Here is a 72,089-nt window from a genome sequence, read left to right as displayed (position 1 = left end):
AGTATAAACTTCACATTTTCTCCTTCTATTTTGAGGGGGAAAAAACTTTGATAAGCATATTTTTCAACATGAAAATATTTATGAAAAACTTGTCTTGGATTTTCCTCTTATTGTGATGGTTTCAATGATTTTGCCCTTTCTATGCACAATTTTCACCCTTTATGAATTTGCATCCCCATTGTGTGGGATTGAAAGTAACTTTTAATTTGTACAAAACATATCCAATTTAATATCCACATATTGCAATTATCCAAATTAAAAATTAGTATTAATCATGAGCTTAATCATTTTCATTGTGGTCCCCTACAAATCACCTATCAAATATAGGAATTCAACTTAAAATAAAATATTTATCATATTTGACAAGGATTTTATCGTATTTTATTTCTCAACACCAAAATTCTAGTACAAAATCTATGCTACTCCACCAAACAACTCCTCTTTTCTTCTCTTGTCTGGGATTTAACCCACTACTAACTATCCTCCTCCAACAAATAACCTCTCCACTCTTTCTCTCCATTGTTAATTTCAATCCTTTGCAAATTGATCATGTCCACCAAATCTCACCTTTTTTTGTTGTTTGCATTTACTCTATATGCAACCAACTAAATCACACAATAAAATTTGAAATTATATTTTATCCTACATTAAACAAAGGTCTATGGCTCTCTTAATTCTAAATATTGGTGCATTAATTTATCAATTCAAGATAACTTCATTTCTTCTTTCTTTCCTAAATTTTTACAAGCTTAGAGATAACTAAACACCCTTGCAATTTCATAATGATTTCTAGGGATTATTTATATTCTAGGATTTTTAAAATAAGTTTTCAAACTTAATCAAGACAAGATTAAACTAAATCCAATGAAAGACACAAATATTCTTTCTTGTGTAATTGGATTCTTGAGTGTCCCTTTGGGAAAACCTTAACTCTTTGTAACATTAAAATTTGAATAAGATTATCTATTGGACAATGAAATGACAATGACCAAACTAGAATCTACTTGAAACTATCATAATTAATTTCCATCCTCACAAAGTAAATCCATAAATTCAATCCTAAATATTTACATTTTATACACATATTTTAAATAGCAATAGTGCATTAATCTCCTAAGTTCCTAACAATGAACTAGAGAGAATCTTACAAATATATCATCAAATATTACTAAGAATATTTGTGCCCTTCAAATAGATATTTAGTTCTATAAATCAAATCCAGAAGCTTCAAACATGGATACAAACATTTTGAAGTAAATTTCCAATGAGGCATACTAATCAAGCAACTCTCATTTTTATATTACTTTAACGTATGGAATGTTCAAGTCTTTTGGTAGTGATATGAACATCAAATAGGGTTTCTTAATTGCCACTCCAAATTTGATTGGAATGCATATTGATAAATTAGAGCAGTGGATGGTTGTAAAGGGAGTTCAACTTGCTACTTTATAAATTTCCCTTCAACATTTTTTTGTCATATTTTAAATCTTTCTTTATTTTTCTGATATTTGACGGTTAAAATAAATTGGAATCAATAGAGTGGAAGAGAAATAACAAACTGAAAAGTGTTCTTATTTCCATCCTCATACCAAAGAATAATAATAGTCACTAGTGAAACTACAAACGATATAGACATTTTTAAAAATAAAAAAGTTGGCTCAATTTTTTTTAAGATTCTATTATATCAACTTGAAAATATATTTTTTAATAGACATCTTCAATTTTAAAATCTATAAAACTATGGATGCATACATCTTCTAGTTCTATTTTATTTGAAAATGGATACAAATAATATCAACAAGTAAGCAACTAAACCATATCAAGATAGATATAAGGTAGAGAAGTTCATTAGTTTACTCTTAAATTTTAGTTTTAGTCTAGCATTTTGTTCCAATACAAAAGAATTTGTATTTACATTTGCAATCCATTTTAGACTAGGTTCTTTAATAATATTTTGTGGCGACATTCATATTTATATCAGTGTGTTTTGAATTTCAAAAATAAATTATATCTAAACCAAAATTGTTCAATTTTGTAGTTGACATTTTGAAGAGCCCTATAGAATATTAGACTACATGTTCAATACAAAAGAAAATTACATGGAAATCTTCTTGGAAAAATGAAAATAACAAAAATAATTGGTAATTGTTCTAATTGGATTTTTCTTACATTCCCATAAGAGGCATCAACAAAATTAAAACTTTGGAAAGCTAGTTCAAGAAGCTTCCTAAAGGAAAATGAACTCATGTCCATAATGCTCAAATTACCACCATATTTATCAAGTAAAAATTAAGTTCAAAATTATAAAAAAAAATCCTTCAGTAGTGTGTTTGCCCTTATCTAGCATAGAGCCCAATAATGAACTTTATATTAATTTTAAGACCAAACATATAAAAGGTTAGTGTAATTTTTTGTATTCACTCAAGTTAATTGACAACTACCATAAGACACACTAAATATATGCAAACTACACAACAACCTCTTGTTGTCATAATTGAATATGGATTCATGTATATTCTAAAAGACTGTGACTTGTAAAATCTTAAAAAATTCATAATATCAATAGTAAAAAGGAAGATCCGTTTAGCCGAAGGGGAAACAAATATTTAAGATGAAAGTAGGAGATGAACATTGGGTACCACGTATATCTCTGACATCTAAAATTAGAAAAACCAATAGTATCATGCAATGCTAACAGAAATCATTTAATAGTATAAAGATATAAGGAAGTCAAGATGCACCATCCTAATAATACGATGCAAGAGTTATGAGTAAATCTAGATAACTGCAATATGTTACAAAGCTATAAAAAAAATGTTAGGCTACATGCTAGTTGCTTATAGTTTGGATGGTACATAGTACAATAAACCAATTGTGATGCTACTCCACCCATAGTCATTGTAGTCAAATTGACCAAAACTAAGCTATGTATTTCACCTTGGCAAGCATCAACATTGTAAAGAAGGGCTTGAGATTTTCCATGGCTTCCAACTCATTTTTTTCCAAAACAATACACTAGAGTCTAGAGCCACTAAATTTGGGAACATTCAATTTTAATTTTTATAAGAGTAAATGTCTGTGTGTGAGGGATAGAGAGAGTAGATGTTTGTGCGTGACAGAGAGAGGGAGGGGGGGGGTGGGGCGCTATCAAAAGCATCACACCAACTACTACAATTAAGGCATCCTAACTTCCATATAAAACTCAAAAATCTTAGCTTTTAGATTATCACATTGATGGAAAACTCAATAAAAATAAAATGAGAACAAAATCTTATAAATCATCAAGAGCCTTCTACATTTTTTCTTTGTTGAATGTTGTATTCTGTTCAAGTTCATTTGTTGCAATATCCAAGTGTTTATTCACCTGCCCTATCTAATTTTGTTTAGATTATGGGATCATGAGCTAAGCTACATTTACATTCTCCACTTCTATTAGTAAACTATGACATTCCTAAGATTCTCAACTACATAGTCTAATTTTATTACAAAATCCAGAGTTTGAGAAATCTCATGATGGAACTTATCCTATCCCATTGAAAGCAATATGGATCCTACCCTGCCCTATGTTACCCTTCAATGCCCAATATGAATTAAGGATAAAAAATTTGTTAGAAGACTACATTGACTGACACATCAAAGGTTTTCAAGAAATAAGGATGTTCCCTAAGCTAGAATAAAAAGAAAAAATATCCCTCATTAGCACAAAGGATGAATGCAACTAGAGTAGAAGCAATTAAAATCACTGAAAGAAGAAGAAGAAAATAGATTGAAAACACCTTAGAATACTGGAAAAAAATGCACAAACCCTACTTTTCCTCTTTGAATCTTATTCCTTCCTCACACAATTTAAGCAGAATAATTCCTCTTATTGCAGAAAGGTTCCAAGAAAAACTTTAAAAATCATCCAACCTACTTTAAGAGTAGAAAATGATAGACATTGCAACTAAAGCATGTAATCTTCTATAAATATTCCATAATTACTTAGGATGATGAATGTTGTCACTTGGATTCATAAAAACTAGAAATTATAACCGAATGCTTTGGTAGGTAGGTAGCAACATAACAATCTTTGGCAACAGAGAAGTAGACAATACAAACACCCACCTATCAAATCATAACCTAGACACTTTAGAGTGTGTTAGAGAATTATTTTCTTAATATTTGGATGAAAAAATAAAAAAGGCTACCAGGAAAAATGTCAGTAGCCAATAGGAAAATGGGAATATAAAATTTTGATATTTAATTCCAAAAATTCTGCAAGACTATAGATTATGATAAGATTTGTGTATGCAACATTGTTTTTAAGGATCAAACTAATGCTCAAAAGGATATTGAAAACTTTAGTCTTTTGCCTTAATGACAGGGATAGCATAATAAGGAACATATAAGGTTTTGTTAAGAATTGAACTTCAAAAAGAGATGAGCAATGCTTGATGAAAAATAATTACAAAATCTACTTAAGACTTTATAGTGGTGGAGTTTAGTATCTTAAATGAAATGTTATATTTTTTAGGAATATATTTTAAATCTATTTTTTTTATTTGAACATATGAGTTAATGACCTTATGTGTGTAAAAAGAAGTTAGCATAGTCAAGGTACATGAACTGTTTAACACAATAGATCAATGTTACATCTTCTTACAAATTATAAAATTTATAGGATATGTAGAATATGGAGCAACAAATTATTAAAAATATATCATGTAAATATACTTACCAAATGTAAAGCCAAATTCCTCAATCATTTTAATGCTCATTTGAGATAGAATGGAAGATTTGAAATAATATAGACCATTCATTCAAAAATAAAGAATTTACAAGTTCTTAGAAACAATGGATGCAAAATATTGATATGAATACAAGACATGCAAAGTCTTATAGAGTGTTTGAAAGAAACATATTATAAGTATTGTCAAATATGCCCAAAATAGACTATTAAAAGGTTTTAGGACTTCCAATGAAATGGTATGCTAGAAAAATCTATGCATAGATTTTGTCAACCTAGAAAGGGCTTTTGAAGCAATCATTCAAATAAGATTAAGAAATGTAGAACCCAACTGATGAGTTTTGTTGACACCTTCCCTACTTATGTTGAAAAACCAACTTTTGAAACTTGAGTTGTGGGACAATATGAAAACCAAATTGATTGAAGTTTTCTTTAAAGCATGTATTTACACCCTTGTAGTAGACATGAATGTAAAAGAACAAAATGTGTAAATAATTTTTTATAATTTGTAAAAAGGAAATATCAACATCTACCACCAACAAGCTCATACTATTCATGAATCATATGGAAATCTAGACTAAATGTAATAATTTTTCCATGCATGTGGACAAACTATAGAATTAACACTTTAGGTGAGAAACATATCATTAACAAGCCTAATCATCTAATAAACTACAAATTATATTGTTATCCTTAATGAACATGCATGATTACAAAATGAAAATATTAAATAATCAAGATGGAAAGGTGATGATGCCAAACTTGTTCAAAATTACCACAACACAAGGAGTCTCTACCCTTCATCCCTTGGAATTTTTTTGATTTCTTATTTAAAATCATGCTAGTATTCATGCTTCTTTTAACACCTCCTCCTTCTTCATGACAACCCCATTTCTAACTTCTTCCCTAAACTCCATTATAAGGTGTAAGATGAATACACAAAAAACAATGAAAGATGTCCCCCCTCTTGATTCCTCTTTAGAAAAATGTTATAATTGTTGGAATGATTTAGAATAACTGAGAGGGGGGGCGTTGATTCAGTTAGTTGAGGTCCAAATCTACAAATAAAACTTTGAACAACACTCAAAAAATACATATGCATGCATTGATTAGATCATCTAATATCTCAAACCTTAGTATATTACTATCCTAGGTCAAATGAACTTTGTAGAAATGTAAACATGAAATCCCACAAATTCAATCACACAATTTGACACAAGGATTTAACATGGAAACCCAATTTGGGAAAACCACTAGTAACATGCTATCAATTTTCACTCTTCTTAAATGAGCCCTGTAAGGAGCCAACCCTGTTAAAGGTTACAATGCACATTGTTAAATGTGACCTCAATTAAAGGATTTCAATCACTCTTTTAGAAGTGAGCCTTGTTAGAGGACTTTAGAACATTCCATTAGAATGTCACCTGGTTAAAGGATTTACTCATGACTATTAGGTCAACCTTAATCCAAAGGATTTATCTAGACTGATACAATTGTTAGAAAGTAACAACGGGACTTGATTAATAATAAAATAACTCACTTGCAGGTTTCAAAACTCATATTCAACTCTTCATTCTGCTTGGCTTTCATCCCCTTCATCTCTAATTGGTTGTTCACCCTTCAAGCCTTCACCTCCTTAAGCCTTTTTTCTTAGTATGCCAATTGTAGACTCATTCCTTTGACCACTGCATGAAGAAACACCTTTAGACTCCTTCTCTTGTATGATCACACTTTGCTTCTGGCCTTGTATCTCATTATATAGAGAATTTTGATATGTTGTCGATTCACCGCAATCTTCCATTTTAGGGTTAGGTCAGATTCATTGAATGTTCCCATCTTTCCATTTTGTTCCTTCTAGAAAATTCTCTTACAATCCTCTTTAAATTCATCTCAAAATGGTTTATCTTGAATTTTATTTATTTATTTTTGGTTTGTTTTGAATTTTGTGCCACTAGCTCATCAAACTTATCTTCAACATGCTTCACACAATTCAAGTAATCAACTTTGTCAGCTCAGATTCATCAAATCTTTGATGAGTATTTATTTTCACTCGACAATAACATGTTCTTTGCTTGGCAATCACAAACTCTTAATGCTTGGTCAACACTAGGTTGCTTGGCATACACTAAGTTTCACTCGGTCAATACTATCATTCTTTGATGCTCAACACATACTATATTTTTCTCAGTTGCTACTGATATCTTTCTTTGATTGATACACACTAAACTTTTCTCGATCATAACTATTTTTCTACTCGGCCTGAACTAAATGCCCAACTTGCACTATTTGCTTAATCAAGCTTGGCAGAAAACTTCTTGTTGCTTAGTCTTCTTCTTGTATTTTCTTCAATATCCTTTCATTGTAGCCTTAAATAGATAAATAATACACTATAACATCAAAGTCTTATTTGATCTTAGTGCTTCATTTATACACCATATAACTCAACCTTTCTCTAGGTATTCTTGTTATTCTTTCTTTTCAAATCCTCTTCATCAATCAATCAAATGATAGCATTCCGACCAAAGTAAGAAATTGTCTTACCAACAAGTAGTAGGTTTGACATTAGTGACAAAATAATGATTGTTCCATGATAGGTTTCAACACTCTTCCTCATTTCTATACTTCAACAATCTCCCTCTTTGGCATTGATAGCAAACCAATACCAACAACAATACCAAAAAGAAACTTAATACCTTTTATTGAAATCTCTCCCTCTATCACTATGTGTCCTTCCTCTATATAGGTTATATCTTTATCTGATCTCTCCTCTAATCTCTTCCTCTAATTTCTCCTTTGATTTCTCCTTTTGATTTCTCCCACTTTGACAACAATGCCAAAGACTTGTCATCTATTCATGTAAAAATAACTAATTTAGGTCATCCTTGATAATATTCTCCCTCTTTCACCTTGCTTGTGACTATAAATCTTCTATTTCAATTCCTTCTTTACTTTAGGTAGCTCCTAAAGCAAGATCCACTACATCAGGTTGTAAAGTATGACATTCAACTCAGTTGATGCAGGGCACTACTCTTAATTCTTAAGTAGCTTTAGATAGGGGTATCACCCCTAGCTTACCTCCAAGATATTCATGTGCATCCTGAGGTCAAGCCTTTATGAATATACCAGCTATCTATTCCTTTGTATTCACAAATTCCATTCTCACTTCTTTGTCTTGAACCAATTCTCTCAAGTAAGGATATTTGATTGCAATGTGTTTTGTCTTTGTGTGCATCAGAAGATTCTTATATATGTTTATAGTACTTGTATTATAATGGTAGATTACCACAAGTTTAGTGATTTCTTCCTTCATCCCTTTAAGTAGCTATTTAATCTATATCACATTTGTATAATTCACTACAATAACCACATATTCAGCTTCAATAGTAGATTGTGAAATACAATTTTGTTTCTTACTAGTCCAGGAGACTAATCTTTTTCCTTAAAAAATTCTCCACGCTTGTACTTTTCCTATCATCAATGTTTCCAACCCAATCAACATTTGTATAGGCTCTCAAGTCAAACTTGTCATTCTTCTTATAGTATAGACCATAATCTTTTGTACCTTTCAAGTACCTCATAATCCTTTTAACAACCATTAAGTGATTCTCCTTAGGATTTGTAGAAAACCTTACAACAATCCCAATAGTTAGTGCTATATCAGGTCTGCTATGAACTACATATTGCAATTTTCCAATCATAGATCTGCACAATGTTTGATTTACCTCAACAAAATCATCAATTTTGGATAGTTTTTGTCATGTCACCATGGGAGTACTAACTAGTCTTGAATCTTCCATTCCAAAAGTTTTCAAGATTTCCTTTAATTATTTGGACTGAGTAATGTAAAAACCATATTTCATTTGATATACTTGCAATCCAACAAAGAACTTTATTTCTCCAAACATAGCCATCTCAAATTCTTTCTTCATTTCATTTGCAAATGTCTTACTTAATGCATTTTGTCCTCCAAATATGATATCATGAAAAAATATTTCAGCTAGTAAGATTCCTTTACCTCCTTCTGTCTTCAAGTACAAAATTGTTGTTGTCATCAGTTTTCTCAAAACCAATTTTCACAAGATAATTGTGCAGTCTTTCACACCATGCTCTGGGAGCTTGCCTTAACCCATATAAAACCTTATGCAATCTACACACCATGTTTTTGTTGTTTGGATCAACAAATCCTTCAGGTTGTTCAATTTAAACCTTCTCTTCTAGTATACCATTCAGAAATGCTAATTTAACATTCATTTGATAAAATTTGAATCCTTTATAAGCAAAGTAAGCAAGCAAAGTTCTTACTCCTTCCAATCCTACATCTGGGGCAAATGTATCTCCATATTCAATTCCCTCTTCTTGTGCATATCCTCCATAGACCAACCTTGCCTTATTCCTTGTTACTTCACCATTCTCATCTAACTTGTTGAATACCCACTTTGTTCCAATAACATTCTTGTTCTTTGGTCTAGGTACTAGTGGTCAGGTTTTTTTTCTTCTCAATTTGATCAATTTCTTCATGCACGGTTTGAATCTAGTCTTCATTCTCTAATGCATCCTTTACTATTTTGGGCTCATGCATGCTTAACAAACATGTGTCATTCCTTAATATATTCCTTGCATCCTCTTTTCTTCCAATGATTTGTTCAATAGGGTGTTGTCTTCTAACATATTTTGATAATCTTGGCTCTATTCTTCTTTCTTCAACAATAGGTCATTCATGAAGTTCAATCCTAGGTTCATTGTGTACTTCTATTACAGGTAACTCAGTATTCTTGTCATGTAAACTGATCTCGGCATCTAAATGTGACTCGACACTTAAATGTAACTCAGTTCCTGAATGCAAGTCAACATCCATTGTATGTGACTCGGGAGTTATTGATTCTTGTTGACTAGAAACTTGGTTCTCAGAATCGTTAGTATTAGCAGATATGTCTTCATAGTAATACATAATAGTTTTGTAATTTTTAGGTTCCTTTTGTTCATCTTCATGTAATTCTGCATTTTCATCAACTTTTACATTTGCACTTTCCACAAGTTTGTTAGTGTTAGTATTTAAACACTTATAAACTTTTCTTCTTATGGAATATCCTAGGAATATACCTTCCTCACTTTTTGTATCAAGTTTTCCATTTTTGTTGTCCTTTAGAATGTAACACTTTCTTTCAAATACCTTAAAATAATTGACAATGGGTGAGTATCCATGCCATAATTCAAAAGGCATAGAATTTGTACCTTTCTTGACTTGTACTTGATTCAAGGTATAGACAACTATACTGATAGCTTCTCTCCATTATTTCAAAGCAACATTCTTCTCCATCATCAGTGTTCTAGCACAATCCATCGTAGATTTATTTCTCCTTTTAGCTATACCATTTTGTGGAGGGGTCCGAAGTGCAAAAGTTTGTCTTTTGATTCCTCTATCATTGTAGAAACTATTGAATTCATTTGATGTAAACTCTCCACCTCTATCAGATCTCAAACAGTTCAAGCTTTTACCAATTTCCTATTCAACATTTGCAAGATACCACTTAAACATTTGAAAAGCATCAGATTTTTCTCTCAAGAACATTATTGTCATCATTCTAGAGTAATCATCAACAAATAGGATAAAATACTTGTCACCTTTGTAGCTTTGCACATTAATTGGTCCACATAGATTAGTATGACCTAACTTCATAATTTTTTTTGAAATATGAGTCTTACTTTTAAAACTAGATTTTGTCATCTTGCCTAATTGACATTGTTTGCAAATCGCATTAGATCATGTTTCTTTAGTTTTGGCAAACCTCTGACTCTTTCCATCTTACTGATATTAACCAAATTCTCAAAATTTACATGACATAACCTTTTGTGCCATAGCCACACATCATCAAATTGAATAACAAGACAAGTAACTTCATTCATGTCAAGATAAAATAGATTACCTCTTGTCTGATCTCCACTTCCAATGAGTTTTCCATTTGTATCATAGATCTTAGCCTTCTTCTTATCAAATTCAACTTTGCATCCTAAAATATTCAGTTGTGACACACTCAACATATTATAGTTAATTCCTTCCACATAGTAAACATTATCACACATGATCTTGTCTGTCAATGTTATTGATCCTTTTTCTTTTATTAAGGGTGCATCATTACCAAATCTAACATTATTTCCATTGTAATGCTCAAGGGTAATGAACTTACTTTTTTCTCTAGTCATGTGATGAGAACATCCACTGTCAATGATCCATCTATCACTTTTGTTCACATAAGATATCAGTGTAGTTACCTCATATTCATCTAAATCATCTTTCATAGAAACATAGACAACTTCATCATCATGATCATCAGATTCATCATTAGATTCTTCTTCAGTAATGTAACAAGCTTTCTTTCCCTTGTCTTTATAGCCTTTATTACTCTCATCTTTTCTACCTCTATATTTGTCTTCATTTATGTTGTTTGACTTCTCAGGACATCTTGTTGCAATATGACCTACTTCATTACAATTAAAACATATGATGGGTAGCTTACCTTTGTATTTTCCTTTGCCTCTATGAAACTTCTTAGCCATCAATGTTTCCAATTCCTCTAGATCATCATCATTTGTTTCATTATCACTAGCAATAGTTTTGACCTTTTTCCTTCTCTTATCTTTAGGTTCTTTAAGTGTTATCTTAGCTTTGAAAGCAGATTCAACATTCTTAGATTTGAAATTATCAAAATTTGAAAGTTCAAACGCAATGAGTCTACCAACCAGTCCTTCAAGGGTCAAATCACTACCAAGAGCACACCTCAATTCTTGTATAGTAGAGACTCTAATAGCATAGATAGGCAACAGGGTTCTCAATACTTTGTTGATCACAGTCTCATCTTCAATCTTTCCATCTAATCCTCTGATTGGATTAACAACATCTTTGGTTCTTCCACAATACTGAACTATAGTTTCACCTTCTTGCATTTTCATATCATCAAATTTTCCTCTTAAGTTTTCTGCTTTGGCTCTTAGCACATTCTTATCTCCTCCATAGGTCTTTTGTAGAGCATCCCACATTTCTTTAGAAGTGGTGCATTCTTTGATGTCATCAAACTTTGAATAGCTTAGGGCATATGCAATCTCCAACATTGCCTGATTGTGTTATTTCTTCTATTTTAGTTGTTCAACGATTGGGGCTCCAACTACTTCAACATGTTCAGTAGTGATAGTTGACTGTGCATAATCTCCAAGTCCTACATGTAGCCTCATCAAAATTTTCCATGCAGGAAAGTTTTCCTTGTTTAGCTTGGGCACCTCCTTTGTGTACATCTTGATCATTAGCTACAAGACCTTCAAACTATTTCCTTCACAAGCACGAATAATTTAGAATAACTGAGAGGGGGGGGTGAATTAGTTATCCAAGGTCCAAATGTACAAAAAAAACTTTGCAACACTCAACAAATACATGTGCATGCATTGATTAGATCATCCAATATCTCAAACCTTAGTATATTATTGTCCTACGTCAAATGAACTTTGCAGAAATGTAAACATGAATTATCCAAAATTCAATCACACAATTTGACACAAGGAATTAACGTGGAAACCCAATATGGGAAAAACCACTAGTAACATGCTACCAATTTTTTACTCTTTTGAAGTGAGCTCTGTGAGTAGCTAACCCTATTAAAGGTTACAATACACACTGTTAAATGTGACCTTGACTAAAGGATTTCAATCACTCTATTAGAAGTGAGCCTTGTCAGAGGAATTTAGAACATTCCATTAGAATGTCAGCCAATTAAAGGATTTACTCATGACTGTTAGGTCAACCTTAATCCAAAGGATTTATCCAAACTAATACAGTTGTTAGAAAGTAACAACAGGACTTGATTTAATGATAAAACAACTCACTTGTAGGTTTCAGATCTCATATTTAGTTCTCCATTCTACTTGGCATTCATCCCCTTAATCTATAATTGCTTGTTCACCCTTCAAGCCTTCACCTCCTTAAGCCTTTTCGCTTAGTATGCCAATTGCAGACTCTTTCCTTTGACCACCACATGAAGTACCACCTTCATACTCCTTCTCTTGTTCTCTCACACTTTGCTCCTAGCTTTGTATCTCCTTATATAGAGAATTTTGATCTTTTGTCGCTTCACCACAATTGTCCATTTTAGTGTTAGGTAAGATTCATTGAATCTTTACATCTTTCTATTATGTTCCCTCTAGAAACTTCTCTTACAATCCCCTTTAGATTCAACTCAAAATGGTTTATCTTGAATTTTGTGCCACCAACTCATCAAACTTATGTTCAAAATGCTTCACACAATTCAAGAAATTAACTTTGTAGGCTCAGATTCATCAAATCTTTGATTAAGTTTATCTGTGAGAGTGTAGATATAATATCGCCCTAGCAAAGGTGTTTGCATTTACAATATTAGAATCAATCTCAATTTTTTTATTTTATAAATTTTATTCAAAAATAATTTCTTTAGAGTAATGTTTTAACAAACTCTTAAACTAATGAGTGGGAAAATAATTCAATAGAATTTTGTGAACATTTCATAGATCTTTTCAAATTATTTTAGAAAATTAAATCTAGATTATTATTATTATTTTAATATGTAAATTCAATTTTGTTGAAGTTTATATTACATTATTATTGTAGAACATTCCATTATTTCATTAGATTCACATTATTTTTTAGACACATAGAATTACTACTTTCTATTTTTTAATAGCTAAAAGTATTCATTGAATTACAAAATTTATAAAAATGTTCTATTTCTATTATATTTTAGCTCTAGATTTAATAGAATTTATAAATTAAAAATATTTAGTAAAATTTATTTTAAAACTTAATATTTTTTACTCCAGAAAGTAAGCTTCTAAAAGATAAAATGTTTCAAGGAAATAAATTCAATAATAAATAAGATTAATTCTTAAATTTAAAAAAAAATCATTTGCAACAGAAAAATCTTTACATAGAAATAAATGATTATTTTACAAAATACAATAGAACATTTAGAGATATCTGTCTCTAAATTAGAAAGGGTTAATATTCAAAATTAATTTAAAGAAGTAATTAGTTCAAAATGATTTAAAAAAATATTTTTTTGTCTATTTAAAAAAAATAGAATTATGTCTTCAAAATTAAAAAAGTATAATGAAGATTTGATTTATTAAGAACATATATGGGAAACATAAATCAAACTTCTTTAAACCTATATAATTAGCACATCAAGTGAAAATTAATATTTAGAGAGATATAATCTAGACTAAATTTAACCATGAACGCACAAAATATAACTTAACCTTGAATCCTAATTTATTTTATGTGTGTGTGTGTGTGTGTGTGTGTGTGTGTGTGTGTGTGTGAGGGAGAGAGAGAGAGAGAGGGGGGGTGGGGGGGGATAGATTGTGAGAGGAGGTAGGGGAGAGATTTAAAGTGATTAATTGGGGGGAGAGAGAGAGAGAGAGAGAGAGAGAGAGAGAGAGATGGTAATTAGGGGAGGATATGGTAAGAGGGTGTGGAAAAGAGGAGAGATGAAGAAGAGAGGGAGGAGATAAAGTAGAAAGAAATAACATGGAGGGGTAGAGAGATTAGAACAAAGAAAGAGATTAATTTGAGCATCAAATGTATGAAGAAGGTGATTGAGAAAGGAAGGATAACAAGGGTCGAAAATGTATGGAGATGTGATGAACTGGGAGGTAGGGTGGGAGTAACTACAACATAATATACATGAGGTCGACATAGAGAGATATTGTGAGGGATAAAGAGACATGCGCATAGGCAAGTGTGAGAGACATGAGGTAGATATAGAGGGTAAATAATGGGATGAGAGAGAGAGAGAGAGAGAGAGAGAGAGAGAGAGAGAGAGAGAGAGAGAGAGAGAGATCAGGGGATGTATTTAGAGAGCAGAGAGGGAGAGATATTAGCAGGTTTATTTAGAGAGTAGGGAGAGAGAGAGAGGGAGAGAGAGAGAGAGAGAGAGAGAGAGAGAGAGAGAGAGAGAGAGAGAGAGAGAGAGAGAGAGAGAGAGGATTAAAGGTAATCTTTAGAGAGAGTGCAAAGGGATGGGAGAAGGAGAGTACATTATAAAAATATATATTAATGTGTCATAATAGCACTAATCATGAGCATTTTAATACAACTAAACCACATAGAAAATTAACCTAACAATTGCCATAACACTAATTTAAAGTATAATAATAGCACTAGCATCAACTTTGATAGGAGTAGTAATCCCAAAAATAACCTTAACCATAATAATAACACAAACCCTAACTCTGACTCTAATTGTAACCCTTTCCCTATCCCTAATGCTAACCCTAACCCTAACCCTAACTCTAACTCTAAAAATAACTCTAACTCTAACCCTAACTCTAATTCTACCCCTAACCCTAATCCAGACTCTAACTCTAACCCTAACTCTAACCCTAACTTTAACTCTAACACTAACCCTAACTCTAACTTGAACTCAAATTCTAGTCCTAATCCTAACACTGATTCTAAACCTAACTTTAACCCTAACCCTAACTCTCAACCTAACTCTATCTCTATCTCTATCTCTAACTCTAATTCTATCTCTAATTATAACCCTAACCCTAACCCTAATTCTAACCCTAACTCTAGATCTAAATCTAACTCTAACCCTAACTCAAACTCAAACTTTAACTCAAACTCTATTTGTAACCCTAACCCTAACACTAACCCTAAGTCTAACCCTAAATCTAGCTCTGATTCCACCCCTAACCCTAACCCTAACCCTAACCTTGACCCTAACCCTAACCCTAACTCTACCCTAATTCTAATCCTAACCCTAAGCTTCACCCTAACTCTAACTCTAACCCTAACTCTAACTCTAAATCTAACACTAATTCTAACTCTAACTCGAACCCTAACTCTAACTCTAATCATAACCCTAATCCTAATGCTAACCCTAACTCTAGCTATAACTCTAACTCTAACTCTAATTGAACCCTAACCCTAATGCCAACTCAAACTTTAACTATAGCCCTAATGCTAACCCTAACTCTAACCCCAACCTTGAATCTAAATCTAACTCCTACCCTAACTCTATTTCTAACCCTAATCCTAACTCTAATTCTAACCCTAACTCTAGCTCCAATTCTAACTATCTCTAGCTCTAACCCTAATTCTAACCCTAACTCTAACTCTTACCCTAATTTTAACTCTATCTCAAACCCTAATTCTATCTCTATCTCTAACCCTAACCCTAACCCTAACCCTAACCCTAACCCTAACCCTAACTCTAACTCTAATTATAACCCTAACCCTAATGCTAACCCTAACTCTAACCCTAACCCTGACCCTGACTCTAACTCTAACTCTAACCCTTTCCCTAATCATAGTTTTAATCGTAACCCTAACCCTAACCCTAACCTTAACTCTAACCCTAACCATAACTCTACTCTTGACTATAACATTTTACGTAACAATATCCTTAAAATAAAACAAATTAAAGTTATGCAAATTAAACACCATATATTGAATTAAAATATAAAAAATCAAATAATACTTTTATAGTAACTTTATACAACAATTAAAAATTATTTAATAATTTAATGTATCTTTATAAAACTACAATTTTATAGTAAATTTATGCAAGTATATTTAAAAATAAATAAATAATTCAATACTAACTTCGTCAAAAATAGAAAATATATTTTAAATTAAAATTATTATCATCCAAATTTCTTCAAATTGAGAATAATTTAAAATAAAAATATTATATTGCTTGCTCCTAACCATAACCATCAATATTTCTTTAAAAATGTCTTCCATGGTGCGCGATGATTGCTACTAGCTTATATATAATATGCTGAAAGTCATCCTTCTCGAGGCACCTATTTTACTTAAATCCTAACCTACACAAAAAAAGCCCATAGGATTTGAATTAAAATAGGTGCCTTGAGAAGGATGACTCTCGACATATTATATATATAAGTATATATAAGCTAGTTTTACTATCACTCGGCAATAACATGTTGTTTGCTTAGCAATCACAAACCTTTGATGCTCGGTCAACACTAGGTTGCTCGACATACACTAAGTTTTGCTTGGTCAATATTGGCATTCTCTGACGCTCGACATATACTATATTTTGCTTGTTGCTACTGATATTTTTTCTTTGCTCGACGCACACTAAACTTTGCTTGGTCATAACTATTTTATGCTCGGCCTAAACTCAATGTTTGGCTTGCACTGTTTGCTCAGTCAAACTTAGTAGACAACTTATTTTTGCTTAGTCTTCTTCTTGTCTTTGCTTCAATATCCTTTCATTGTAGCCTTAAGTAGATAAACAATACAATATATCATCAAAGTCTTATTTGGTCTTAGTGCTTCTTTTATACATCATATAACTCAACCTTTCTTTAGGTACTCTTGTTATCCTTTCTTTTCAGATCCTCTTCATCAATCAATCAAATGATAGCATTCTGACCAAAGTAAGCAATTGTCTTACCAACAAGTAGCATGTTGACATTAGTGACAAAATAATGTTTGTTCCATGATAGGTTTCAACATTCTTCCTCATTTCTATACTTCAACAATCTTCTTTTTCAACAATAACTCACACTTATCTTCACTACTGCAAATTATATTTATCTCTCCTTATTTATTATGACTATTTTATGAGGACACTACTCACCCCTTATTCTAGTGGAGTTATATTATTGGTTTTATATACAAAATGGATAAGTAAAATAAAATTGTAAACATGCTAAATTTACAAATATTCAAATAGATCTATATTAATACTAAATTTATAAGAAAAACAAAATAATTAAAAATACATAATCAACACTAAAGAATATTAAGAAAATATTTTAATTAATACTAATCAATTTGAAGTCTCAAGATCATCAAGACAATGCAATAATACAATCTCTAGGTTACTGAAGTGATACTTAGGATCACAAAATAACAAGAATGATATTTCTTCTTTAATTCAATAAACAAATAAACATGTAAAAATGATGTTGAACCAATACCTTCCCATCAAGAGAAAGATGACATATTAATCATAACTTAGTGGTGACTTGAAGTAGGCCCTCTAGATTAATCTCATATTTAACAAGCATGGTACTAGGTACACCATTATTCACAAACTTAAAGTTCCTTCAAAAATTCATTCTTAGTTCACAAAATGATTATTGGAATGTTATCATGCAATATTTGATTTAAGTTGTGGTTTCAACTGGTGTAGGAGTACCTAAAGTACAAGAAGAAAATGAGGTTAAGAATCCTTATATGAGATATTTACATTCACTCGAGTCAGTTGTGATGTATTTGAGACCATTAAGTCAAGATGTAAAGGCTAGAGAAGCCATTTGTAATAAGTTGTCAAAATTGCGCAAGGAGGTCTTAATGTGGTCAATAAGGTCAAAATGTGTTTATAAGCCTAAGAAAGGGTAAAAATAGTAAAAATGGTGGTTAATATTCCACTATAATATGTTTTTAAGGTTTTCACAAAGTTGTGATGTCAAAATGTTTAAAATGTAGAAGTTGATTAAAAGTTGCAACTTTAAAACTTTGCAAAAAAGTGCAAAACAAGTTAAAAAAATGTAATGGGTTGGTTCAAAAGGTGGTTGGGAAGTTGTAAACCACCAAAAACACCATAAAATCATTGTATTGGTTGTTCCAAACATGGAAGGAGAAGAAGAAAACATTTTGGATCTATTTTGGAGATTTTCTATCTTGTTGTCTTGATTGGTGTTTCAGTTTTTGTGTTGTTTCCAAGTCTTGTACGACCATATATGGTTTGAAAACTATGTATAATCTGTATATTTGTATAGTAGGAGGAATAATATTCCTTCATGTTTTGGTTTGGAGTAATTACATCAAGTTTTGAAGAAGTTATGAGTATTTTGGTAAAAGTGGTTGTTTGCAGATTTGAGAACCCCTGACAATAATCATATTGAAGAGTTTGGTACATAAACATGTGGAATAATTATTACCTCTAAATGGATTCATTGGAAATATATGTGAATCAAATTTCATTTCCTTTTTGTTTGAGTCAATTTTATGGATATTTGTGAAAGTTATAGACAATTTAGTGAAAACTAGTTTTTGAATACTTTTAATGGAGTTGCAAGCAAAGATTGGTGCTTGTATAATTGTTTGTGCATTGGAAGAATTAATAGATTACATATCATGAAACTAGACTCACAAATAATTTATTTGAAATTGTTTTGGGATCATTTGTATTTTTCTTGAGAAAGATATTGGAAACCCTAGGCAAGGCTACATGTTTTGATTTTGGTTTATGACTGTGAAAATGAGTCTTGAAGTGTAGAGAGCATAACTTGTAAATGATTTATTGGATTGGGATCTTATTTGGATATGTTTTTATTAGGAATAGTGTGGAAAAGTTCCTCTAAAGGGTTTGAAATAATATGTATAGAACAAAAGTTATTAACAATATAATCATACATAGAAATCAGACTATGTAAATGGTGAAGTATTGTTGAAACATGTTTTGTTTTGCTTCATAAGATGCCTCTAATTAATGAAAATATTTAATGTATTTTGAAGGGATCAAAATGGATCCCATTCATTGGTTGGTTTGTATGATTCTTTACATCATCAACAAAATGATATGTAGGTAAAAAATAAAAAATCATAGTTATAAATGAAAATAGTGTTTCAAACTTGTGCATAATTTAACTAAACAAAATAAGACCAATTGTATTTATATCTAGCTTAATATCTTGTACAATATAAATTATCCTACAGTCATATTAGGTTTTTCAACATAATCTAGCTCTATATGATTAACTAATTTAATGTGATTGATCAAGGTCTAGTTCTTCATAGTAAAATACTTTCTTTAGGGCTGATATGGATTTCTAGGTGTCTTTTATTTCTTCTCTACTTGAAGATATCATACTAATAAGTGAGAGTTCTTTTGAGGAAATCCATTATTGCTATGAATGAATGTATGTTTTTAATAACATCCACAATACAAAACAACCTACAAGACCCACAAATAACAAATGACATAAACAAGCATGAAAATTCACAAAGAAACATCCAATGACTCCCCAAATACTAATTTCATTTTTCAATTTGTATCCTAGACCTTCTAAGGTGTTTCTTGATCAAGACAACAACTTTTATTATATTTTTTCTTGCACAAATTATAAGCGACTATATATTCAACTATTTAACAAGTTAAATATAAGGAACACAAAGTGTTAGAAAATGCACCTCTTATATAACTTGTTGAATAGCTAGCTACACAACAATTGATAAGTAAGAGATATTTTCCACAAGTCCCATTGTGATATTGCTATTAATATTCAACTATGTATTTTATTTGAGTCAAACTCATTGACCTATGTTTCATGATAGTAGTTCACAAAACCCTTTTCTCACAAGAATGAATGAAACACACAACACACAACACTCATTACATTTAGGTGACACTCACATAAGTGAAGCATTGATACTTCCTATGAGGTCATCATCTTAGCACTACTCCAACTTGATGACACTTAACTATAAAGTTTCCTCTATGGTTAAGCCCACACTTAATTTGAAGGCTTTGCAAATAGAGTGAGTTTAAGCATAGATGAAACTCCACAGTTAAGTGCACTCAAGATGAAGTAGTATTGGGATAGATGAGCTCGTGGGAAGTCCTAATGCTTCACCTTAGCATCACCTTTGTGAACATCGCCTAGATACAATGAATACTAAGTGTTCCATTCATTATGAGAAAATAAATTCTTATGAAGAATACTCATAAAACATGAATCAATGAATTTGAATTAAACAAAGAGACGCAATGCGTCGTAATTCCTGCCTAATGCATAATGGTTGTAGAGGTGTAGGTGAGTGAGAATAAGGTTAAATAGTTCTAAATTAGCATTGTGAATGCATTGATTTTTTCCTAGAAATGCACTTGTGATATGATAGGATGGCTCATTTTTTTCATCAAATAAAGTAATTTTTAATTATGAAATAATATCTATATAATTTAATATGTACATTTGTAAATAATAAATAGATGTAATACATATAAATTTGATGTTAATGAATAAATATAATGTAATAAATAAGAAATAGAATATAACTATTTAATTTTAGTACATAGTTTATAAAAACTTAATAATAATTTACATATCTTTTAGAATTGAACTATTTTTTTTTTGGTTATTTCTTTAGTATATTTTTTTGATATAAAATATAATTATTAATTTAATATTAAAATATATATTTAAGCTTTAAATATATTTAAACTAAATGATAAATAGTTTAAATAAATAATAATAATAATAAATGATATAATTTTTAAATTGTAACACTTATCAATTATACGTATTACAAACACTATTATAAAATATAATTTAAAATTAATATTGTTTAATTTAGTTTTATAAAAGTAAAATAATAGTAATAATTTAAGTACTTTTATTAAAAAATAAAAGTTTTTAAAAAATTAGAAATTCAAATACAAAAATAGATTAGACATACATTTGTGAGGTGGAAGATAAAAATGATTTTTAAAAAAAAGTTAATCCACTTGTCACAAATGTAGAAAAAATAAAGTTGTAATTAATGCATTGATAGAGTTCTTATAAATCAATGTATTTGCATAGTGTTTGAATATTCTATATTTATATGTAATGAAAATTAATTTTACTCCTTACTATTTTTACTCCCAACCAATCGCAATAGAGATAATTAACTTTTTTTCATATTTTAAAATCATTACGCCGAGAGGCGTTCTATACAATGGCAACACAAATGCCCAGCATGGGAATATGCCAAGATTCCTTGTCAATAAAAAAGAATTGGGAGTGGTTACAAACTTCCAAATTAAATATTAAAAAAGAATTTCTGAAATAATAGCTGGCCGAAATAATAGGAAGCCAAATGGAGGCCGAAATAATAGGCCCGAAATAATAGGGCCCGAAAAAGTAGGGCCCAAAAAAGTAGGACCCGAAAAGATAGGGCCTGAAAAAATAGGCGTGAAATAATTTCAATATGATTTTTTCTTTGTTAAATATAATTTTGCATGCACATTCATGCTTATTTTTTGTGGGGAGTGGGGGAATTTGAAACAAATTTGTGGAATGTGAAGAGACGTCTATTGGAGGATATGAGAAGCCTCTCAGAAGTTATAAAACCAAGGCTCCTCATTTCATTTTCATTTAATGTTTTTCCAAGAAGGAAGAGGTGGAGGTTATTGGAGGATTATATTGGAGTTTTTGAATAGGAGTAGATTGAAGTTTTGGAGTAACATTTTTGCAGGTGAGATTTCTATTTTTTATTTACATTTTCATTTAGATTTAGATGTAGATGTAAATTGAAATTCAAAATTAGTTATAATATTCTACTTTGTTTTAGATTTCAATTTTAATTAATTTCATTTAGATTTAGAATTCTGTTCATAACTATTTAGGCTTGCATTTAATAGTTTAGTCTTGCATGTTTGATTTAGATTTAGATTTGTATTCAAAACCTATTTGATTTATATATTTTATAATAGTTTTTATTACGCCGAGAGGCGTTCTATACAATGGCAACACAAATGCCCAGCACAAGAATATGGCAAGATTCCTTGTCAATAAAAAAGAATTGGGAGCAGTTACAAGCTTTCAAATTAAATATTAAAAAAGAATTTCTGAAATAATAGCTGGCCGAAATAATAGGAAGCCAAATGGAGGCCGAAATAACAGGCCTGAAATAATAGGGCCCGAAAAAGTAGGACTCGAAAAAATAGGGGCGAAATAATTTCAATATGATTTTTTTTTGTTAAATATAATTTTGCATGCACATTCATGCTTGTTTTTTGCAGGGAGTGGGGGAATTTGAAACAAATTTATGGAATGTGAAGAGACGTCTATTGGGGGATACGAGGAGCCTCTCAGAAGTTATAAAACCAAGGCTCCTCATTTCATTTTCATTTTATGTTTTCGCAAGAAGGAAGAGGTGGAGGTTATTGGAGGATTAGATTGGAGTTTTTGAATAGGAGTAGATTGAAGTTTTGGAGTAACATTTTTGTAGGTGAGATTTCTATTTTTTATTTACATTTTCATTTAGATTTAGATGTAGATGTAAATTGAAATTCAAAATTAGTTATAATATTCTACTTTGATTTAGATTTCAATTTTAATTAATTTTATTTAGATTTAGAATTATGTTCATAACTATTTAGGCTTGCATTTAATAGTTTAGTCTTGCATGTTTGATTTAGATTTAGATTTAGATTTGTATTCAAAATCTATTTGATTTATATATTTTATAATACTTTTCATTGTTAATGGTGCTCGATGGGAGTGTTTTAGGGGTGTCTTCTTTTCTATTTCTGAAATATTTTGGTCCAATATGTTCTTTCCTAACTAGATCTATCCATTTTCTTCTGATTCATACATGGAGCTTCCTGACGCTATTAGCACGTTGCTGGGACTAAATGGGAATGGATTAAAGGTAAACGACTAACTCTAGATCTGGATATGCATTTGGAATTGGCTCTGTTGCTACTCCAATTTATAGGTTCCTTCCTGCTACCTATTCTTTCGGTGGTTTAATCTGGTTAAGTGCGGATTGAGAGGTTCTGGCTCATTCCCACCAGTTTGTAATTTTGTCATAATGTCTAGCATGTGGCATTCTGATGGGATTCTTCATTGGAAAATGGTGTGGATAGTTATGTCAATGTTGAACGACTTGTCCAAAGTGATAATTGCTTTGGATATAGAGTGCGGCCATGGTGATTTTCTTAGCAATACAATTGAAAAAAAAGGGAAATCTGGTATTAACACAATGTTATAGGAAATCTCTGAGCAAAAATGCTTATAAATACATTCAAATTTCTTTTGTACCTCATAATATCAATCTCACTTTTTCTTGTTACGCTGAGAGGCGTTCTATACAATGGTAGCACAAATGCCCAGCACGGGAATATGCCAAGATTCCTTGTCAATAAAAAAGAATTGGGAGCGGTTAAAAACTTCCAAATTAAATATTAAAAAAGTAGGGCCCAAAAAAGTAGGGCCCGAAAAAGTAGGACCCAAAAAAATAGGGCCCAAAAAAATAGGGGCGAAATAATTTCAATATGATTTTTTTTTGTTAAATATAATTTTGCATGCACATTCATGCTTTTTTTTTGCGGGGAGTGGGGGAATTTGAAACAAAATTGTGAAATGTGAAGAGACATCTATTGGGGGATATGAGGAGCCTCTCAGAAGTTATAAAACCAAGGCTCCTCATTTCATTTTCATTTTATGTTTTTGCAGGAAGGAAGAGGCGGAGGTTATTGGAGGATTAGATTGGAGTTTTTGAATAGGAGTAGATTGAAGTTTTGGAGTAACATTTTTGCAGGTGAGATTTCTATTTTTTATTTACATTTTCATTTAGATTTAGATGTAGATGTAAATTGAAATTCAAAATTAGTTATAATATTCTACTTTATGCAAAAAGAGGGGTAAAAATTTATTAAGACAAAAAGGAATAGTTATAATATTCTACTTTGATTTAGATTTCAATTTTAATTCATTTCATTTAGATTTAGAATTCTGTTCATAAATATTTAGGCTTGCATTTAATAGTTTAGTGTTGCATGTTTGATTTAGATTTAGATTTGTATTCAAAATCTATTTGATTTATTTATTTTATAATACTTTTCATTGTTAATGGTGCTTGATGGGAGTGTTTTAGGGGTGTCTTCTTTTCTATTTCTGAAATATTTTGGTCCAATATGTACTTTCCTAACCAGATCTATCCATTTTCTTCTTATTCATGCATGGAGCTTCCTGACGCTATTAGCGCGTTGCTGAGACTGAATGAGAATGTATTAAAGGTAAATGACTGACTCTGAATCTAGATATGCATTTGGAATTGGCTCTGTTGCTACTCCAATTTATAGGTTCCTTCCTGCTACCTATTCTTTCGGTGGTTTAATCTGGTTAAGTGCGGATTGAGAGGTTCTGGCTCATTCCCACCGGTTTGTAATTTTGTCACGATGTCTAGCGTGTGGCATTTTGATGGGATTCTTCATTGGAAAATGGTGCAGATAATTATGTCAATGCTGAACGACTTGTCCAATGTGATAATTGCTCTGGATATAGAGTGTGGCCATGGTGATTTTCTTAGCAATACAATTGAAAAAAAAGGGAGATCTGGTATTAACACAATGTTATAGGAAATCTCTGAGCAAAAATGCTTATAAATACATTCAAATTTCTTTTGTAACTCATAATATCAATCTCACTTTTTCTTGTGCTCTGTTAGTCTAAGAAAGATAACAGATTGGAGGAACAAATTGCTTCTGTAATGGCAGTTGCAGGTGCAATTATTTTAGCAATTTTGGGCATTCTAACTATTCCTGCGATGGGTACTTATGTTTTAGTTCTTAGATTATGTGATTTGGTTGTATTTAGAGTCTTTTTAATAATGTTTTAAACTAATGTTAAATATAATGATAAAGATTAATTTAATGTTAAATATAACATGCTACAACACTTATCAAAAATATCAAAAACACAATTGCTACAACAAAACGAGAATGGAGAAAAAACTTTAGTTTTTGTATTAATTCGTCTGCTTAAAATAGATTACAATTGCCATATTTTATATTGAGAAATGCCTCATATGGACTTTCACATGCTTATTTAACTACACTACAATCAAGACTAACTTTGTACTTAATCTAATTTTATCAAATGAGACTGGCCCAAGATTCCTATGTAACTGTTGTTATAACAAACATAGACAGCTGTAGAACTTGTGATTAATAATTTATAACTGCTTGATTCTTCATATTTCATGCGTAAATTCATGATTCTAAAAACTCAAAGTTCAAACTGCATGTTACATTCTCTTCCTTATTCAGTGAATTGGTGCATGACTATTAGATTAAATAGTCCATGGAAGAGACAAAACATTGAAAGAAATTACTCTTTTCTTATTATTATTGTTGCTGCTATTTTTAATTTTTTTATAATTATTGTTAGTCTTGATGTTGTTTTTAATTTTATTATTACAAATATTGATTATTAATATCTTTGAGTTTATCCAGAGAATAGTACTAAATCTAGAAAAACTTAGTAATAACAATTTGAGATAACTGCAGAAAGTTTTTATTTTCACAAATATTCTCTTTCTTTTGAAAATCTGCTATTATTTTGGTAATGAATTGTAAAGTAGAAAGGAAAAACTTTCTGTAAATCTTTTTTGGCTACTATTTCGCTTGTAGTTTTCATTTTATATGAAAGTTTATTATTTTTTCAAATCTTAAAAATAAAGATTTTTATATATGTAATTTTATTTTATTATTACAATAATAAGATTTTGGAGGTTGTAAAATATTGAAGTTTAGAAATTATCACATGAGGTGATGTGATAGAGAGAAAGAGTGAGACAAGGGGGAGAGAGTGAGAGACATGAGGTAGACATAGATAGATGTAGTGAAAAGTAAGGAGGGAGAAAGAGCAGGGCGGGGGGGGGGGGGAGAGAGAGAGAGAGAGAGATGATTAGAGGGGGCAGGTGATGTAGATATATAGAAGGGGAGTAGGGAGAGATGAGCTAAATAAGAAAAAGAATATATAAGGCCCAAAAGAGATGTAGACAATGATGGGGAGAGGAAGAGTATGACAGATAGTGATAGACAATGACAATAATTATGGAGGGAGAGATGTATTTATGTAGAGAAAGAGATGGACAAAGAGAACAACGTAGGGGGAGTGGGGAGGGTATACATTATTGGGGGGGGGGGGGTAATTATAGAATGGGACATGTGAGAGAGAGTGTGATTACAATTAACCCTAACCCTAACCCTAACTCTAAATTATAATTATAATTTAGAGTAATAATATTTATTAATTATAATTTTATTAGCTATAATATGATTAGTAACCTAAAAATTATCTTAACAACAATAATAACACAAACCCTAACTCTAACTCTAGCTCTAACTCTAACTAGACAATTCTAATTTTAACCCTAACCTTAACCCTAACCCTAAATCTAACTCTAACTCTAACTCTAACTCTATCTTTAACTTTAATTCTCCCCCTAACCCTAACCTTAACCCTTTATAATCCTAAATCTAATGCTAATTCTAACCCTAACCCTAATTCTAATCCTAATCCTAGCCTTAACTCTCACCCTAACCCTAAATCTAATCAGGTAACTTTAACCTTAACCCTAATCTAACCTTGATCACAACTCTATCTCTAACTCTAACTTGAACCCTAACTCTAACTCTAATTCTAACTCTAACTCTTATATGAACACTAACACTAACACTACCTCTAATTTTAACTCTAACTCTGATTGTAACCCTAACCCTAATGCTAATCCTAACCATAACCCTAACACTAACCCTAACCCTAACCCAAATGCTAACCCTAACCATAACCCTAACACTAACCGTAACCCTAACTCTAACACTAATTCCAATCCTAACCTTAATTCTAACCCTAAATATAACCCTAACTCTAACTCTAACTCTAACTCCAACCCTTATTCAAACTCTAATTCTAACTCTATCTCTAACCCTAACCCTAACTCTTATTCTAACCCTAACACTAACTCTAACTATATTTGTAACCCTAATTCTAACCCTCACCCTAATTCTTACCCTTACCCTAACCTTAACTCTATCTCTAATCCTAACTATATTTCTAACCCTAATTCTAACCCTAACCCTAATCCCAAATCTAACTCTAATTTTAAACCTAACCCTAACCCTAACTCTAACTCTAACCCTAACTGTAACTCTAACCCTAAAAAGAACCCTAATTCTAATTCAAACCCTATCCCTTACCCTAATTTTCATCCTAATGCTAACCCTAACTTTAACTCTAACCCTAACCCTAACCTTAACACTAACCCTAACCTTAATTCTAACCTTAACCCTAACCTTAACTCTAACACTAACCCTAACCCTAACTTTAACACTAACCTTAACCATAAACATTAATTTGTCCCTAACTCTAACCCTAAATCTAACTCTACCATAATTGGACTCTAACCATAACCCTAACCCTAACTTTAATCTTGGCTCAAAACTTTTCCCTAACCATAACTCTAGAACCTTAACCCTTACTCAAGCCCTAATCCTAACCCTAACCCTAACCCTGGCCCTACTATAACCCTAACCCTAACCCTAACCCTAACCCTAACTTTAATCCTAACTAAAACCCTAACCCTAATCCTAAACCTAACCTTAACCTTGACTCAAACCCTAACCCTATCCCTACAATAACCCTAACTCAAGCCCTATAATAACCCTAACCCTAACCCTAACCTTAACCATGAGCATAGCTCTAACCCTAAATCTAACACTACCATAATTGGACTCTAACCCTAACCCTAACCCTTACTTTAATCTTGACTCAAACCCTAACCTTCACTCTAACCTTAACCTTGACTCAAACCCTAACCCTAGCCTTACTATAACACTAACCCTAACCATAACCATAACTCTAACCCTAACCTTAACGATGACCATAACTCTAACCCTAACCTTAACCATAAACATAACGCTAATCCAAACCTTAACCATAACCATAACTCTAACCCTAACCTTAACCATAAACATAACTCTAACCCAAACCTTAACCATAACTCTAACAATAACCATAACCGTAACTCTAACCCTAACCTTAACCATAACTCAAACCCTAACCTTAACTCCAGCCCTAACCCTAATGCTAACCCTAACCCTTATTCTATCCCTAAGGTTAACATTAATTGTAATGGTAACTTTGTCCCTAACCATATATCTATGTTTGACTATAACATTTTACATTACAATAGGCCAAAAAGAAAATTACTTTTTTTAAAACCATAATCCTACCCCTAACTGTAACCCTAAATATAACCCTAACTGCAAATCTAACTCTACCATAATTAGACTCTAATCCTAACCCTAATCCTTAGTTTAACCTTCACTAAAATCATAACCTAACCCTAACTCTAACCTTAACCCTAACTCAAAACTCTAACTTTAACCTTAACCCTTACTTTAATCTAGATGAAAACCATAGCCCTAACCCTAACCTTAACCCCAACTCAAACCCTTACCCTAACCTTAACCCTGATGTAACTCTATATACAACCCTAACTCCAAATATAAACCTAACCTTAACCATCACCCTAAAACTAACCCTTTCTCTACCCCTTTCTCTAACTCTAACCGTAAATCTAATTTTAGCCCTAACCCTAAGCCTAATTATAACCCTAATTTAAACTCTAACTCTAGCCCTTATTCGAGCTCCAATTCTAACTCTACCTCTAACTCAAACCCTAACTCTAATTCTAATCCTAACCCTAACTATATGTTTAACCTAAACCCTTATTCTTACCCTCGCCCTTTCCTTAACCCTAACCCTAACTCTAATTCTAACCCTACCTATATTTGTAACCCAAATTCTAACCCTAATCCTAACATTAACTCTAACTCTAATTCTAAACCTAACCTTAACTATAACCCTAACAAGATTCATAATCCTTAAAATAACCCTAGCCCTAACCCTAATGCTAATCCTAACTCTAATTGTAACTCTATTCCTAACTGTAACTCTAACCCTATCCATAACTCAAACCCTAACAATAGCCCCAACCCTAACACTAACCCTAACTCTAACTATAACTCTACTCTTCAATATAACATTTTACATAACAATATGCTTAAAATAAAACTGAATTAAAGTGATGCAAATAAACACCATATATAGAATTAAAAAATAAAATATTCAAGAATAATTTTATAGTAAGTTTACACTATTACATTTTTATAGTAAGTTTATACAATTGTATTTAAAAAGAAATAAATAATTTAGCACTTACCTTAAAAAAAAAATAAAAAAATAAAAAAATACTTTTTCTATTGCGCCGCGATTGCCACTAGCTTATATATACCTCTATATATATTACGCCGAGAGTAATCGTTCTCGAGGCGCCTATTTTCATTTTCATAAATCCCAATTGTGATTAAAATAACCTTGAGATTAAATGAAAATAGGCGCCTCGAGAATGATTACTCTTGGCGTAATATATATAGAGATATATATAAGCTAGTAGATAAATGTGTGGACATTACAAATTTGTCTATAAGCTAAAAAAATATTTACCTACGAAAAGTTTATTTAGAGGCGGGAACTAAAACCTATACATGACCGTTTCAAACACATCACTCTAAAACTTCTAATAGATTTTTGTTTTGTATTTACCCTATACAAAGGAAGACTCAAGATAATAGAAGTACAGTTTCTCGTTTGAGACATTTTTATCAAGGCACACGAGAATTATGATGTCTCCTTATATTCCTTTCCCAGTTTGTGACGCGTTAAACCCTCTGATGCTCTAAAACCTTCGTTTCCTTGAAAGGTTATTAAGCCAGACTCTCTGAGCAATTCTCCATGGCTACGGGAAAACTTATTCGTTTCCTGGCACAACGAAGCTATTCGACTTCTTCACGTGTCAACTCAGGTTCGATTCTGGGCAGCGAAACGCACTCTAAATATTCTTATCTTCCTCTCCAATCGCATTGCGCAAATGGGCATTTTCATTTACAACCCTCGGCAAATGGAGTTACGAGTCTGTTCAGGCGATATTTTGCCAGCACGGCCGAGCCGAACGCTGAGCCAGCTTCGAAAGATGAGGTGGGCAACTCACTACCCGTCGAAAATAGGGCAAGCAAAGGCGTCAAGCAGGCTACAAATATCGAGATTGACTTGAACGCTAGGGTTTACAGGCAGAGTCTCAGTGAAAGAGAAATGAGGGATGCTGATGAAATAGGATACAGTATCATTGGCCCGGCTAAGACTGGTGAATTCCCTAGGAAGCCCAAGGTTCCCGTATTTGCCGTCGTTCAGGTAGTTTATATCTTTCTTTTGGTGTTTTTTCTTTTCATTTGATGAAATTGGAGCTGTGGCTGACCTTTGCCTTCCATGCCAATAGTTTCTTCCTTCGTTGAGTCGACTTATCGTTAATGTTATGCACTTGGCTCATCGGACGCGCTATATAGCCAAACTTTAACATTTTGGCCTGTCTTCCGGGTTTGTCTTTGGAAGCAGTAGTTCATCCGATTGTGCATTTTCATTTGACGAGCTACAATTTCACATCTTGAATAGTTTCGATTCGATTTTTTTCTAATAGTTTCAATACTACCACATTCACAATAGTTTTATTTCGCAATATTTAGTCCCACTTTGTTAACCTTAATTTTATTTGTTAGTTCTAATGCTGTCCCAACTTTTCCACCTTGCGAGGACTCTGATGCAAATCGGTAGCAACTAAATCATTAGCAACTGAGGGATAACTCAACGCTAGTCATGGCTTATAAAAGAATTAGTAATGCAATGAATGGTTCAAGTGTTCAATATTTTGTCTGGTTAATTCAAGTGTTCAATATTTTGTCTGGTTAATGTCATTAAATTACATCAATTTAACTTTTTATTTTCGAAGGATTTGGCTAGTATCAATTATGAAGTCACCTCAAGTTTCTCATGTCTAGTCATCTATTCTAATTAGCTTTTCACTAAGTTTTAACAACCACAATTTTTCTTTCCAAGTCTTAAAGATGGTGGGTAATGGCTATTAAACTAATACACAAAAATGATTAAAACTGTATAAGGAGTTGCAATTTATCATTTGACTTAACAATATGAGTCATTGGAGTCCAAATTGATAAAACAAATGTAATGCTGTTCAAAATGTTGCATTAGAGACAACAAATTTGAAGATTTCTAGACTCTTGGCCACTATCTTGAGTGGATATTTAACCATTGACCAAGACATTAGTGTTAGGCCTTGTAGGATCACCTTCTGCACTGCGCAATGTCTCAAACTATAAAGTTGTAAACAGTTTGATTGAAGTCTGGCATTCTTTTTTGCATTTGCTATTTTCAATGACGATAAAACCTGTTGCCATTTATCATCCTAAAAAAGAGTACCAGGTTCCACTAATATTCATCGAATGAATATAAGTAGATACAGCAATGGAAATCAAACTTTGACTGGGCTGTTTTGTAATATCAATTAGTATCTTCAACATGTCTTAAGAAAGGGACTCAGTAGAAAAAGCTTTGAGTATTTCTTTTGACTAGCCACTTTTTCCATTAGAAAAGCTTTAGCCTTTTGGAGCATATAATGCTTTATAACTATAAGTCATTCTTGTTTCACAATTATCACCATTATTTGATTACCCTAAGTACAACCAGTCCTACATTTTATACGAAGTATTGAAGGATTTCATGTCTTTTTAATTATCATTTTTTATTTTTGTTGGATTTGATTTGTCCGCAAAAGTCATTTCAAGATTACCACAAGTAGTAATTTACTCTAATGACAAAATGTCTCCAGTATGCTGGTGATTATTGTTGAAGATGTAGCTTCAAAATATGTCTTCCGCATTGTTTTGTTGATGTTGTTCCAGCTTATCATCTATCTATATCTGCTGCTCATCATGACTCGACAGCCATTTGCATGAGAGCTTCTTCATTCCTGTAATGATTGACATCAGTTTTATCAGCGTTCTTGCTATGCTACAGAGACTCTTCCAAGTTCATGTTACTGTTCATTTTCTTAAGACTCATATTTGCTGGAAATGTGTTACAACATCCTCCTGTTTTCTTGTTCTGTTCAGCTGAGTCGTCGTGTGGACTCCTGTCATGGTCAAGCTGTTCGTTTATACTAAAAGATGTCTTGGCACCGTTGAGAAAGATTAGTCTGGCATCGTGATTATGTTTCAGTTTGTATACCGGCAGTTCATATTCACCGTCGTTACTTTAATATGTTGGATGCGAATGTCAGAATATTTTCAAGGATGAATGTATTCAACATGTTGATGTTGGTAGCTGTGTTGTTCTCATTTGATGATTTGGCACCTCTGTTATTATTTGGCATCAATGACATGGCACTATTATGTTTCTTGTGGCATTCTGGACATATCTTGTGTTACTCCTGTTGCATTAAGCTCAACTGTTTCCTTTGCGCCAATTCAATGTTTCCATTGTTGCCAGGTCACTGTGAATGCTTCGTCATTGTCAGTTGATTTTGTGCCATCTTTTGTGTGCTCTTGCTGCTTCCTTGACTCCATGCGTCCAACCTCTGTATCATTGGGAAATTAATAAAGTTATTGGTGTCTCAGTTGTTTCTTCAATTATCTGGTTCGTCAGTTTTCATATAAAAGACAATGAGACTCTTTCTGGAGGGGATTGTTCATTTTCATGGTTGCCGTGTATATCTTATAACGTTCCAAGGTATTGGTGATCAAATTGGCATCATTGTGCTGATTCTATGTATGGATCAGTGGCTAGTATTATTCGCATAACTTGTGAGATTACTTTGCAGAGAGTTGGCATATGTCTTGTGACTGCATATTCGGCAGTGTGAGAATATTGCATGTGCAATGAGGATGGTGTTGAGCCTCTCATTTAATAGGGATGTTATTTTCTCAGATAGTTGGGATTGGTTTACAGTTAGTGACCTCTGTGTTGTACAAGTAAGACTTTGAAGGTGATTGAAACTGTAATTGATTAATTAGCATGCATTCAATCTGTGTATAGAGCTAAATGCTTATTTTGCGTATCACTTCTATTGTGAGAAGTTTGTATGATGTTGGAGATTGTGTCATTTCTGAAGTAAAAGGAGGCAGTCTTATTGATTGACTGTTAAGAATTTCAATCATAAGCAAAATATTTTTGTATTGTTTTTAAGAACATATCTATTTTTGGCAATGGCTGGGTTTTTCCCTCGAATAGGAGGGTTTTCCCAGGATAAAGAATTGTGTCATCTGTTCATATGCCTTTCTGAGTTTCTGGATTTTGTTTATATTATTCTGGTTCAAAGCTTAACAATTATTACAAGGCAAGGAACCCAATTAACAGCACAAGAACATCCAAGCATTTGTTAGTATGGGGAGTTATGGTGAATTTGGCTTTTCCCTCTCTAGCCCACCAACAAAAGTTTAAGGTCCTTTTGCTAATTATTGTCAACATAAATAAGAAAAAATGTCTTTGATGTACTCATGTAGTCTATTTTGAAATAGAACTAAATAGTGCAAAACTGTAGGAAATTGTCATATGCAAATTATGATGAGAGGTAGTGTATAATGAACCTCTATCTATGGAAGTAAAGCATGGCTTGTTTATAAAATACTGTATGCAGCTAATCATGAAAAAACAATATCTAATAATGCTGAACAGTGGGAAATTGTTATATACATACCATCATTTTTACTTAAATAAATGAATGGCTAGGCATTAGATTAACTTTTTGTAACTCTCTTTTCTGGTTCTAAGAAAATTGTTTGGATTGTCTTTTATTATGACAGGTTGGTGCTCATCAATTCAAGGTGTGTAGTGGGGATCGTATTGTTGTTGAGAAGCTGAAGTATGCAGATGTTAACCAGAAGGTATAAGGTACAATTGTATTTTTTCTTATTTCTATATTTATCCTTGAAAGTTGAATGGTTTACCTATCTTGGAATAGTACAAATGCTGAAATTATTGTTAATAGTGTACTCTATGTTCAATATGCTTTAAGGACATCCTGTGTAAGGGGCAATGATAGGATTCAAACTTATTCAATGTTCTTAGGAGTAAATCAAGAAAACTATAAAGCAGTGATGGGATTATCTGGGGCAACAGACAAATCATATTGCAAACAGTAAAATAAATCAGCAAGGACAATTCACATGCAACACAGATGAGACAGTGCATCCTAAATTTCTTTTTGATTCCATTGAAAAAGCTACTGAAAATTTTCATAATCATCTTTTAAGAAGAGGATGCCTTTTCTAAACTGTTTCTATGAGGAGATATCTTCTATTCTCCCTGCAGTGTCCACTTTATGATAATATGTCTAATTACATTTAAGTGCATAAATTAACAACTGTTTGCAGGTTTTCAGAAGGGCATCTTTTGTATTACTCCATGCCTATGAATTCTAATGTTGCTAATATTAGTCACAGATATGCCTGTAACAAAACCTAGAATTGTTTTATTAATATAGCATGCTCAACCTCCTGCATCAAACCCACTAATCTAAATATTATGGGCTTCCTGGTTAAATTTTCAACACAAAGCATATTTTGGTGACAAACTTCTTCAAGCAGGTTATCTGCAAATGTCTCCAGTTCTTTGGTACCTTCATTTGACTAAGCACAATTTGTTGAATCTATGTTCAAAAGGATATTACAATGCAGCCAACTTCGTTTCTGAAATTTCTTTGAATGTTTTCTACGTTACCAGTTCGGAGTCGGGTTCAAGATTTGGGTTCGAAATTCGTTCGATGTTTCTGGGGGTGGGTTTGAATTTGTTTTTGGCTCATCTATACAAAAATATATGTTTTCTTTATATATATATATATATATATATATATATATATATTATATATGCAGCAACATAGCAAAATACACCACCAAATTTATTTAGTCCAAATGACATATGCATTTACCTTTTTGGCCTTTTTATTGGTTTATTTTAGGGTTGGAGGGTTGGACTGACTAAAATCAACTAAAAAAAATCTTTTAAATTTAAAAAAAAAAAATCCATTTTTGGCTCAATTTGGCCTGGGTTATGCAGTAGATTTGCATTTCGCCATGAAAATGGTAACATTTGTCTCAGGTTTGTTTGACAGATGTTGGGCAGACTTTTACAAGAATATGATAAGGACCAGACTTTTGCAAGAATCGAACCAGACTTTGGGTTCACCAGAAAAGAATTTGGTAACTTAGAATATTTTAAAGGATTTCTCTGTCAATTCTGTATCCCAGTTTGGGAGTTGTTCTGTTAGTGAACTGCCAAAGTTATCCGAAATCTTTTATTTTGTAATCATAAAATCAGCCAATTCCGAAGACAGATGAGATTATAGTCAAAAAATTGGACTCAACAAAGACTAGGCTGCCTGAAGTTTTGACTCGGACTTGTGATTCAAGAAATCCCTAAATACACAATATATACTTAAATAATGCACTGGGCACAGAAAACATTCATTTAGAAAATACCAAATTCTTTTTTGCTTGTAGCAGCATTACTCAAAATTTGGATTGACTGGGCAAACTTCAGGTATAAATGGAATTTGATTGCTTGGGAGGCCAGAAACTGCACGAAAATTCATAAAAGCAGAGAAAGAAATCTGCTTTTGTTATCTCAACCAAAATAAACGGAGAAAACACTTGGTTTTTCTTCTGGTGCTGTCCAAAACAATCTTTATATTTTGCTTTTAAAACTAGAACCAGGAGGCTTTGGGGGCAGCAGCGACCCTTAGTTGGTCTAGGGACAGCACCCCAGGCTCATTCCCGGGTTGAGGGGCGGAGCATCTGCAGTTAGGCCCAACTTGAGGCCTTCAAGGCTGCATGGACCTTCCTACATGGTGAATGCCATTTTTCATAAGTTTTTCACTTTTTAATGAATTGCTGATTAATCCTTTCAATCACTTGGCATTTAATTCATGCTGCTTAAATCCTAATTACTGAAGATGAAAATGATGTTTTCCATTGAATCACAGGGATGCATCTCCCCCAAAAGTCCCTGTATTTTTGGGATGCAAGGATTTGGGGGAAATGTCCCTCTGCTGCACCACCACCACTAATGCAGATGAGATGTTAGGGACAGCAGGATGTCCCAGAGACTCCTAGGAGTTCCCTAACCATCCTGTGTACACCTAGGAGTCTCCCGTGGCCCCCAATTAGGAACTACAACCCATAACAAAATATGTTGAAAAAATTACAAAATTTGCAACGAAAAAATCGAAGTTACCAGATTCTCTCCAGCAACCCTCAAAGTCTGGTTCAATTCTGTGCAAAGTCTGGTCCTTGTCAAATTCTGCCGAAATTGTCCTAGAGAGCCATAGATTCGCTGCAAATTCTGTCAGAGGAATCTGGGCAAAATTCGGAGTGAATTTTGAAGAATTTGCTGACCAACAGCCGAACCCAAGCTGGATTTGGTCTCAAAACAAATTGATTTAACTTTTTAAAAGTGTTTTTTTGCCTAATTTGGTTTATTTGATCCTCCCAACCCTAAAAGTGACCACCAAAAAGGCGAAACAATATGGTTTAAATGTCATTTATGCATTTGTGAGTGAAAATGAAAGCTTGCTTATAGAGGAAATCCAAATTGACAATTGGTGAAGTCCAAATTGACGATTATAGAGGAATTTCTCTAAAAAAACTATGATATTTCTTTGAATCCAGGGCTTCAAATCTGAATTTCAACTTTTGATCCAGCTTGGTTAGAAATCCTCTAACCAATATAAAAAAATCAGATAACTGCACTTATCTTTTGATGATTCCTTTCATTCTCAAACTGTCCCTTGATATGGAAATATGTCCCATGCATGCAACCAAGCAAGTGTATGATGTTGTATGTTTGGCTAAATGATGTAATTAATATCCCATTATATTGAAACATAGATATGGTTGTGTCTTTTCCTATGTTGCTTTACTATTAGCAGAGTGTGTATGGACTTATTTGTTGTTGTATACACACACAGAAATATATTTAAAAAAAAAGATATATTTTGGTACAGACAAATCCAAAATGAATCCGAACCCAACCCAAAAAATATTTGGACGAATTTTGAACCCGAATCTAGAACCCGCATCCATACCAGAATCCGAACCGGCAGCTTAGGAAAAAATGCTTTTTATCACGGGTTGGTGATTGTTTTTGTCATTCCTTAAGCTGGTTTCACAGAGGAAGCCTCTGAATTACAGCTGAAATTCACTTAGCAACTGAAAAATTGGGATCATTTTTCCAGGAGTCATTTGATTTGTCTTTCTTAAGTTACCTGGTCTAAATTTACTTGCAAGTTTTGTGAGAACTTCCCGAGTTTGAAAATTATGGGCGATATATGCAATTCAAGTAAAAGCTTTAAAATATGAGAAATATTCAGTGTCTTGAGACTTAATGAGGACTTGTGGAGATTTTTCACTCGGTCGAAGTTAAAGTTTTAAAAAAGTGTTATTGCTGAGCCTAAGTCTTAACACTGTGGAACTAGTACCAAGTCTCAAAATTTTTGACAAGGGCTCTAAACTTGATTTTTGATTTGTTATTTAGGCTCTTTAAAATCAGTCTTTAGGCCAGCATATCAATACTGATTCTCCAATTTAGTAATTCTCTTTTTTTTCTTCCAATCTGCCATGCGCTCATAATCTTTTATATTGTTCAATATTTATTTATCTTGTTCAAAGAATTCTGTCATCATCACAAATGTGAGCCCTATAGTCATAAACTCTTGGAATAAAATTTATAGAAACACTTTCAGCATAAAACCTAAACTCAATTTTGGATGCCAAATAATATACAATTGGTTGATGCTGTTATTGATCAAGCAACAAATCCTATCACCATTGTCAGTCACTCAGCAGACAGCACCACAGATTACCAATAGTTTGATTCACTAATTCAGTTTTTCCACTCAGTTAATGATATGCAAAACTTGGTGGAATTCTAGCGCCAAATATTGCCGTAGAATTTGCCAAACATGGCTCACAAATTTTCATTCCGTATCATAAGTGTGAGAAAGCAGCAAACCATTTGGATGATACCACTTATAATAACAAATTTGGAAGGTGTGATGCACCCCCATACTTATTTCAAGCAATATGATATTTATTTTTTGCAAATTACTCAGCCACAGTAAAATAATATGTTTATCTCTTAAAGCGGAAGGAACACCCTACACAAATCCAAACTGATATACCCTATACAGTTCCAAACTGATATATTGCTTAGACTTTTCAAGGGCTGGTAATTGTTGGTACCTGCCTACATGTCCTTGTTATTCTTGTTGATATATGGCAACCAGTGACATACTTGGTACCCTTCTTACTGTACTTGGACAATAGTAGTGCTCTTACCTTTTGACTATGTTTACATAGGGACACATCTGCCCTTCTAAAGCTCATTCGTCTTTCTTCACAGCATTTCCAGGACTTTGGGATGACAGTGACCATTCCCCATTCACTCAAGTTTTTGGAATGCCTGTGGGATGCTTTTCAAAACCCTGAAATGGTGGGATGTTTGGTTGTCCCTGGGTTGGATGGAGATGTCTGAGACATGGCTTGAATGCCTACAACACAACCAGGTGTCCCAACAGCAAAACTATTTTCCATTGTTTAAAAAACGTTGAGGGCATGTAGTTTAATATCCAACTATGATTTTTGTTTTCTGAAAGCTTCATCAATGTTGGCAAAAATATTAGGGGTTTTTGAGATGGTTTTGCATTTACTAGTTATGGATAGTATTTAAGCCAGTCTGATGTATGAATTCAACGTGAAGAAATCTGTCTTTTTTCCGCAATTGTAACACATAGCATTTCTTATGTAATCAGAAGAATAAAGTCACAGATTCTCTCTATGAGTGTGCTCACAAGCATTACAATTCAGAACAATGACTTGTACACAAGGACTAAATTGACCTTTTAAATTTTTAATTTTTCATATTGCTATTTTCTATCAAAAACTTTGAGTTGATGCAATCAGAAATTTCAATTTAATTTTTTTATATTGCTTGTTTACTACAATCTATTAAAATAATATTATATTTACCATAATGGTCATCTTAGGTTCTATATTTAAATTCAGATATCTTAGTTCTTTAGTCTGATATTTTTAGTGTTGCTATTTTTAGCAGCTTCTGCCTTGGAATTTTTTTTATTTAAGGAGACTTCATCTCCTTAGTGTAATGCAACTATCCAAGTGTTCCATTGTAATGTCCCCATCTTTTTAGCATCTCAGTGGAGCCATTAGCCTTTACATTCTCCGAAGGCTAAGTGGAGAAATAAGGAGAAATTGATAAAATTAATTCTTATAAAGTCATTAAATAAATTAAAATTAAAAGGTGACTTTATATTTAATTTAATTTTCTAGAAGCACAATTAATTATTGTATTGCAAGGGAGAAGCTTCTAGAGAGTGCATTTTCTATAAATACAGCTAATTATTGTATTGGAAAGGGGGAAGCTTCTAGAGAATGCAATTAAATAATATTTATTTCCTTCTAGAAGGGTGAAGGAAAAGAATAAATAGAGGTGAGGGCTTTATTGTTAATCATCCGATTATTGTGAATTGCATTTGATATAAACTTGGGAGAAGAAACTAAAGTTTTTGATTTCAGTGAGCCATTGGAGAACGTCAACTCTTCAGTGTTGCAACCATTTGGGGTGGTGAAATATCCACTGAATTTGATATGCAGGAGAGTTTCAATTTAGGAGTTCTGTTTGTGCTTAAATTGGAGAATACAATTATTGTTGGCTACTACAGTACGCAAGAATGATGCCGCGCTACAGTACTTATGCTTGATTCATCTCCATCCTTGGGCATCACTATTATCAGGTTCTTCTTGCAACTATTAGTAGTTAGCATTGTAATTTTTAGGCATATGATTTTGCTGTGATAATTCAGATTCAGATTTTGGCATTATTGTAGTCATTATTGTAAGCCCATTTGTCTTGGCAAACTCATAGCAACATTATACATAAGAATGAATTCAATAAAGGAGATACATGTTGCATACCATTTGTTTGACAAACAAATTGTTAGCATATATGATCAACATAATAGTTGTATGTCAATTGTTTGTCAAAATGTCAGTTGGCTGTAGGTATGCATTCCATATCTAGGGTCCATGTATATTCATTGAAAGTACCAGAAGAATTGTACTTGCATATTAGTTCATTGTAAGAGGCATTGTAATATCATTTGCAAATTTCTTAGCATTAAAAGGCAGCATACAATTGTTTGACAATATTCCTTGAGCTAAAATCAGTTAGTTTGGGCAAGGGATATTACATTGGTATCAAAGCTGGCTTGCCGAGTGTTTGATGAAATGTTAAACAACTGAAGTATACAAGAATTTGGTGTTTGAAGAAGTTATAACCGGTTGGGGCTATTACATTGGTATCAGAGCTAAATCCTACCATCCTAAGGGTTTAGCAATCACAAGCCACCTGGGGTTGACTCTCACAGATTTTTCACTATCAGGCGAGCTTTGTTTGACAGGGAACAAGATTTTATTAGGCAGCCAGAGACCATGGGTGACAGGCAAGAGCGTAGCCCACCAAGAGACAATAGGAATGAGGATTAGGAAACAAGGGAATTTTTCAGAGCAATGGTTACAGAACAAGAGCAAATGGCTCAGGCTTTGCAGACACTCACCACCATGGTTGAGCGCATAAACCCACAAGACAAACGAAATCAGGAACAAGGGGATAACAAGATTGCAGTAGGATCACCTAGAACTCATAGAACTCTTTCCAGAACAATAGAGAGACCTACACGTCCTACTTTTGTTAGAGAGGAACCAGTACAGGAACCAACAGAAGAAGTTGAGGATGAGACATTTGCAGATATCCTTATGGCTGCAAATGATGAATGAGAATTATTGGCACCGTAGGTTCGAGAGAGGATGACCTTTGAACGCTTTGTAAATCAGAGGAGAGAACATTACAGGTCACTCAGACAGGATAGGAGGCCTAGGGGTCAAAATAGTGAGTTGAAGAGGGCTACAGGCAAGCTTATTATGCCTACATTTGATGGGAGTGGTAAGATGACAGCTCAAGCTTGGATTCATAAGCTTGACACATTCTTGGCACTAAGGCCAATGACAGAAATTGAAGCTATCAAATACGCCACTTTGCATTTGGAGAGAGTAGCACATGATTGGTGGTATCATGGAATGGTAACACTTTAGCATAATCAAGTGACAGAGTACTATGACTTCATAGATAGGTTGGTTGAAAGATTTGACAAGAAAGATCCAGAGGTTTACTTCCGGAAATTGGCATAGTTAAAACAAACAGACAACTTGGAGTATTTTATTGGTGAATTTCAGCGGTTGGCAGTCATGGTGCCAAACATTCCAGAGCATAGATTGATAGTTATTTTCATTGAGGGCCTATCTGAACGATTGAGAGGTTGGATAAAGGCATTTGATCCCATTTCTTTACAGGAAGCTATGAAAAAGGCAAAAGTATGGAACATGCAGTCCCAACAAACAAATTTTAGTCCAAAGGAGCATCTTCCAGTAAGGATAACAAACCATTTTATAAAAAACTAGAGAGGACTGATTTTAAAAATGATTTTAAAGATAAAACTCCAGCACCTTTTGACAGGGAAACATTAAATGATTTGACGAAGAAAAAATTATGTTTCTACTGTAAGAGACCCTATGATGCAAACCATGACTGTCCTTTTAAACCAAAGGACAAAGCTAATAGAGTTATGTGGGCATACTATGAGGAATCAGAATTAGATAATTCAGACCAGCAGTCTAATATAGAGGAAATAGATGGTGAAAAAAAGAAAGACAAGGCTGAAAACTTGTCTAAAATGGAGTCCACAGATGGGGAGGGAGATGGGCAACTTAGGGAAGCTCGTCTCACTAATATTAAGCAGCAAGGATCATTTCGAATGAGAGGAGTACTTGCTGGACAGCGAGTTATAACTTTGGTTGATACCAGTGCCACTCATAATTTCATTGATGCTAGGTTGGTGGAGAAGCATGGCATACAAATAGAGGAGTTTGGGGGAATTAGAGTGAGGGTAGCTGATGGCTATGCCCTCAATTGTAATCATAAGATCACTGGACTCCCATTGGAAGTTAATAATTATGTCTTTAAGGCAGATTTCTATGTTGTGCCTATGGGAGATACAGATATAGTCCTTGGGATGAGTTGGTTGCACGATATTGGTGAGTTCACTCTTAATCTCAAGGAGATGGAGATGAGATTTAAAGTGAATGGGAAGACACAAATTCTTAAGGCAATTAGGGACAGTGATTTCAGAATGGTCTCTTTTTAGAGGATGGCTAGATTGATTCGACATGATCAAGTAGAGTGGGCAGCAGAGTGCATGTTAATGCCATCACAGGAGGGACAACAGAAGATTGAATATCCTCCTGATATTCAGGAGCTTAGAGTTAAACACTCTAAGGTGTTTAGTGACATTCCACCAAGTAGACCACCAGATAGGGGTATTGAGCACATCATTGAGTTAGAGGAGGGGGCTAAGCTCATCATGATTACGCCTTATAGGCATCCGAAGAGGTTGAACGATGAAATTGAAAAAACCATAAAGGAGTTACTTGCTATGGGCCACATTAGACCAAGTAAGTCTCCTTTCACTTCTTCAGTGGTGTTGATGAAAAAGAAGGATGGGACATTGAGCATGTGCATTGATTATAGGGTGCTTAATAGGAAGACAATTAAAAACAGGTACCCCATTCTTAGGATCAATGAGTTGATGAGCTTCATGGAGCTTGCTTCTTCTCAAAGATAGATTTGAAATCAGGTTATCACCAGATCAGAGTTAGAGAGTAGGACATCTAGAAGACAGCTTGTAGATGTCATTGTGGCTATTTTGAGTTTGTAGTTATGCCATTTGGGCTAACTAACGTCCCTGCTACTTTTTAGGCAATAGTGAATAGGGTTTTCCATCCTCAGTTGAGGAAATTTGTACTTGTCTTCTTCGATGATATCTTGGTGTATAGTAGATTTTGGGAGGAGCACTTGGTTCACCTTGACACGGTGTTGGATATATTGGGCAAAGAGTCCTTGTATGCAAAGGAGTCAAAATGTGATTAGGGTATGACAGAGTTGTTGTATTTGGGTCACATCATCAGTGTAGAAGGCGTATGCATGGATCCTGAAAGATTCGTACCATTGTGGAGTGGCCTTCACTAGCAAACCTTACACAGTTGAGGGGCTTTCTGGGATTATGCGGTTTTTGCAGGAGGTTTGTGGATGGATATTCCAGGCATGCAGCACCCTTGACAGATTTGATGAGAAAAGGAGCTTTCTTGTGGACTCCTGAGGCACAGGAGTGTTTTGAAAAATTTAAGGAGTTTATGACTTCCTGTCTAGTGTTAGCGTTGCCAGATTTCAGCAAACCTTTTGAGCTACATTGTGATATTCCGGAGAGGGCATTGGAGTGGTGCTTATGTAGGAAAAACACCCTATTGCTTATGAGAGCATGAAATTAAGAGGGCTAGAGCAGAGCTTCAGCATATATGATAAGGAAATGTTAGCCATTATGCATGCTTTAGCTAAATTCAGACAATACTTGGTAGGTAGCAAGTTTTGTATCAAAACCGACCATAATAGCCTAAAACACTTTTTGGGGCAGCGAGATCTAAATGATAGGCAGCAGAAGTGGGTGAGCAAGTTATAGTCCTATGACTTTGATATTACATATTTTAAGGGGACACATAATGTAGTTGCTGATGCTTTATCACGTAGGCCCCATTTGAGCTTATTGACAGATATATTGGAGGATTGGGGACAGTTGATCTTGATAGAGTATGCAAAGGATGCGTGGACAGCCGGATTCATAGATGGAACTATTTAGGACAGTAGATACACCCTTGTGAATGAGCTCATCATTCACAAAGGGCGAATATTTTTTGTTCCAGGCTCAATAGTGAGGAGGATGGTTCTAAAATCTTTTCATGATTCACCTATGGCAGGACATCTTGGTTACTACAAGACATACCGGCAGATTAGAGAGCGCTTCACATGGAAAGGGCAAAAAGCAGAGGTACTTCAGTATGTTAGGGAGTGTCCCACTTGCCAACAGAATAAGCAGGAACACTCCTATCCTGCCTGTTTACTTCAGCCACTTTAGATTCCTGATAGGAAGTGGGAGTGTTTATCTATGAACTTCATCACAGGACTGCCTAGAGCCTAAGGCAAGGACTGCATCTATGTGGTTGTGAGTCGCCTTACGAAGTTTGTACACTTCTTTCCGATCACTGCTACATACACTGCTACACAGGTGGCAAAGTTGTTCTTCAAGGAGATATTCAAATTACATGGCTTACCTCGAAGAATTGTGAGTGATAGAGACAACAAGTTTATGAGTCACTTTTGGTAGGAGCTATTTACGTTGTGTCTGACAGAGTTCACTCCGAGTACTAGCTACCAGCCTTAGAGAGATGGTCAGATGGAGATAGTGAATAAATGGGTGGAGGGATATCTCAGAAATTATATAGCAGGGCAACAGAAGGCATGAGTAAGGTGGATTTATCTCTGTGAGTATTGCTACAATACCACTTATCACATGTCTATTCAAATGTCACCCTTTATGGCCCTGTATGGGTATGAGGCACCCAATTTTATGGATTTGCTTTTGAGTGACAGTAGAGTGCCCAGTGCAGGTGATTTGTTAGGGGAGAGTCAGGACATTGTTAAGACTCTCAAGGATAATATAACCAAGGCACAGAAACAATAGAAGTATTATGTAGACCAGAAGAGGACTGAGCGGACTTTTGAGGTTGGAAATATGGTGTATCTTATGTTGCAGCCTTACCATCAATCCACTCTCAAGAAGAGTGGTGTCAAGAAACTTAAGCCATGATACTATGGTTCATTTAAGGTTATCAGGAAAGTGGGAGAGGTGGCTTATGAGTTAGATTTGCTGGCGGAGAGTAAGGTGCACAACGTTTTTCATGTGTCACGCCTCAAGAAGGTGCTAGGACATCATATTGTTCCTTCTATTGTGCTTCCATCCTTGGATGATGAGGGAAAATTGGTATTGGTGCCAGAGGCTATCATTGATTTCAGGGAAAAGAACTTGAAGCAACGTACTATAAGGAAGTATTTGGTGAAATGGAAGGACTTGTTAGTAGAGGATGCGACATGGGAGAATGAGGAGATTTTGCAGCATCTGGACTTGAAGTTGCTTGAGGACAAGCAATTTCAAGAAGGGCAGATTGTAATGCCCCCATCTTTTTAGCATCTTAGTGGAGCTCTTAGCCTTTACATTCTCCGAAGGCTAAGTGGAGAAAAAAGGAGAAATTGATTAAATTAATTTCTTATAAAGTCATTAAATAAATTAAAATTAAAAGGTGACTTTATATTTAATTTAATTTTCTAGAAGCACAATTAATTATTGTATTGCAAAGGAAAAGCTTCTAGAGAGTGCATTTTTTAGAAATACAACTAATTATTGTATTGGAAAGGGGGAAGCTTTTAGAGAATGCAATTAAATAATATTTTATTTACTTTTAAAAGGGGTGAAGGAAAAGAATAAATAGAGACGAGAGCTTCATTGTTAATCATCCGATGATTGTGAATTGCATTTGATATAAATTTGGGAGAAGAAACTAAGGTTTCTGATTTTAGTCAACCATTGGAGAACGTCAACTCTTCAGTGTTGCAACCATTTGAGGTGGTGCAATATCCACTGAATTTGGTATTCAAGAGAGCTTCAATTCAGGAGTTCTGTTTGTGCTTAAATTGGAGAATACAATTATTGTTGGCTACTACAGTATGCAAGAACAATGCCACGCTACAGTACTTATGCTTGATTCATCTCCATCCTTGGCATCACTATTATTAGGTTCCTCTTGCAACTATTAGTAGTTAGCATTGTAATTTTTAGGCATATGATTTTACTGTGATAATTCAGAATCAGATTTTGGCATTACTGTAGTCATTATTGTAAGCCCATTTGTCTTGGCAAACTCATAGCAACATTATACATGAGAATGAATTCAATAAAGGAGATACGTGTTGCATACCATTTGTTTAACAAAATGTCCATCTAATAGCATATATGATCAGCATAATAGTTGTATGTCAATTGTTTGTCAAAATGTTAGTTGGCTGTAGATATGCATTACATATCTAGTTTCCATGTATATGCATTGAAAGTACCAAAAGAGTTGCACTTGCATATTAGTTCATTGTAAGAAGCATTGTAATATCATTTGCAAATTTCTTAGCATTAAAAGGCAGCATACAAGTGTTTGACAATATTTCTTGAGCTAAAATCAGTCAGTTTGGGCAAGGGATATTACATTGGTATCAGAGCTGGCTTGCAAAGTGTTTGACAAAATGTTAAACAGCTGAAGTATACAAGATTTTGGTGTTTGAAGAAGTTATAATCGGTTGGGTTTATTACATCCGTTTTTAAAAAAGTTTTCATGGTATTAGAGCATGCACAAGTTTTGGCATGACTCAGTTATGAGAGGGTTTTAATAATGTTTTCCTAAAAAATAATCTGTTGGGTTTTAATATTTTTCCCTCAAAAAATTATCTAGTGGGTTTCCATAATATTTTTTTTTTCTAAAACCATTCACTTGGGCTTTGCCTCTTTTCCTCAGAAACAAAGTAGCTTGATTTTTTATCTCAAAAATTGTGTTTGGTTTTGGTTGATTTTATGTCTCAAAAATTGTTTTTGGTTTTTGTAATAAGAATTGTTTGTGTGGTATGTTATTTCAAGGATTTTTGTTTTAGAGTTTTTACCTTTTTTCCAGAAACAATTGATGCTTCATACTCTTCAAATCATGGTGTTTTGCACTTGGTTTTGGGGCATCCTGCTCATCTACAATAGTTTGGAGGGTTTTGCAACTATTCTCAATGTGCCTTTGTCTATAAGGAAGGGCAACTCAGTTATCCACCATCAGGTTGGATGTTTTGTGATAATTTCTGGTCAGTGGTTTTGCAGATTTTGGGAGGGTCAGTGGCAGGCCCTACTCTCTTGTTGCAAACCATTTGGAAGAAGGGTACAACCAACTATTTTCTGGTACTCTTAGTCATTGACATTCTGCAGAACCATGGAGAGTCTCAACAACAGTAGAATGTTCTGAAGAATTGGCGACCACAAGACACGTATAGTCTTTTGTAGGGTTGTACGATGACCATTTAGGGAGGGTTTAAAATAATATTATATTTATTATTTACTATAATGGTCATCTTAGGTTCTATATTTACATTTAGATATTTACAAATTCACGAGCTACAACAGGAGTATAATAACATAAATGACAATTACAATGGTATACATCAGAATAACAGCATTATGAACAAGAGTCTCAAACATCCAAATATAAACAGGCTATAGGCACAGCCTATGAAACTAAGCCTAACTCTAGCTTTCGATAAGATTAAGAAACATCTGAGTCACTATCTACCTAAAGCAGAAGTGGATCATCTCATGGTAGCCTGACCAGACCTGGTTACACCTCCTCATCAATCTGCCTAACATCTTCAGGATCAACATCCCATCGTACTGCTGGTGTCTGTTGATAATTTTTATTTTGTAGGTTCTGAAGTCTCAATATACTGTGAATGCAATACGCTTTTCAGCGTCTTTTGAAGTTTGTTTCTCTTAATTTAATTAAAAAAAAAAAGTTTAAACATATTTAATCAGAACTTTTTTTGCTGGATTTTTTCCCTTGCTGATATTCGTTTGAAAGTTATTGTCAGTGGAGATGAAAAATGTAGAAGAGGGTTTTAGATTCAACATAATTGAAGAATGCCAGTCTAGAAGGCAGTTTGTAGGCAGTAAGCAAGAGTTGTTTGTCAGAGGTCGTGTTAAGAGCTATGAAGACTAGAACATCATTAGTCCAGTAAGCAAAACACTATTACTTTATACGTGATGGTCATGTTAAAGGTTGAAGGTGACGAGCAATGCCATGCAATTTAATATACAAAGTACACAACATGTGAAATGTAAACAAAGGTGCCATAAGAAAGGGGTTAGGATTAGTGGTACTTTTCTTTGTTTGACTTATTACTGTACTAATCTCCCCATGGCTTATAGCACATTGTGAGAGATGGTTGCAGTTGAGGTAAATGTGAATAGAAATGAACTTGTCTTTGAACTGCTGCAACATTTATGCAAGTTATTCTTTTTTAGAGGCAATCCAATCTGCTTCAATTAGTGAGGATGTAACCAAAATCAGCATAGTAATTCAACTTGTGTTTCTTGTTTTAGATGGTTGTAATGCCCCATCCATGTTATTCCATAGCTAAAAGCAGAAGATAGAATCTGCTAGGTAACCAAGTCTTGTAATTAATGCTTGTAACGATATTTAGATTCTGCCAGTTAACCAACATAAGCAATTTATTCTTGTAAAGAACATCCCATTATTTTTCTTCATCATATTGTCTGGTTGCTATGGTTTGCATTTTGTTTTGAGAAATTATGATGCCATTACTACAGATAATATTGTGCACACTTTGTGCTTGCATTGTAGTACAGTTCTTACAAAGTAGGTTTATTATTTTCCTCCAACCATGATAAGTTAGGATGCACATTACAATGCCCTTTTGAAAACTGAGATATCTCAAATTTGAAATTACTTAGAAATGTTGGTTGCAGTGGGAGAAAAGTTTCTTCTGTTGAAGATTAGATACATTTTAAAATGAATTGATTGGTTAGAAGGAGATAGAACTACTATGGTCACTGTATTTTATTAGTTCAGTTCTAGCATTGCAAGGAGTTTCTACTGAGCCAGTCACCATGGACCATAGTTGGCATAATCGCTGCCGAAAAATCGGGGAGTTTCTACTAATCACCGAGTTTTTCCCAGATTTAATCGCGGCTCAGCTAGAGAAAAAATCGCCGATTAATCACCGAGTTCTTGCAAAAAATCAGTGAGTTTTTCAGAAAAACTCTTTAAAAAAAATTATTACTTTTAAATTTTTTTTGTTACAAACAAAAGGCAAAAAACCCATATAAACTATATAAAATAGAGAATTACAGTATGCTAGTAGAGCTGGGAAGAGGAAGATGTGATTGTAATGATGTATTTACTTCTAGTTTGACACGAATTATTTACTATTATGCTTCCCACCATCAGCATTCCGCATGAGAATGTGATTTTGTACCCACTAAGCATTTATATATATATATCTAAACTTTGCTTGTTTCTTTTGTGGGTCTTGGTGAGTTGTTGCCAGGTGAGAGTTTTCCAGCTATGCTATGGACACTGTGGAGAGGTGCACGGTTGAGTATTGGAGCACTATCGTAACTCCAAATCACACACTGAGCTCTCATGTACAAAGCACTTAAGCTATCTGAAGCATGCTGGAAGTACAGTGCTTCCACCCATCGAATTTATATGGTTGCCTTCTTCCTTGCTGTGAAGATATGCTAGAATGTTCCTGAAACAGGACACAATTACCTGGTTGCAGCTTCATTCTGCTTGGATTGGAAGCACAGGGTTAATGCAGCTATACCAGACAGCATATGATAAAATAAATTACACATAATGTGATAAAGATAATGCAGCGGTTGCAAATGCAGCTGTCAAATGCACAACATAATTGATCAAAGGACCAAACTGCAAGCTTAAACAGACTCTTTTTCAAGGCAAAGTTGGGAGGGCAGGTGGCAGGAGGGATGCAAAATCCCTAGTGAAAGCAATTAAAAGAAAAAGGTGATTGGTAGGGAACAATGACAAGTTTGCCGGCTTTGTCTTGAAAATGCTGGATTGAACCGACTTGCCATGGCAAAAGGCTAAATATTTTGGCTGTCAAAAGAGGTACCAGTTTCTCCATGTTGAGCTATGGTGGAGGAGTTTGCTGAGATTTTTTGTCATAAGCAGTTTTAGCCCTGGGTTGAATTACAAAATCTTTGGAACAATTTTGTCTTCTCTCTACCACTTTTACTTTGAGAATTCTATTTGGCACAATTTAATTTAATTTATTGCCCTTATAAATGATGGTGATTCCAGTTTACTTAAAGCTTATGGGAAAGAGAGTGGTCACAGTTCCACTGTTAGCAAGCTAATATATGAAGAAGACAGTCAGTGTCCATTACCAATAGTCATATTGTTTCAGACAAATTTGAAGGTTATTAATATGAAGAACAGCCTGGATGACATTTGATTAGAGGGACGTTGCTTACAAGCAAAGATTGGGTAAGCTCTCAAGATTGGGACTGGGTGGAGTGGAGACGACTCAGGGACAAGTGCACTGAGCCATTGAAACCAGGACTAGGGTAGTTAGAGGGGTCGAACAGCCAAGCCGACACTGGGCTAGATAAAGCAGAATCAGTTGAAGAGAGCGACAGCCAAGGAACCCAGAAAAATCTCAGTGGACCTGTAGAGTCAACATTTTTCTACAGAGGCCTCCAAAGTTGGTTTACCGCCAACTGCCATTACAACATTATCCCCAATGGCATCGGCATTCTTTGAAACATCATTAACAGTGTTACACTAGTACGGGGGTACTTCGGGACGGTGGGACGCTGGGTTGAGTTTTCAGGACACAGGGAAAATGAGCCTCATTTTCGGGACGGCGGCAAGGGGAGGACAGGCCAGAGAGGGGTGTTGTATAGTATATATATAGAACTTGAAATTCTAGTTATGAAATGATGTTTCAGTAGTTCACTAGAACATACCAAATTAAAATACTTAAACATAGCAAAATTGCAACATGAATTAGAACTATTGACATTCAGCATAGTAACGTATTACATACCCAATAGTAACATTCAAAAAATCAAAATTGAAATAGAAATTCAAGCACACATCCCAGCGGCCGCATGGTTGCGGAATGGCAGAGGCAAGGTTTGGGAGGGGGGTGCAAGTCTCTGGGTTACACTGATTATTAACTATATTAGGTTTGGTTTTAGGGTTTCCTGTCTTGCTTTTAAAGACGGGATAGTTTCTCCTAACATGCCCTTCCCTTTTGCAAAGGAGGTAAGTATTGTGTCCTCCAATTATTTCAGAGTTCTAGGATGAAAATTTTCCACCTAAATTTATGTTTATCACCTCTGGATTTTCAATCCTGGCAGACAATGAGACAAGGACTCTAGCATTCATATGGAGGAGAGTGGCCTTAGTCTCTTCGATTCTCAAAACATTTTCAATTGGGGAAATCAGTTATGGCAAGAATGACCTCAGTAATGGAGGAATGTTTTTTACACTTATCCATCTAGGTTAAGACAGTGTGTGCACCTCTTCATTTGGAGCTTCTGGAGATCAGTTTGGGACATGAAACATACAGTTCCCAAAATTCCAATCATGTATGCTAACAACTTTCTCTTGCATACTGTACTCGGAAAAAATGACTAACCCACGTCATACCATTCTACTGAAAGAGATCTGTAACTCCCAAATTTCTAAACTGTACACTGTTTATCCAATCATTTAAAAATCTCCTAGGAAAAACTTTTTACAGTCAAGTGCAGCAAAGAAGATGGAAATATTCTTCAACCTAGCCTCCCCTTTACCCAATGCATCAATCATATCAAGATTAGGGTAAATTGAAATTTTTAAGTGCCATCAGGGGTACACTTCCCTTTCCTCTATGTATATATATACTGATATGTATGTATATAACTTAGACAAGACATGATTCAGACCGGCATATATTACTGCTGTTACTGATTCACATCAGGTTACTGCCATTATTGATATTACTATTGCTACCGATTCACATTGGATTACTTTCATTTATTGATTGTCATCACCAATCAGGGATTGGGCTTCATTTGTATTACCGTTGATATACATTAAGAGTATTATTGAACATGTTGTTATCGGGCATGATTAATGACCGAGTGATTATGGTTAACAAACGGTTGATTATGACCACGTAGGGTCATGACCCTACGTGGCCACATAGAGTCATGCCCCTATGTGGACTTAACCCTTCACCATTATATATATAGTTGCTCTCATCGGTTGACAAGACAATATGAAAGACATAACATACTTGCAGTCCCAGAATCGAAAAAGCAACATTGCAGATTACAAACTACATTTCTGTCAGCATTCAGCATTTCAGTCACAGCATATCAGAAGCATTCTGAAGGCATCTACCTGTTGCACTCAAGTAACCCAAAGTAAGTAAAGTCTGATATAAATCTGTTATCATTTCTATCAGAGATCCTATAAATTAACAGCCGGGTGCTTTAAACAGCTGCTTCCATTAATTAGGAGTGCACAATCAAATGCATATGCCAGGGGACAATAAATGCTATTAACCAGGAAGAAACAAACAAATAGATACACAGGAAAGGGAGCAACATAAACCAAATATGCAAGATAACAGAAAGGTTCCAGGAATAAGGAGGGTTTCCACTAGGATTTGATTACAAGACCTTGTTGGAGGAGTGCCAGAGCCTCCTCCACTGCACAGCAGCATGCACAAGAAGCTTCCGTTCGTTCGCTCCTTGCAACCCTCTTCCCTTCTTCCTAATGTCAGGGTCTGTGCCTTCTATGCCCCCAAAAAAGGGGAACTTCACACCACAGAATGTATGCTTGCACCATAAAGGAGAATACACACCCGAGTACAAGAAGATTCGACCGCAATCAGGTGTCCCCAGATCTTCTTCTTTTTCTAACTTCAATTTAATCCAACAGAAGCAATGATAATAAAGGTGTCCCAAGCAGGCTTCACAGTTCACACCATGATAAGCGCAAAAAAAATGCATTATTTTTACATGACCCCAACTGAAATTCCACGGTGTAAAGATGGTTTTTCCAGACAGTTTGATGTGAAACAAACTCTAGGGTGTGTCAGAAGGATAGTGGCATGCATTACACAAGGCGGGTTATGAATTATTTCTTTTATTTTGTGACTGATTGAATGGGTTTTATTTCTAGATAAGTCAAAGATGATTCGAAGTGATGAGCATTTTTCTGAATTAAGATCATCATTCTTCTGTAGGCATTTATTTTTTATTTTTTTGATAAATGAAATCATGAATTTTCAAAATCTCGAGGCCAGCTGATCTTTGGGCAGGTCTAATCAGATAATTCTCAAGATATTAGGTAGTATATCCTTCACCTAAGTCAACTTATAGATTTAATGTGATATTCATATTATAACATTAAACCCTTCCATGAAAATCTAACAAATGAGATATAACATGCCCACAAGCATAAATCCCTCAACAATAGCTTGCTAAAAAAGTTGAATCACATGGTGCAACTATGGGTGACTATAACTCAAAGCTACGCACGTCTAATCACATAGTTCTCAAGATAAAAGTTATCTGCTTGGAGGTTTTATGCTAGCAATTTGTTATTACGGTTCTCTTTCATGTTTAGAGTTTGATATGTTTCTCATCTCAGTTTTGTCTTGACAGATACTTCTGAACAAGGTCTTGATGCTTGGTACAAAATCACAAACCATCATTGGCAGACCTATGCTTCCCAATGCAGCTGTTTGTGCACTAGTTGAAGAGCAAGTAAGGATGCAAGATATTTTTCTGACTGCTAGATCTTAAAGCATTTTGTATTCTCTTGCCAAAGTTTAAATACTTTTTGTCTACAATATTTGTAGGGTTTAGGTGCCACAGTGATAATCTTTAAAAAAAAGCGCAGAAAAAATTACCGCCGGACAAATTTTCACCGCCAGGTATTGAACCATATTGTAGCATCACCATGTTCACATTTTTTCCCTTTCACCTTGCATGTAAGATCCATCTGGCATCTGAAACAACTTTGCTCCTTACAACTATTAACTACATTTAAGAAAGAACCATGTTCAGGTCAAATATTAATGACAGTGAGTTATGCTGCAGGAGCTCACCACATTAAGAATAATGGATATCGACGGATTGGATAAATCATTACTCAAAGCAACTTATGCAGAATAGGGCATTTTCTAATCATCTAAATTTATGTGATCAAAGGCCTTCACAATATTTTACAGAATCAAAAGTGGAGAAGGTTCTTCAGGATTGCTGCTGTCATAAATTTTCTAAAAGCTCTGGGGAAGCTCCAAGCATTTGTTAACTTAATCATTGATCTAGCCAAGAAGATAGTTGTGTAGTCACTTCATTGCTGTCTGTTAATGGTGGCAATTTTTCTGCTACTGTCACAGGTTTCTCTGGTGTGGTTATCGTCTGTTTTTTTTATGTATTGAGGCTATTGAATTGGCATTTTTAGAATAATTTGCAGAATTTAACTTTTGTGACTAAGGTGTTCTATGCTTCAATGTCCTAGTTTTACTGATGAGAATTGATAAGAAGCATTTAAAATTTAAATTATTGCATGTTGATTAAATGCAAACTCAAAGTATGTGATTCTAGGTATATTAAAGGTGCAGCCAAGAAGCTGTAATTCCCATAGTATTACGAGTAGATCTTTTGCAAGCTCGGGAACAAGTTTTGTTTTTTCAACACTTTGCTTGCCTTTATGAGACAGGTCGTACTTGTAATGGTACTCTTACTGGATTCAGAATTGACAATAATCTAGAGTACATTTTTCTTGAAATATGGTAATAACCCATAAAAGAGATGGTGTTTGGTTGCGCCTGCTCTAGAAAGATGCTGAAAGGTGATATTTTTATCATATACTTATTTAAGTTGCCGTATATCATGGCACTGGATTGACTTATTGAGAGAACAGAAATGTGCATTACAGATCAACCTAACTTGGCTGTTAGATCCAAAACTTCAATAATTTCTTTTCTTGTTTATGCCGTTTCACAAACTCAGTTTTGGGTGTTGTCATTTTAATTATTTGACAACGATGTTTCAAATCATTATGTTTCTAATTAACAAATATTAGAACTTCAACTACAATCGGCTTAAGTTGATTGGAGCAGTTAAATGGCTAGTCATTCGTTAGAAATTTGTTTCAGAAAATTATGAAGATTATTCACTGTCAGTTATTTTGCTAATTTTTTTTTTTTGATGAATATTTATTTTGCTAATTTCATTCTCCAAACAATGTAAATTCAACTTTCTTACTATGCAAACATATACACATTTACTTTTTATGTTATCCGATAATAGTATCCACAAAAACCCTTTTTAACTTCCCAAGTTACTTTTTATTCACAACAAAAAACTGAGGACTAGTACGCAGTTTCTTATATTATCAAATTTCCTCTGTTTATTGATAACAACTTTGTATCATGGTAAAGTGCTCAACTTCTTATCCACTCGTTGATTGAGTTTGAAAGCTCGTCTTTTTAATCTTTGCGTGCTTCGTATTCATTGTTAGATGCTAGATCTCAATGAACGATGTCATAAGCCCCAAATATTTAAAATACAAATTGGGGGAACTTATTTTTGGTAAATATAGCTTTTATAATTTAATTAATTGTTCGCATTCAGAGTTGAGAGGTACAAGAATCTTTTTGATAAATTGGAAGCTAAATTAAAGGAATATCAAGTTATCTTTAGAGAACATATGAAAGCTGAATTAAAGGATCATCAAGTTATCTTTAGAGAGAACATATGAAGTGAATTTATTTTAATGATGTTCACAAGACTAAATAGTCTATGGGATCAAGAAAAACATCCTTAATTTATCATTACACTCTTTTTTTGTTAGACATCTTACTATTAATTCTGACGAGGGTGGTTGTGTAGTTAATCTTTTCTTCGTCTAATAATTGGTACATGTTGTCAACCTTAAAGACCTTTCCTAGTAAGTAAAAATATCCTCATAAGTTGTAAAAGGGAAAAAATATTTAGGTCTCATAACCTAAGGGGTGCAAGTGAGTTCAAAAAGAGGAATAAGAATTTGGGTAGAAAGGCATGGACAAAAGAAGATTACAATGATGAACTGCAACTTAAGTCTAGTACAACCACCACCTTGGGAGAAAAGAAATTGCGGGACAATTCAATACTATTAGTCATGGTGTATGGTATGGATGCTACATAAAGTAAGGTTGTTTTTCCATGGTAGTACATATACAAATTGCAATCTATATTGTACATCATTCCAAAACAGAGCAATCAACCCTTGAATAAAAACCATAAACACTTGTTTGTGCTCAAAAAGTTTGGAGTGACAGAAAACAAGAAACATAAAACCAATGAAACTAAACCATAGGGAACACCACTAGCCTTGACATCGACCAACATTGTCTTTGTGACTCTTGTGACTCACAAATTTTCTAGATACAATCTCAACCATGGCCTCTTGCCTTTTTACCACCCTATGATTGTCACCCTCACCTCCTTAAAGAGCTTGACTTACCACATTCTCTAGGCTCCCGAGCCCCCTACAATCAGTTGTTTCGAATTTGAGGTTTTCCCTCAGTAAACGACCACCCTTAAACATCACATACTAAGGAAAAAATTAAGCTTGGAAAAATAAGTCAACTTTGACAATTTAACACTTTTAAGTGTAAGAATCAAGCCTTAATGTATGATGTTTAAACCGTCTATCCACAAACTAGACCTAATCACCACCTTCTAATCATTGTAATGAGTGCCAAGCGTTCTATTTATTCCCATGAGAGAGTTTATGTAAACCATTACTCACGAAACATGGGTCAATGAGTTTGACTCAAAACACTACATAGTAAAATCATATTTACCAATTGATGAGCTTAAGGGGCTTTCTAATGAATGCTCATAAGACACAAAACTTGCTAAAGGTTCTACAAATGTGGTTGCAAGCTAAGTGGGTTTAACCTTGGAGGAAACTCTCTGGTTAAGCGTGCTTGAGATGAAGTAGTGTTAGGATACGTGACCTCTTGGAGTGTCCCAATGTTTTCTTCTATTAGTATCACCTAGATGCAATCAGTGCGAAGTGTTCCATTTATTTTCTTGAGAGATGGGTTCTTGTGAACTACTACTCATGAAACATGAATCATTGAGTCTCACTCAAAAAACTACATAATTGAATCTTGATAGCAATACTACAATATGTCGTGTTTACTAACAAATTGATGGTCATCTTGTAAGCAAAATATATTGTTATGCTTTCATTCAAGTAGATAAAATAAGTGTGATTGCAATACTTCTTATATTTTTGCATAATATCATAAAGATATGCAAAGATTGTGCATTTACTTGCTTAAAATAAACTATTTTGACCCAATCATATTGGAGATGTAATTGAAAATGTTGCATGATGTATTGAAATGAAACTCAAAATTTATGAATTGCTTTAATACACAATTAAAGAGTTCTGCTTCTAAATTCTTATGTATGGTTTATGCATATTGTGTATTCACTAAAAGTTCCATTAATAGTGTTAAATATGGAAGAACAAGGCTATCATCTTATATCTAATTTTTAAGTGGCTTAAAAAAATGATTTGTCAAAGCCTTGTTTGATTAACTTTAATATTTGTCCATGCTACTATGTTTGATCTTTGCCTCATTAATCTTTTCTATATCATGATATTGTTACATTATCATTAGAATGCAAATTCATCATCTTTGTGTAGGGTTAGATATGCTTTATATCGAAAATAAATTTGGGGGAGTTTAATACTATATGATTGGGCGGAAATGTGCTCCAATAATGCTATTGCCCATAGTGGGCAAAAGGGAGATATTTGTCGAGATTGTCATTAGGTACTTTATGCATTTATTATTTTACTTTAATTTATTTGAACAAGTACAATTAATTACGCCGAGAGGCATTCTATACAATGGCAGCACAAATGCCCAGCACGCGAATATGCCAAGATTCCTTGTCAATAAAAAAGAATTAGGAGCGGTTACAAACTTTCAAATTAAATATTAAAAAAGAATTTTTGAAATAATAGCTGGCCGAAATAATAGGAAGCCAAATGGAGGCCGAAATAATAGACCCGAAATAATAGGGCCTGAAAAAGTAGGGCCCAAAAAAGTAGGACCTGAAAAAATAGGGCCCGAAAAAATAGGGGCGAAATAATTTCACTATGATTTTTTTTTTTGTTAAATATAATTTTGCAAGCACATTCACGCTTAGTTTTTTGCAAGGAGTGGGGGAATTTGAAACAAATTTGTGGAATGTGAAGAGATGTCTATTGGGGGATATGAGGAGCCTCTCAGAAGTTATAAAACCAAGGCTCCTCATTTCATTTTCATTTTATGTTTTTGCAGGAAGGAAGAGGTGGAGGTTATTGGAGGATTAGATTGGAGTTTTTGAATAGGAGTAGATTAGAGTTTTGGAGTAACATTTTTGTAGGTGAGATTTCTATTTTTTATTTACATTTTCATTTAAATTTAGATGTAGATGTAAATTGAAATTCAAAATTAGTTATAATATTCTACTTTGATTTAGATTTCAATTTTAATTAATTTCATTTAGATTTAGAATTCTGTTCATAACTATTTAGGCTTGCATTTAATAGTTTAGTGTTGCATGTTTGATTTAGATTTAGATTTGTATTCAAAATCTATTTGATTTATATATTTTATAATACTTTTCATTGTTAATGGTGCTTGATGGGAGTGTTTTAGGGGTGTCTTCTTTTCTATTTCTGAAATATTTTGGTCCAATATGTACTTTCCTAACCAGATCTATCCATTTTCTTCTTATTCATGCATGGAGCTTCCTGACGCTATTAGCGCGTTGTTGGGACTGAATGGGAATGGATTAAAGGTAAGCGACTGACTCTGGATCTGGATATGCATTTGGAATTGGCTCTGTTGCTGCTCCAATTTATAGGTTCCTTCCTAATACCTATTCTTTCGGTGGTTTAATCTGGTTAAGTGCGGATTGAGAGGTTCTGGCTCATTCCCACCAGTTTGTAATTTTGTCACGATGTCTAGCGTGTGGCATTTTGATGGGATTCTTCATTGGAAAATGGTGCGGATAATTATGTCAATGCTGAACGACTTGTCCAATGTGATAATTGCTCTGGATATAGAGTGCGGCCATGGTGATTTTCTTAGCAATACAATTGAAAAAAAAGGAAATCTGGTATTAACACAATGTTATAGGAAATCTCCGAGCAAAAATGCTTATAAATACATTCAAATTTCTTTTGTAACTCATAATATCAATCTCACTTTTTCTTGTGCTCCTTTAGTCTAAGAAAGATAACAGATTGGAGGAACAAATTGCTTTTGTAATGGCAGTTGCAGGTGCAATTATTTTAGCAATTTTGGGCATTCTAACTGTTCCTGTGATGGGTACTTATGTTTTAGTTCTTAGATTATTTGATTTGGTTGTATTTAGAGTCTTTTTAATAATGTTTGAAACTAATGTTAAATATAATAATAAAGATTAATTTAATGTTAAATATAACATGCTACAACACTTATCAAAAATATCAAAAACACAATTGCTACAACAAAACGAGAATGGAGAAAAAACTTTAGTTTTTGTATTAATTCATCTGCTTAAAATAGATTACAATTGCCATATTTTATATTGAAAAATGCCTCATATGGACTTTCACATGCTTATTTAACTACACTACAATCAAGACTAACTTTGTACTTAATCTAATTTTATCAAATGAGACTGGCCCAAGATTCCTATGTAATTGCTGTTATAACAAACATAGACAGCTGTAGAACTTGTGATTAATAATTTATAACTGCTTGATTCTCCATATTTCATGCGTAAATTCATGATTCTAAAAACTCAAAGTTCAAACTGCATGTTACATTCTCTTCCTTATTCGGTGAATTAGTGCATGACTATTAGATTAAATAGTGCATGGAAGAGATAAAACACTGAAAGAAATTACTCTTTTCTTATTATTATTGTTGCTGCTATTTTTAATTTTTTTATAATTATTGTTAGTCTTGATATTGTTTTTAATTTATTATTACAAATATTGATTATTAATATCTTTGAGTTTATCCAGAGAATAGTACTAAATCTAGAAAAACTTAGTAATAACAATTTGAGATAACTACAGAAAGTTTTTATTTTCACAAATATTCTCTTTCTTTTGAAAATCTGCTATTATTTTGGCAATGAATTGTAAAGTAGAAAGGAAAAACTTTCTGTAAATCTTTTTTGGCTACTGTTTCGCTTGCAGTTTTCATTTTATATGAAAGTTTATTATTTTTTCAAATCTTAAAAATAAAGATTTTTATATATGTAATTTTATTTTATTATTACAATAATAAGATTTTGGAGGTTGTAAAATATTGAAGTTTAGAAATTATTTTAGATTTTACAAATGATTTTTCACATAATATTTATATTAAAGAAAGAAAAGATAATAAAATTGTTACTTAAATCAAATATAAAAATTATAAAATTTTACGTAAATTTATTAATTGTATAAAAAACTATTAATGATAATTAAGTTCTATTAAATGTACTTGATTTTATATTATAGAAATACAAACAAAAATTATAAATTGGGACAAACTTTAGAAATGAAGTCAAATTTAAAGAGAGACAAATAACATGAGGTGACGTGTGTGTGTGTGTGTGTGTGTGTGTGAGAGAGAGAGAGAGAGAGAGAGAGAGAGAGAGAGAGAGAGAGAGAGAGAGAGAGAGAGAGAGAATTAACATGAGGCGACGTGATACAGAGAAAGAGTGAGATAAATAACATGATGCAATGTGTGTGTGTGTGTGTGTGTGTGTGTGAGAGAGAGAGAGAGAGAGAGAGAGAGAGAGAGAGAGAGAGAGAGAGAGAGAGAGAGATGATAATCTTAGAGGGGGTAGAAGGAAAAGGGGAGAGGGGGAGAGATGAGCCATGGAGAGAAAAAACATAAGAAGGGTCCAAAATAGATGGAGATGGAGATGGTGGAGAGAGAGAGGCCATGAGTGAGTGAGTGAGAGAGAGAGAGAGAGAGAGAGAGAGAGAGAGAGAGAGAGAGAGAGAGAGAGAGAGAAGGGGAAGAGGGTGAGAGACATGAGGTAGACATACATAGAGCATTTTAGAGATATATAAACATGAAGATGGTGTGTGTGTGTGTGTGAGTGAGAGAGAGAGAGAGAGAGAGAGAGAGAGAGAGATCACATGAGGTGATGTGGTAGAGAGAAAGAGTGAGACAAGGGGGAGAGAGTGAGAGACATGAGGTAGACATAGATAGATGTAGTGAAAAATAAGGAGGGAGAAAGAGCGGGGCGGGGTGGGGCGGGGTGGGGGGGGCGGGGAGAGAGAGAGAGAGAGAGAGATGATTAGAGGGGGCAGGTGATGTAGATATATAGAAGGGGAGTAGGGAGAGATGAGCTAAATAAGAAAAAGAGTATATAAGGCCCAAAAGAGATGTAGACAATGATGGGGAGAGGAAGAGTATGACGGATAGTGATAAACAATGACAATAATTATGGAGGGAGAGATGTATATATGTAGAGAAAGAGATGGACAAAGAGAACAACATAGGGGGAGTGGGGAGGGTATACATTATTGGGCGGGGGGGTAATTATAGAATGGGACATGTGAGAGAGAGTGTGATTACAATTAACCCTAACCCTAACCTTAACTCTAAATTATAATTATAATTTAGAGTAATAATATTTATTAATTATAATTTTATTAGCTATAATATGATTAGTAACCCAAAAATTATCTTAACAGCAATAATAACACAAACCCTAACTCTAACTCTAACTCTAACTAGACAATTCTAATTTTAACCCTAACCCTAACCCTAACCCTAACCCTAACTCTAACTCTAACTCTATCTCTAACTTTAATTCTCCCCCTAACCCTAACCTTTACCCTTTATAATCCTAAATCTAATGCTAATTCTAACCCTAACCCTAATTCTAATCCTAATCCTAGCCCTAACTCTCACCCTAACCCTAAATCTAATCAGGTAACTTTAACCTTAACACTAATCTAACCTTGATCACAACTCTATCTCTAACTTTAAACTCTAACTTGAACCCTAACTCTAACTCTAATTCTAACTCTAACTCTTATATGAACACTAACAATAACACTACCTCTAATTTTAACTCTAACTCTGATTGTAACCCTAACCCTAATGCTAATCCTAACCATAACCCTAACACTAGCCCTAACCCTAACCCAAATGCTAACCCTAACCATAACCCTAACACTAACCGTAACCCTAACTCTAACACTAATTCTAATCCTAACCTTAATTCTAACCCTAAATATAACCCTAACTCTAACTCTAACTCTTAACTCCAACCCTTATTCGAACTCTAATTCTAACTCTATCTCTAACCCTAACCCTAACTCTTATTCTAACCCTAACACTAACCCTAACTATATTTGTAACCCTAATTCTAACCCTCACCCTAATTCTTACCCTTACCCTAACCCTAACTCTATCTCTAACCCTAAGTATATTTCTAACCCTAATTCTAACCCTAGCCCTAATCCCAACTCTAACTCTAATTTCAAACCTAAGCCTAACCCTAACTCTAACTCTAACCCTAACTGTAACTCTAACCCTAACAAGAACCCTAATTCTAATTCAAACCCTATCCCTTACCCTAATTTTCATCCTAATGCTAACCCTAACTTTAACTCTAACCCTAACCCTAACCTTAACACTAACCTTAACCCTAACCTTAACTCTAACACTAACCCTAACCCTAACCCTAACTTTAACACTAACCTTAACCATAAACATTAATTTGTCCCTAACTCTAACCCTAAATCTAACTCTACCTTAATTGGACTCTAACCATAACCCTAACCCTAACTTTAATCTTGGCTCAAAACTTTTCCCTAACCATAACTCTAGAACCTTAACCCTTACTCAAGCCCTAATCCTAACCCTAACCCTAACCCTGGTCCTACTATAACCCTAACCCTAACCATAACTAGACTCTAACCCTAACCCTAACCCTAACTTTAATCCTAACTAAAACCCTAACCCTAATTTTAAACCTAACCTTAACCTTGACTCAAACCCTAACCCTATCTCTACAATAACCCTAACTCGAGCCCTATAATAACCCTAACCCTAACCCTAACCTTAACCATGAGCATAGCTCTAACCCTAAATCTAACACTACCATAATTGGACTCTAAACGTAACCCTAACCCTTACTTTAATCTTGATTGAAACCCTAACCTTCACTCTAACCTTAACCTTGACTCAAACCCTAACCCTAGCCTTACTATAACACTAACCCTAACCATAACCATAACTCTAACCCTAACCTTAACGATGACCATAACTCTAAACCTAACCTTAACCATAAACATAACTCTAATCCAAACCTTAACCATAACCATAACTCTAACCCTAACCTTAACGATAAACATAACTCTAACCCAAACCTTAACCATAACTCTAACAATAACCATAACCACAACTCTAACCCTAACCTTAACCATAACTCAAACCCTAACCTTAACTCCAACCCTAACCCTAATGCTAACCCTAACCCTTATTCTATCCCTAAGGTTAACATTAATTGTAATGGTAACTTTGTCCCTAACCATATATCTATGTTTGACTATAACATTTTACATTACAATATGCCAAAAAGAAAATTACCTTTTTAAAACCATAATCCTACCCCTAACTCTAACCCTAAATATAACCCTAAATGTAAATCTAACTCTACCATAATTAGACTCTAATCCTAACCCTAATCCTTAGTTTAACCTTCACTAAAATCGTAACCTAACCCTAACTCTAACCTTAACCCTAACTCAAAACTCTAACTCTAACCTCAACCCTTACTTTAATCTAGATGAAAACCATAGCCCTAACCCTAACCTTAACCCCAACTCAAACCCTTACCCTAACCTTAACCCTGATGCAACTCTATATACAACCCTAACTCCAAATATAAACCTAACCTTAACCATTACCCTTAAACTAACCCTTTCTCTACCCCTTTCTCTAACTCTAACCGTAAATCTAATTTTAACCCTAACCCTAAGCCTAATTATAACCCTAATTTAAACTCTAACTCTAGCCCTTATTCGAGCTCCAATTCTAACTCTACCTCTAACTCAAACCCTAACTCTAATTCTAATCCTAACCCTAACCATATGTTTAACCTAAACCCTTATTCTTACCCTCGCCCTTTCCTTAACCCTAACCCTAACTCTAATTCTAACCCTAACTATATTTGTAACCCAAATTCTAACCCTAATCCTAACATTAACTCTAACTCTAATTCTAAACCTAACCTGAACTATAACCCTAACAAGATTCATAATCCTAAAAATAACCCTAGCCCTAACCCTAATGCTAATCCTAACTCTAATTGTAACTCCATTCCTAACTGTAACTCTAACCCTATCCATAACTCAAACCCTAACAATAGCCCCAACCCTAACACTAACCCGAACCCTAACTATAACTCTGCTCTTCAATATAACATTTTACGTAACAATATGCTTAAAATAAAACTGAATTAAAGTGATGCAAATAAACAACATATATAGAATTAAAAAATAAAATATTCAAGAATAATTTTATAGTAAGTTTACACTATTACATTTTTATAGTAAGTTTATACAATTGTATTTAAAAAGAAATAAATAATTCAGCACTTACCTTAAAAAAAAACCAAAAAATTTAAAAATACTTTTCCTATTGTGCCGCGATTGTCACTAGCTTATATATAGCTCTATATATATTATGTCGAGGGTAATCGTTCTCGAGGTGCCTATTTTCATTTTCATAAATCCCAACTGTGATTAAAATAACCTTGGGATTAAATGAAAATAGGCGCCTCGAGAACGATTACTCTCGGCGTAATATATATAGAGGTATATATAAGCTAGTTTATGCATTCTTATATGTATTTTGTGAGTTTTGTCAAATATAAGAATACAAAAGTCCTTACATTTGAGGTCCCTTGTCATTGTAGGCCTAAATAATTGCCCTCACAATTAAGTTAAACAAAGTTAAACTAAGAAATGTTTAATCAAATGATCTTTGTCATCAATTATATACTAATATCATTTTCCATTCATGCACTTGTCCTCCCTTTGCAAAGGTTGACCATATCCAAGCAATGCCAACTTATATAATGATTAACATCAAATAAAAATCAAAGGAATGTCTATATATAAAAAATGGCACTTGCGTCTCCGTTTGCGCGGGTGACTACTCTTGGTTCTGCTATTGCCACGGCGTCGACCTATGTGCGGGCCTCTTCCTTGGGCGTGGGGGTAGCTAGGTTTGGCTCGACATCCTAGTGATTGCTTCCATTGCTTCAGTCTCCATCTTTCATGATACCCTAAATGGGATTCAAACTATGCCCTCTCTCGCCCTTTCCTTTGGGGTTGGTTTTGGAGGCCCTTTTGTGGCTATTCTTGCTAGGACGACTATTTCTCTACCTCATGGTGCTGCAGGTTGTTCAGCTATCTCTTACACTGATGTTGTCGCTTATGAGGCCAACATTGGAGGAGGCTTTCTAAGTCAGGCTGTGCATTCGCGGCTCCGAGATGTTGTGCCTGTTGCTGTAAGTAACCTGATTATGATTGATTTAGAGTCTCATATTGTTGAAGAGATATCCACTTATGTGGATGACTTCTCTTCCACTGTTTCTATTTTTCATTTTAACGATTTCTAGCCCTCTCTATTAGATCTACACGCCTGGATCTCTTGAGTTTGGGAGCCCCTCATTTCAAAAACAACCCATATTTACCTTATGACAAGGGGTTTTTTCATTGTGAAATTTGCTACTATTGAAGATAGAAATGCCATCCTATGCCGTGGTTTCTCATGGGGGGAGAAGTTCCCCTTGATGGCTAAACCTTGGTATAATGATTTTGACCTATCGTTGGAATCGTTCGATAAAATCCTTCAATAAAATCCCGTTGTGGGTTAGGTTGTCAAATCTCCCCCTTCACCTATGGTTGGATTCAGTCCTGGAGGTGGTGGGGGAGGCCCTCGGGGACTTCTTGTTGGTTGATACAATTCCTTCCAATGTGTTTCGGATGACATATGCTTGCATTTTTGTGGAGATTGATGTCTCCAAGGGACTCCTTGAAAAGATTAAGTTGGTCTCCCCTCTTAGCTCTTGGATTTAGTTTCTTGCTTATGAGGGTATCCCCTTTCGATGCAAGATATGCCACAAGACCGATCACCTTGCTGCCCGTTGCTCCTCTGAAAAATCTAGACTGAAGAAGTCTCCTTCTTGGTGGAAGGGGGTTTCAAATGATCACTAAACGATTTAGAAAGCCCATTTTGTGGGGGATTGTGGTTGGTCTTAGGACACTTTGGTGGCAATTTTGGTGGTGGTTGATGGTTCAAATGCTACCCCAATGGTGGCGACCTCTTCTATTCTCCGTCCTTCAAATTTTGATAGTGGTGATTTGACTATTGCCCCTCTTGTGGCTCCATCTCTGGATGTTGTTGCTGTCCCTCCTCCTGTTGCGGTCTAGATTTCTTCTTGGGCCGTGGGGGTTTTGGGGCCTAGTTGTGGTGTTGCTGACTTTGCGTGATAGAAGGCTACTAGTTTGGTGGAGGATGGATGGACAATTGTAAAAAGAAAAAAAGGTCAAGCCCTTGACTCCAACTTTTGATATGGCATTACATTCTCAAAAGATGGGACCGAAAGGGAAATCTTAAGTCCCTATCTCATTTTGGCTCTCTTGACTTTTTTGGCCTGCTGCCCTTTGTAGTGTGACATGGTTAGGGACTTATTGTCTATATATTTTTTAACCATGGGGCTTTAGGTGCCCGTTCAAAACTTATTTTTGTGGCTGAGGAGTACTGTGTTATCTGTGTTGCCACCCTGGTCACCTTGTTCTGGTTGGTGACCTGTCTCTCCTATGGGCTGTAGTATTGTTTGATTTGGGCTTCATTGATTTTTTTCTATTTGTAAAAGGGTTACAACCACCCTTCAAAACCTATTTTCCTTAATAAAAAACATCAAATAAAAATCAATACACTTTTAGGAAAGTTGAGGAAATTTGTAGTTCATCTACTCAAAACACTATATTATTGGACTTTTGCATAAATGGTCTCTTGAAAACCATATGTAAGAAAAACACTCAAACATCACAAAAACTAAGAAAACTTCTTAACAAATTAATGCAAGAACATCTAGGGTGGTTGGCAATCTTGCATCACCCAAAAATATTTCCTTTTTGTTTGTTTGTTTTTTGCTCTAGTTGGTTAGTTTCCTATGTTTTGGTTAGTGATCAATTGGACTAGTTATGTAGGAATCCTGGAGATCCTATGTCTAGCTTTGCAACTTGATCCAAATTTTCCAAATGAATTTGTCTTAAGATTGGTTTGGTACTATATCAGTTTCATGTTCTAACAATTGGGTTGGCAAGATTCAACTTGCAATGGAGATTCATGTTATTGCAAAGCTTAATTGTCCATAGTTATGTTGTTAGACAAGTGTTCGACCTCCTTGTGTGTTTGTACATTATGATGTATCCAATTAGGGGCATGCTAGTGGATTTGGGTCCTAACCTATATACTTGTAATACATTTCTTTGTCTTACAAATTGTTGATTGGAAAAGTCGATGTGTGGCTGGAGATCTTATATATACGTAGGGTAATAGTTCTTGTTTGGTACTAGAATTCAAGTAGTAAGATTGGTAAGCAATGGGGAGACCCAATATATCTGATTGTGAAGATCAGGAATAAGGCTTATGACCTTAGTAATGAGGGATGCATGATGAATAGTTTGTAATTTGCACTTACATGCCAACTTGATGATAATTGAAGATCCTATTTCCATATTTGCTGGTGTTGTAAATATTATTTTGTCTTGTCATTTTCACTACGATGATTTAGCTACAAGGTTGGACATCTTCTTTGGGGAGTTCTCTTGCCTTGACTACATCAAATGGTATCAAAACAATGTTGACATTCCTGTGATTGTTGATCCAAGTTTCTAAGCTTGTAAATTTGAATTTTTGTTATTTGTGGGGTGGTAAAATTGTGGATCTAGCCTACATTGACAAGGGCTTGCACAAGGTGGTCTAGGATTGGATTTATTGCTAACACTAAGGTTGTGGTAAAATGATTGATCAAATTGAGTCCTAAAGATTGTGATTCCTAAACATTCTAGTTGTAGGGCGGTAAAGGTAGACTTGACCTACAATTGTAGATGATTGCACACAAGGAAGAGTTAGTGAATTGGTTGAAGGACAATTTGGTGATTTTAAAAGAAACTAGCAATTTATTTGAGGCAAATTTGAAGATCTTGGTAGATTACTTGATTGTGTTAGGGAAATCAATATTGGTCATCAGATCGCCAAAGTCGAGCAAGTTAAGAAACAAAATCCTAAGTTGCAAGGGTGCCACCTAGAAAAATAAACCCTAGAATGCTAGAGAAAGTGATAAAGGAATTAAAAAAGTAGATAAGGATTGATATCCAAAATGTTTTGATTGGGATTAGGAGAAACATTGAGACTGAAGATGAATTTGAAGAAGTTGTTGAAGATCTTGAGACAACTGAAGTTGAGATCCTTGCAAAAGAGACAATATTACTAAGAGCTATGAAACAAATGGGTAAGTCATAAAATGGATATTTATTTTTGTTGGTTGATTACATCCTGATGAATTGACATACCAAATTTAATTAAATTGAGAATTACTTTGAGCTTGAATATATTAAGGATACACAATATGTTAGGTTAGTATATTCTAAGTTGAAGGGTGATGTTGTTTCATTGTGGAAAGATTTAGAGAAAGACAAAGAAGATAATGGTGAACCTAAGATCACTAGGTGAAGAGTTATGGTTTGTATACTTAAGGCCACACCATACTAGAGGATTAGGAATTGGAAATGTTTAAGAAATTGTAGAATTTAAAGAAAAAGGATTCAATAGTTAAGGATTACATCGAAGAGTTCTATAAGATGTCAATCAAATATGGACACTAAGAGTAATCTAAGGAGAAGGTGGCTAGGTATGTTAATAGTTTGAGACAAAACATTCAAGATGAGTTAAAAATGCCAAGGATTAATACAATTGTAGATACTTATCAGTATACTCCAAAGGAAGAATATAAGTTGAAGAGAAGACAAGTTACACCTAGGGTAAGGGATGCACCGATTGGTGATTAGAGAAATGATAAGCTTGTGAAAATCATTTTTGTCAAGCCTCAAGTTATCTTTAGCAACCTCATCAACTAGCCTTGTCTGATGCTACACCTTACCCTCTGTCAATAGCCATAGTTCTTCCTAATCTTTTCAACAACTATTTATTAGGTATTAAGCCTTCCAGGCTTAGACTAATTTATGTGCCCATCACACTTGGGGTTTAGGGAATTCACTCCTGGGAGATCCCCCAATTTAGGGAGGGGTCATTTTTATGTGCAACACATAGATTCTTTATCCATACAAAGGACTTCTTAAGATTGTCCAAATTCTTAACAATGGATCAATATAATTACATAAGTCAAACTAAAGCATCACAAACCACTACACGAATCTTGTAGCTGCGACTAAATGACTACTCAACCAAAAAAAAAGACTTCCAACAATATTCATGACATTTGCTCAAAACTAAGAAAAAGTCTATAATAAATCTCCCAACTAAACAATTCTCCATGAACTCCATCTCAATCTCTTCTTCCTTACCCAACTCCATCATAAAACTAAGAAAAAAAGCCTTAATAAATCTCCCAACGAAACACGTCTCCATAAAATGCTTCATCTAAATCTCTTCATCTTTACCCATCTCCATCATAAGATTGAAGAATGATGGCTAACAATGTTCACTCAAAGTGAGACAAATAAAAATGACTCAAAATGCAAGATCCATTAAATTTAAGCAAAGAATAATAATGAATATTTGACCAGATCAATACATGAATAAACACTCACTATAGGAAAAAAAACCAAAAATGACTCAAAAGGCAAGATCCATTAAATTTAAGCAAAGAATAATAATGAATATTTGACCAGATCAATACATGAATAAACACTCACTACGGAAATCAAAGATATCACTTTCCCCTGTGAATGTGAAACCATCCAAAATACGATGTGATTTTCACAGATACCATATGCCACATGTAGTACAAGAAGGGGTAGCAGAGAATATGACAGGGTATGAACCACATAAGTATGTTTACCGTACAACGTGTCGCCCCATGATTGGGACAACCTCTGCAAAGGTCCATAAGAGCCTAAGGAGCGTTGGAACCTTTACATTCATTGATAAACTAATAGAATGTCTGAATATAAGTTGAAGTCTTCAACTTTCTCATTCTGCTCAGGAGAATCTTGATTTAGAGGGCTAGGTCGGTGGGCGGCGGTCTAATTGTCTGAATTTTCGGTAACGTCTTGGAAGGAAAAAGAATCCTCTGTTTTAACAGAGAAGAGGCAAATGAAAGCCTCATATTTCCTTCCTTAAGATCTTCTGCAGAGGGAGGGTAGTTGAAGTTTTTGATTAGTTGTAAATTAGGTTTGGAAGGACCTGAAATCATGTACAAATAGATTTTTTTTGGGATTTGAAATTCAGAATCAGAATACCACTATCTTTGGCTTGTCGAAGAAGTTTAGCTATCTTTGGCTTGTCGAAGAAGTTTAGTCCTAAGTCTTCTGCTTCTGTATCAGATAGCTACAAATATTTCACAGAGGACCTCCATCAAAAAAGAAAAACCTCAATCGAAAAAAAAAGAAATAGAACAAGACCAAACAGAAAAGACAGTTGAGGTTATTAGAGTTAAACCCAAGGACTTTTGTGAAGTTAATGTATTGGATTATGGTTGGATGGATCCTAAGAATATGAAGCCTGTTAACCCCGTGTTTGTCAAAACAAGGAAGGCTATCTTAGATAAATTGGGTGATGGTATATTGCAAAACAAGAAGCACCACTTTGTATTGGTTCATGAAGGCGGCCATGGAGCCTGGTGTTGGTTTAAAACTGCTGACCTATTGGAAAAATCAGGCCACAAGACCAGTGTCTTTGATTTAGCTGGCTCTGGCCTTCATCCTACACATCCTTCCACAGTTTCTTCATTTGAGGAATATTTACAACCTCTCTTGGATGTCCTCCAATCTATCAAAGATCCAGAGAAGGTATAGAAAACACGAGTTAAATTTTGGTTTGTTTAGTGGCATAATTTTTTGTTGAAATTGAATGGTTTAGCTCTATGGGCTTGATTACATTAGAAAATTGCATAAGTCTTAATCTCCCTAAAGGTCATAGGGTCTTTTGTTAGGTTCGAAAGAGACCACTTTGTACTTGGTTTGTTTAAATAACTCAAATCTATTTAGATTATTCAAATCTTCATGCATATTGACCTTATTGCCATTACAGGGAGAGCGTTTATATAATTTAACTTACTCAAATCTTTCTATTGTATACTTCTGTCTTGCTTACTAGTATATTAGAGCTGTAGAAGCACATAATTTGCATCTTTCACTCCTTTTGGATTGCAAAGAAAATTCTCAGTAGATTATGAGATCTTCATCTGTATTGATCAGCAATATATTGTTATTATAGGTTTCTAGATTTGATTGTGTGTTTTTAGTATCAATGTTTCAGATCACACTCGGTGATTTATCATCAGAATAAATAGCAATATATTTTTATAGAGTGGTTTCCTGCCCTTTTCTACTTGTTATTAGGTCGATCATACTTTAATTGGCATTAGTTTTTTACAGTTTATGGAATCAACTGACATGTTTTTGCTGGAGCATTTTGGATTGCACTTAGTGATTTCTCATGAGAGAGCATGAATACAAAAATAGGCAATTGATTCCAAAACCAAGCTTACAAAACATTGATGAAATCTTATTTTCTGGGAAAAACATTCCTCTTGTTTCTTATTATCTTGTTTCAAAGCAAAATTTCTCAAGGGGACTTTTTGTATGACCTTGACCTTTTGTTTCGACCTTTTCTATTACTGCAAGCATTGTGAGTATAGTGGGAAATGGCCATCAACCCCTCATCTATTGTAGTGAATGAGGGGCATTCATTGCTTGGTGTATCATAAGAGGACTGGATAAGTTCCCGAGTATAATGACATATTTGATGTTTATGCAGTATATCTGATAGCATCCCTCCTAACCTAATAAAAGTACTTCCATTAACACTACATATTAAAGTGTTTGTGCTCTTACGCCCAACTCTTATGCTTTCATACCTAACTCTTCTAATATTAGTCATTTGTTGTAACAGGTAGTTTTCTAATATTAGTTATTTGTTGTAACAG

At 34.1% G+C, this 72,089-nt stretch overlaps 2 protein-coding genes across 2 annotated transcripts in view; both read left to right on the top strand.

The window, feature by feature from the left end:
* Window positions 1–29,896: 29,896 nt before the first annotated feature.
* Window positions 29,897–54,404, top strand: LOC149551447 (large ribosomal subunit protein bL21m-like). The gene is made up of 5 exons (XM_089786940.1): window positions 29,897–30,538; window positions 34,000–34,080; window positions 53,499–53,600; window positions 53,696–53,770; window positions 53,937–54,404. Exons 1-5 carry the CDS (start codon window positions 30,083–30,085, stop codon window positions 54,009–54,011), a joined length of 789 nt encoding a protein of 262 aa, XP_089643066.1. The 5' UTR covers window positions 29,897–30,082; the 3' UTR covers window positions 54,012–54,404.
* A 15,678-nt stretch (window positions 54,405–70,082) lies between these two features.
* Window positions 70,083–72,089, top strand: part of LOC149551446 (putative methylesterase 13, chloroplastic) — a 3,268-nt gene continuing 1,261 nt past the window's right edge. The window contains exon 1 of the mRNA XM_089786939.1: window positions 70,083–70,950. Coding sequence (XP_089643065.1) covers window positions 70,642–70,950 — 309 coding nt within the window. The 5' untranslated portion in view covers window positions 70,083–70,641. The remainder of the gene's footprint in view (window positions 70,951–72,089) is intronic.

This window comes from Cupressus sempervirens, chromosome 6, assembly GCF_028749045.1.
Source record: "Cupressus sempervirens isolate cs-2001-9-10 chromosome 6, ASM2874904v1, whole genome shotgun sequence".
In the NCBI taxonomy this organism is placed as follows: Eukaryota; Viridiplantae; Streptophyta; class Pinopsida; order Cupressales; family Cupressaceae; genus Cupressus; species Cupressus sempervirens.
This window is presented reverse-complemented; position numbering and strand designations above follow the sequence as displayed.

Coding starts and splice junctions, on each gene's coding strand:
- LOC149551447 (XM_089786940.1), top strand. CDS start 30,083: ATGGCTACGGGAAAACTTATTCGTTTCCTGGCACAACGAAGCTATTCG. Junction 34,081..53,498: donor ATGCAGATGTTAACCAGAAG/GTATAAGGTACA, acceptor TTGTCTTGACAG/ATACTTCTGAACAAGGTCTT. Junction 53,771..53,936: donor GGACAAATTTTCACCGCCAG/GTATTGAACCAT, acceptor GTTATGCTGCAG/GAGCTCACCACATTAAGAAT.